Source organism: Nymphalis io, chromosome 7 (genome assembly GCF_905147045.1).
Source record: "Nymphalis io chromosome 7, ilAglIoxx1.1, whole genome shotgun sequence".
NCBI lineage: Eukaryota > Metazoa > Arthropoda > Insecta > Lepidoptera > Nymphalidae > Nymphalis > Nymphalis io.
The window spans coordinates 12,586,973-12,659,061 of record NC_065894.1 but is presented as its reverse complement, the minus strand read 5'-3'; the positions used below and the strand labels follow the sequence as shown (position 1 = coordinate 12,659,061).

The following is a 72,089-nucleotide window of genomic DNA, read 5'->3' as shown; positions in this document are numbered from 1 at the left end:
AAACAATCTCCACGTGACAATCTCGACGTGTTTGACTCACCGGTAGCCACGTGTGCACGTGCCTTATATTATTTTAGGTTTAATTTTAAACGTTTATAAGTTGAGCATTGAGATTGATTAAATTTTGAATCATTTGATAATATATACACCTAATAGGCAAATTCAATCTTAGATGGTATTCTCTTAATCGATTTAAGCCATGCTTAAAAATGAATCGCCGTCTGCTGCTAACCTCCAGACTCCGGGCTGAGAACTTCTCGAAAGGAAACCCGATTTTTTTTTATTCACCCTAACCGATTTGTGTTGGAGCCCCGGAACTCAAGGTCAGCGAGCTAAATAAAATAAAAATAAAGCCGTTAGCGAAAATATTTTTAAACAAACAAGTCAACATACTAATGAAGACGCCACGCGTTATCGTAGTCCTATGATAATAAAAGTAATCGTTTTTAATTTATACTAAAGTAATTAACTAATGAAAACAAACATTAATTCCTTGTGACTACGTGCGTGAACTCGTATATTCCATTTTATCCCTTAAATTGGGTATATATCGGTTAAGTACAAACTTATGTATTGCTTCCAGACTATTTCTGTGTCAAATTACATTATCATCGGACAAATTTCGTATTTATATTATGAGTTTGACTAGCACTACAGATCATGACTTCGCACTCGAAAAGTTAAATATACCTCACCTATTAGTGTGTTTTATAATCCTATAAATACCATATTTAGGTACTTGTCTTGCAGTGTTAAGGATTGATAGTTTGAATGGGTCAAGTGTATCAAATTGATTGCCGGATTTTAGGACCCACAATAATCTACTTCAGATTTAAAATCAGCACTACCATTCTATAGAGAGTGACGTTACGTGTATATATATATATATATATATATATATATATATATATATATATATATATATCGGCGAGATTCTATATATTTATATCGATTCAAAATAAAGCGCAAGAAGGAAGTAATATTACTTTCATTTTTGTCACATGGACTAAATAGGAAGTAATATTTTTTATATATCGTGAACGTTTTCCTCCCGCATTTGAGGGGAGGGGCATTGTTAGATCCCTTACTGTACCGCTTACAACATGTATGCAATTCCACGACGATCGATTATGTAATTAAGAAATGAAATCGTAAAAAACAATAAACTTTGCTTTTATAATATGAGTTAGGTTATTAAAACTTAAGATGGCAACAAAACATACCTACGCCTACTATTGTGTTGGCGCGGCTTGCGCTCACGCACGCTATAATTCAGCGACCAATGAAAACGAGCGATCAATTGATGTATTTTAATCTGTAACCACACACGACCGCGTCTCGTGTCATTTGATATGATGACGTAGTTTATTGAATAACGTCTGAGAATCATGAATTAATACAAATACTTTTATATAATTATGTCTGTCTAGTGATTAATGACAATCTAACGAATGACATCCGATTGATATGTGCATAGACAGACAGATTATATCACTTGAAAATAATGCTTTTGAGTCTACTAGTTTTTTTTTAATCGATATGGCCCAGTGGTTAGAACTAATCTTAACCGGTAATCTGCTCTATGTGCACCCACCAACGAGCATCGAAGCAACGTGGTGGAACAAGTCTTTTTTTTAGGCGGGTAACTCTTTAATAAAACAATTAGAACCAATTTAATATAATACTTATACATATATATTTGATTAAAAAAACCGCGTAATTTATTTAATATACGTAATAGAAATTAATAATGACTTATTTATAATTGACGTGAGATTGTATGCTTAAAAATAAAACAACGTTAGTTTAATTAAGACGATATATTTTAAACATAAAAATTAATCGAACTCTATCACATTACAATTTAAAATAAGCCTTTAGATACTAGGAAGCTGCAAAAACATATTTACTATTATTTATATTACAATTATTTATACAATCGTAATTCAACGGCACTTTTCACAATCAAATTGCCTTTCAATCATTTAAAACCGACCCTGCTGTTGACAAGGTTGACATACTCGTTCTCTGAGCTTGGGCCTTAATTTCGCAATTCTTTTCTTTAGATATGTCACTTGAAACGCGTGACGAACTTCTCTTAACTTTCGTCTGTCTCTGCTCTGTTTCGCCGCGTAATTGTTTTTTTCTCTCTGCTTCCTGTACGAGTCGTCAGCGTCTCGATTCCTTTGGACCGCTCGCCTCATTCTCGGATTATTTCCAAGTAAGCTGCCTCCATTCTTCTCGGCCATAGCTCGAAATGCATCCTGCTCAAAGGCTTGATACTCGGCATCATCAGACAGCGAGTCGACATCTAAGTCCTCTGATTGCGATGTTGAAGGTGCGTTTCTGTAGTTCCAACTCTCGACCGGAGATATTTGGGACAGCGGGATGTTGCACTCATAACAATTGTAAGATCTATTTTCATGTTCTAAACTCGGTGGCTCTGATGAATATCTATAGTCAGGAACCTTGGAACCAGGTGTTGAGGTACTGTCTGGTGAGACTTCCTGTTTAACATTTGTAGTTAAGTCCAAAGGTTCCTCCGCGTAGGGGGTCCACAAAGCCATTTTTTTAGCATGTGTTGTTTTCTGAACAAATAGTCAGTAAACACTGAATGCAATTTTCTAACGCGTCTGTCTCATTTGTGGGCGTAAAAGGGTGTTGTGGAAGGGGTAATCGTCTACCTGCGGGACTCGTAACGGGACTGTAGGCGACATAAATATTAAATTTCCCCTTAAACAATAGGATTCTATTACTATTTTGCTGGGAGTAAGTCAAATATTACAGTTAGGAATGTCCAATGGAATAATATAAGCAAAGAAATATAATTAGTAATTATTTAAATCAGTTACAGTCTCTTAATGTCATATATTTATAGCGGGATCAAAAAAATGTCCTTATGAATTGTTAGCGCTGTGCTGCTATCTCGCGCCACTTATATGTCACCTATGCGCCACCTATACTTTTACGTCGCCAATAATGCGTACTGCACGTCGCTGCAACCGGTCCAAGGCCTCCAGTAGGTACTTAGCGGAGCCATCCCAAAGGTGCGAGCAATATTCAACGCAAGACCGTACCTGTGTTTTGTATAACAGGCACAGTTGTTGTGGCGTGAAAAAACGCCGCACCTTGTTCAGAACTCCGAGTTTTCGTGAAGCTGTTTTTATAATAGCCTCGATGTAAACCCTTGGACTAAGGTCGCAGCGAACGTCCATCCCCAGCATGGCGATTTTGCTTTGTATCATCAGCGGTGTGCCACAGAGGGAGGGATGAGGGTAAAATGGTGACTTTTTTGCTGTGAGAGCGCACACCTGTGTTTTCTTGGCATTAAACTCAACAAGATTATCAGAACCCCATTTGGCGATGAGCTCTAATGTCCTATCGAGTTCAATAACAAGATTCTCCCGCCTCTCCTCAGTTTCACTCAAAGATATACACAGGTAAGTTATATATATAGAGATATAATTACATTTTATGTGTTCTAATAAACATGTGTCATAGCATTACGTCACATATATATTGTCTACGAGCTATAGACTATAAGTATATACCTTTCTCAATAAATTAACCATATATTACTTTTTTACTCGAATCGGAGTTTTAGATAATTTTCGATATTTTTACATCAAATCACGTTAACTATTGCTTATTATTAGGGTAAAATCATAAATTATAAGCTTAAGTTGCCAACTACATCAATTATGTTTTGTTTCGGCTCCCTTCAATGCTTCTTAGATTCTCGGAGAATGTAAACAATGATGTCGTAAATTGCTAATGGCCAGCCTATATTTTATTCAAAAAAGAAGTGCGTCGGCGAATTTTATTACTACTTGTTTGCCTACTTCAATTTCCAGGTACTAGCGGTAAAAGAGTTATAGCTTCGAGAAGGCTTCTGCTGCCCGTTTTACATGTTGGTTCTTCAAAATAAATCTTTCATTACCTAATATTTTGAACATACGTCTGGACGGGCAGCTCCTATATATAAAGGTATGCGATGTCTAGAAAAGATAAGCTAAACTTATCCAATTAATTTTAAGCCGTGAATAGCTAAACTAAAAGGAATCGAATTTGATTACCAACTCGTATTTATTGTTATTTCGTAATGCTATTTTTGTATTGATCTATATTAATCATCGATAATAAAATTTCACACGAAATCTCGCTTAGAAACACATTGGCACGAGTCGTTTGCAAATATCATTTTAAGTTTCGGTCAAATGATTGCCACAGAAAGACACGCAACATTTTCAAAGCGATTACATAAAATAGCACTTTAAATATACAAAATCAAATCCAAATACAGACAATTATATTGTACAGTATATTTATAATTATTCCTAATTAAACAAATTTCGGATTATATTATTTTTGAAATATATAAGTATATTATGTAGAGGTCTTTACTTTTATTAATATAATCTAAATTATACATTATTCAAATTACTAAAATACCTTCTGTAGGTAGTGTATGTATAGATGGCGGTAATAAAATCTGTCAGTTTCCTGAATCGCGCTGTCTAGATTCGCTACTGAATATATATAATGTAAAGGTGATTTTGTTAAAATGATCAGACAAAATAAATTATAGTGTGAACAGTGGAAAGCTCTTCCTTAGTTCCATTTACCGTTTGATCCCCGATATTAGTTCGGCGTAAACAGGTAGGTATATTGTAATTTAAGTCGTGTAAGCTAGTCTCTACGCTAATTTAGTGTTTCCGTAGCAAATTAATTTATTATTATTTTTATGTAAACACCATTTTAAAAACAAATAAAATTTAAAAAGAGAAAACATTTTAAAATAAGTACTTTTAAAATAATGTCGAGCGTTTGGTGAAATTGCGAAATTACGAACCAGTTGAAACGTTCATGCGAATTGTATCATTTGCATTGTAATATTCGCAATGACACAAAGGGTGCAACCGTTCTCCCGTCGGGACGTTTTCTCTGAAACAGCTCTACTTTCTCTGAGAACAATAGCTGCGTTATCTTCTTCGCCTGCAATAAACCAAAAACTCGGCGGGAGACGAACAAAACGCTTTGCCGATTTGTTAGACATTTTGTTTATAACAAAAAGACATTTTAATAACCACTTATTGTTTTACGATACAATTATGTAAAATGTAGTTTGTACTTGCAAGTCTAAGACAAATAAGGTCGAAGCCGATGCCTTCTATTGTGTTTTGGTTGGGGCTTATTTGATATGAGACATGAACGAAATTGTTTTTGAATTGTAAGATTCGCATACCCATAGATATGATGAAATATGATATTGTTAACTCTTTTTTTATGGTTTTGTACCTTAATTTTGTTTGTCTTTGTTTCTTTTTTAGTGAATAAAGTTATTTATTATTATTATTATTATTATTATCTAAATCGCTAATTAAATTTCATACTCGTAATAAATAATAGTCTTAGATTATAAATCTAAATAAACCTACATAAAAACGTACTTTTGTAAACGTTTCTTCATAGCTATATCTATATATTTACTTGCCGGTAGAGCTTTTGGGTGAGCAAGCCCTTCTGGGTAGATACCACACAGTCATCATATATGTAAGTACATATTCTTTGTATTGTTGTGTTCTGGTTTGAAAGGTGAATGAGCCAGTGTATTACAGGCACAAGGTTGGTGGCGCATTTGCGATCTGTAAGCGGTGGAAACCACTTGCCATCCAGGCGGCCCGCTCGCCCACCTGTTACCTTATACAATAAAATATATATTATGTAAGGAACATATGAAATTGGCGTTTTGTACGGGAGGAATATATAGTAATTTTTTTATTGTAAATTATATTTAATTAATCAAAGTATGCACCGTTGTTATCTATGCACTTTTGCCATCTCATAGGTAGTTCATTGATCCCTTTACTAAAAAAAACCATGGGGGCGAGAATCAATAAACTCTTTGAAGGCGGTTTGGACCTCCGCATCGGAGTTGAATTTTTTTCCTTGTAAGAAGTTGTCCAAATTCCGTAAAAAATGGTAATCTGTTGGAGACAGGCCCGGGGGGTTCGGGGGATGTCGCAGACATTCTAATTGTAGCATTTAACTTAGTGGTTTTTAATTGCACAGTGTGTGTCTTGCGTTGTCGTGAAGCAGCAGTGGCCTAGAGCGATTGACCAATCTCGGTTGTTTAGATGCTAGTTCTTCCTTCATGGTTTGCAGTTGCTGACAATAGATATCTGCCGTAATCGTTTGGCCAGATTTTAGAAAGCTGTAGAGAACGACACCGGCGCTAGTCCACCAAATACTCACAAGTAACTTTTTCTGAGTCAATTTTCGTTTAGAGTAGGATTTGGCTGGGTTTCCAGGGTTCAGCCATAGCAACGAGCGCTTTCGATTATCGTACAGTGTCCACTTTTCATCACAAGTAATGATTCGATTTAAAATCCCTTCATTATTTTGTCGGTTGAGCAAAGTAACACAGCAGCCGACGCGTGTTTGCAAGTTCGATTCACTCAATTCATGAGGTACCCAACGTTCAAGTTTTTTTACTTTCCCGATTTGCTTGAAATGAATTAATACAGTTTTATCACTTACCCCGAAGACTGCAGCTATCTCTGAAGTGCTTTGTGATGGATCCGCTTCCACATGTAATTTTTCATTTTCCACTTTGGTTTTCGGCCGTCCACGGGGTTGGTTCAGAAGGTCGAAATTTCCAGAAAGAAAACGTTAAAACCAAAAACGCGCAGTGCTTTCTTTTGCGATACCAGCGCCGTACACATCATTAATCCTTCGAGCTGTTTCTGCAGCACTGGTGCCACGGTAGAACTCGTACTCGTTAATATACCCATATTTCATGTTTTCCATTGTGCGGTAATAAGCGACGCCGCGTACGTAAAAATAATGAGGAAAAAACAAATGAATGACTGTTTTCAAAACTCAAATCTACCAGCTAAATGAATTTATAAATTTGAATTTGGATTCCTTAACCAAAGAGGAAATATGTGAGGAAATCGATGCTCATGCAAATAGACATGAGTCCAGAGATCTCTACCATAAAATTCGATCCATCACAAAGACACTTCCTTCCAAGACCTGGGTCATTGAAGATAGTGATGGTAGAGAAGTCAATGAGCTAAACCATATAACTGACATTTTCAAGAGATATTGCCAGTCCTTGTTCCAGGACAACCAGTCGAAAAACTTTTCTGATACAGAGCCCGGAAATGAAAACCTAGAGCCAGACATTCTTCGATCGGAAGTAAAAGCCGTCATTATGCATCTAAAGAAGGGCAAAGCCACAGGAAGAGACGCTATACCGATCGAAACTATAAGAGCCTTAGGCGACATAGGTGTCAATATCTTCCACAACATATGCAACAAGATATGGCATTCAGGAACATGGCCAACAGAATGGTCTCACACGGCTTTCGTTCCTTTGCACAAGAAGGGTTCAACTAAGAAGTGTAGCAACTACCGCCTTATAGCCCTCATATCTCATGCTAGTAAAATCCTGCTACACATAATCAATGAACGACTGAAGAACTTTCTGTCCAAGGAAATTGCACCAGAAGAAGCCGGTTTTGTAAAAGAAAGGGGTACACGTGAGCAGATCCTCATTGTTCGCCAGATAATAGAGAAGCCTATTATATATATATATATATATATATATATATATATATATATATTATATTATATTTGCTTTGTTGACTTCTCAAAGGCATTTGACTCAGTAAAATGGCCCAAACTATGGAGGGTGTTACTGGACATGGGTACACCGAAACACTTAGTTCATCGTCTTAGGCGTCTTTACGAAGATGGGACTGCATCCGTGCGGACGGATGATGTTTTATTTGAAGACTTTCATCCCAGCGCTGGAGTCCGCCAAGGATGCATAATATCACCGCTCTTGTTCAATGCTTACACAGAACTGGTAATGCGCACTGCGCTTGAGGACTGGAGTGACGGTGTTGCAGTTGGTGGGCGCAATATTACAAATTTGCGCTATGCCGACGACACGACCCTGTTTGCGTCTGACGCAGTTCATATGGAAGAATTGCTTCTTAAAATGGAGCGCATATGCCAAGAATACGGATTAAAGCTTAACCGCAGTAAAACGAAGATGATGATTGTAGACCGGGCAAAAAAAAACTCGCCTGAGATCACTCAGATTGCGAACTGTGAGGTCGTCCGATCCTATATATATCTGGGAGCTTTAATATCGAATAATGGCGGATGCGTAGATGAGGTCAAGCGATGTATGGCAATTACGAGAAATGCAATGGAGAAGCTGAAGAAAATATGGAGGAACAGAAACATTGCCAAAGCAACCAAGATCCGGCTCGTACAAACGCTTGTTTTCCCCATATTTCTATACGCTGCGGAGACGTGGACTTTGCGGCAGGTCGAAAAAAAGAAGATCGATACTATGGAGATGTGGTGCTGGAGACGAATGCTAAGAGTTTCGTGGACCGAATTTCGCACCAATATCGCCATTCTTCAAGAACTCGGCATCAAACAGCGTCTTTCGGCGCTGGTTCGAAAGCGCATACTAACTTTTTTTGGACATGTCTCCCGGCAAGGAAATAACTCCATAGAGCGCCTTGTCATTCAAGGCAAGGTGGATGGCAACAGACCACGTGGAAGGACGCCCATGCGATGGCCCGACCAAATAAAAACAACTGTTGGCGGTTCCTTGCATGAATGCACGAGGCTTACCACTAACAGGGACATATGGCGAAGGCTCGTGAGGCGAATAACATCTGCGCCGAATAATTCATGATACTTCATGGCGACCACGACCGCTCTGACAAGAGTGTCACGACGAAGAAGGAACCGAAAAGGAGATATTTCAGATCAAAGTGGTCAGTACGACAAAACGCTAATTTCATATGTAAGGACCTATTATTACTTATTTATTATAGAGGATATTATGGATACCAAGAATAAATTAAAGCTATGAATATTATACTAATAAAATATAACTTTTTGTGCTATTATGTACAGTACACAGTTTTGTCATTACAGTAGCTTTATGATGATAGCCGAAATGACTGAAATATGACGTCAGCTCATTTATCTTTCCGCATTTATTAGCGAATATTTTAAATTTTGCTGATTAATAAATTTAAATCACACGTTAAAAATAGGCATATATTACAATACGAGTTTTTTTTTTATTATATATGCGCCGGGATAGCAAATGACTCTACTCCACCTGATGGTAAGTGGTAGTAGAATCCAAACGCGACGACGGCCAGTACAGTCGGGAGGAATGTTCTGTACTAGCCGTCCCCGCCTTGCCGGCCCGCAAGATGCCTCTTCGCGCCTCGTTTGAAGGAACCCTGGTTGTAAGAGGAGGGGAACACGTGAGCTGGTAAGGAATTCCATGTTTTGGTAGTGCGACACAGAAAGGAGTTGCCAAATGTCTTTGTGCGCGATGGAATTGATGTCACAGTTAGGCGGTGACATCGAGAACCAGCTCGCGTGGACTTAAGAAGGAAGGGGGAAGCAGGAATTAGAGAGAATAATTCCTCAGAGCACTCGCCGTGATACAGTCGATAGAAAGCGCTCAGTGCTGCTATCTCGCGACGCAATTGTAAAGGTTCAAGGGTGTTTGTGACCTTTACGTCGCCAATAATGCGTACTGCACGTCGCTGCAACCGGTCCAAGGCCTCCAGTAGGTACTTAGCGGAGCCATCCCAAAGGTGCGAGCAATATTTATAACGAAGCAGTTTTTATAATAGCCTCGATGTAATCCCTTGGACTAAGGTCGCAGCGAACGTCCATCCCCAGCATGGCGATTTTGCTTTTTATCATCAGCGGTGTGCCACAGAGGAAGGGAAGAGGGGAAAATGGTGACTTTTTCGCTGTGAGAGCGCAAAGCTGTGTTTTCTTGGCATTAAACTCAACAAGATTATCAGAACCCCATTTGGCGATGAGCTCTAATGTCCTATCGAGTTCAATGACAAGATTCTTCCGCCTCTCCTCAGTTTCCGTCCGCCCAGCCACTGCGCGTCCGTGGTATCCACCATGCACTGTACTATCGTCTGCATAGCAATGCATGTTCCCAAGAGAGAGCATATCATTGATATGCAAAAGAGAGAGTGTGGGAGATAGCACAGATCCCTGGGGGACCCCAGCATTCACTACATAGAATTGTGAAGCGCAACCATCTACTAAAACACGAAGGCTACGCTTGTGTAGGAAGCTGGCAATCCTGGTGCATAGGTGAGCAGGCAGACCATATGCCGGTAGCTTGGAGAGAAGACTTCTGTGACAGACCCTGTCGAAAGCCTTGGAGATATCGAGGCTGACAGCCAACGATTCTCCATGCTTGTCGATAGCTTCACCCCAGAGGTGTGTTACGTACGCTAGAGGAACACCTGTGGACCGTTTTGGTCGAAACCCGTACTGACGATCATTAATTAGACAGCGATCTTCTAGGTAATGGATCAATTGGTTTTTAAGAATCCGTTCCATCACCTTTCAAATTACTGAGGTGATAGCTATTGGTCGATAATTTGCCGGGTCAGACCGATCCCCTTTTTTGGGAACCGCTTGCACATTAGCTCTTCTCCAAGCCTCCGGCACACATCCCGAAGAGAGAGAAAGTTGGAACAGGCGCGTTAACACAGAAGACAGCTCCGCCGCGCACTTCTTCAGCACTATGGTTGGTATTCCATCGGGACCGCTAGCTTTCCGTATATCAAGTGATTGCAGCTCCGCACGCACATCACGTTGCCTGATTTTGATGTCAGGCATCGTGTGGCCATATGAAGGTATTGTTGGTGGCAGCGCACTATAATCATCGATCACGGAGTTGTCGGCAAAGAGTTTAGCCAGGAGATCGGCTTTCTCCTGCGGACTGTGAGCTAGCGATCCGTCCGGATTTCTGAGCGGTGGAAATCGTTTTGCAATGCGAGGAATCCTAGGATGCGAAACAAGGTCATGACCAATCTGTACAATGCACTGTGCATCCGCTCTCGTGTATGCCTTCCTACAGGACTTGGAATTTTCATTGTAGTTTGCTTTCAGTGAGTCAATGTTAGATGCCCCGCTAACGCAGCCGTTGATTCACGCGCGATATGCCGCCTGCTTAGATGATACAGCGTCGGCACATTCACGAGTTAACCAACGGTTACGCGTACCCCTACTGATGAGATCTGAGCTAGGAATGTAGTATTCCATTCCTAACATGATCTCATCAGCAACAGCAGCGGCACTAGCTGTCGGGTCATTCCCACTGAAGCAACGTTCCTTCCATGGAACTGACGCATAGTAATCGCGCATACCGTCCCAATCTGCCGACTTATAGTGCCAAACGCGACGTTTGCATACCGCTGATGGCGGCAGCTTGGCCTGTGGCACTTTGGTAGATATAAGGCCGTGATCCGAAGAACCAAGTGGAGCTTGAACCACAACCACAACGAGTTAATATTTGTTTATGTACAGGCAGGATAGGTACAAATTTAATTGTTTTTTATTAACTTTACCATGTAACCAACTTAATAAATGAAAACCTTCCTGGGACATTACCAACAAATAATATTCCACAGTTCGGTAATTCTTATAATAATAAATGAACACTTCTTGTAAAAAAAACGTACAGCGCGGAAATGCAGTCTGCATTATGGGCAGCTTTGCGTCGGGTGGGAATTGGGTGGTACTATTTTAAATTTGACTTAAACAATAAAAAAAAATTGACATTGTTATATTTCTGTGTTAACGTGTAAAACATGTTAACTTAGATATAATATTTATGTTTCAATGTAATATTAAATAAATTTAGTTGATGAAATGAAATAAACAAAGTCAGTAGAAAAAAAAATTTACTTGACCTATTAATAAATTTAAATCGCATGTCAAAAACTAATTTATAAAGAAAAAATATTTACTTAATAAAAGACTATATCGATTATAAAGAAAACATTAGTATCCGTTGATTTTCATACCGGATAACTAATAAATTTAATTGTATTTAATTCATATTCCATCGATTTCCTTACAATAAAGTTAAAAGTAAATTTGCACAGCAACAATATAACAGTCTCGTACCTAGATTTTATAAAAAATACTCAATTTTCAAGAATATAGGACATTAATAACTACCAATTAAAAGGCAAAACTAAAACATGGTTGAAACAACTTAATTATGAAGACGTTGAGAAACTATTAACTACCTCATAAATGAACATTCACATCACACGCTCAATTATAGCACACATACACACATTTATGCAGTCACGCGCACACGGTTTGGATTAACTTACAATAATTAGTAATAAGACCCTTTGTAATACTTTTTAATAATTGAATGGGATGGAACTGACTTCTGACGCACGGGTAACGCCAGTTCAGGAGTCAGGGCTACTTTTTATAATATGTATGTATTGGATAACAATAAAGTTTTATTATTAATATACCTAAATAAAAAAAAACTAACTTGGTGGAAAAGAGTACTTAACTATTGAGTTTGTTGTCAGTTCTTCTCGTTAGAATCTATATTCAAAAATATTATTTCGGATAAAGATGCTGTATGTATAAGAAGGCATAATGCATGTCATTTTTTGTAGAGTATGGTCAGTGCCCACACTTAAAGGATTAATATTCGCAACACAGGCAGGTGTTACCGTTGACTGATGTTGCCTCATAATTTTAATATCTAATGTAAATATCACACCGCGTCTTATATAATATAATTTTGTGACAGCTGTCGCTATGTTATCTAATACTGGAAGGCTTTTAACGTGTAGTTACTGAAATTCCGTAGGAGCTAAAGAATAAAACATTGCAATCAAACAACCAATTAGAATATCCGATTGGCCAAGATATATATCTACGAATTAATTACATACATTCAGGTACACGAGTATGCTCACAAAAAGGTTTGAACCAATAAAGAGTTCTTAATAATTAGCATTAAGATTTTATTGTACGATAGCGTTGTAAACGACAATGAATATTTTATTATTCATTTAATTAATGTGACAAAAGCTTCATGTTTCACATAAGTAAGGAGGAAAGTTTAAATATCAGTATATGTAGGTAGCTTAATAACTAACGTTTTAAAAATACCTATTAATCATAAAAGATTGAAGATGGCCCAGTCGTTACAACACCTGCACCTGAGCCGAGCATTGGGACGTTTTACAGGCTGTTACTTCGTTATCACTTATTTAATTAGAAAAGTGTATTTCTATTGAATATTTTTGAATAATAAAAGACGAGAATGAATTCTACCTTGTAAGAGAAGTAAACGAATTAGCATTTGGTCGAATGAGCGAGACCACCGTCACTGTATTGTAAAGGATTTTTTTAATCTGTCGCTATTGTGCAAGTATTAAGAACAGATAACGTGGCTAATACTTTTGTCAACCAAGATACACTAAGCAATTGTGCCAGTTACCATTGTATTTTTATCTACTGCATTTTGTCAGTTTTTTGTATTAATACTTTAAGACTAGTTATTTAAATTGTAGGGACTTACTTGAAGTTGCATAAATACCCACAGGTGCACAATAATTTCTAAAACTATATTTTTAAATGAATAATTCATTGGTAATGATACGCAAATATAATAAATGGAGAATAGAAAAAGATAAAAAATAAGATCATTATGGTTATAATATTCAGATTTAAATTTTTATCCAGAATTTAGCGTATACAAGTTATAACTTACTTTCTTTATCAATATGAAGAAAAGCTAAAAAATAAATAATTTTACTAACCAAAATTTGAAGATGTTGATGTCCTCCTCATAGATTTCAGGCACGGCAGCCAATCTCAACAGATTAGCCAACGGCGCAGGACATATTATAGTGCACAAGTGCGTGCGCAAACACAGGTGCATTCTCTATTCCCTCACTCTCATAATCCGACACGACCGGAAAGAGTTCAGGCGCAGGACCAACAGTTTTACGTGCTCTTTGAGGCACGGGAGTGTACACACTTCCAACTTCCAGACTCCGGGAAGCTACTGAGAATCTTTGACTGAAAAACTCACTAACTTTTTATCGGCCCGACCTGGAATTTGAACCCAGGATCTCGGGTTCTGCGGCCTTATATCTAGCCACTAGACCAACGAGGCAGTCTATATTACTATCACTACACACTCGTACTTACCATCATTATACATTTTCATAAGTATTTAATCTGAACCACTGGTCAATATTCATTCCGGTATCTCAACAGAGATTAATAACTGCATAAACCGTTAGCAAACGGTGTCTAACGCTCCTGTCTAAAGTATTGAAAAAACATAACGAGCGTACAAATGTGTATTCTTTGCATTTAAGAAAACCGTACAAATACCTATTTAATTTTTTTATGTTTCAAAATAAATAATAAGAGTATTTGAAATTGTTGTCCCTCTAATACATATTGGTCACATCGAATCTTTATCATCTTTGTCTGTATCCACAATTAATTTTATTTATAAAATTAAAAATAACTTATTTATTGAGTTAATATGAATATTTCCGAGTTGTCAAAACGAAAACAAGCATTATTTGTTCGTTCGTTCGTTCATTATTGATAACAATTAAATTCAAATGTTAGTAATTTAGTTAATATAGGCAAGAATAAGGCACACATTAGTTTTTATTTCAACAAAATCGGTTGTATCTATCAAAAGTTACAATAACTTAAAAAATTACGTACATATATACGTAAAAACAATTTAACGTGGATAAAATAGCGAGTCGCAGCTATTTAGAACATAAATCAGTAATGCAAGTGACGACCCTTCTTATTCCATTCTTAGAAATATTACATAAAAACAGGAATTAAAATTATATTTCATAATAATACTATAAATAAAAAATGTATGTTGTTTGATAGGTATGTCAGGAGAATAATAAGTATTATTATTCTATTTTATGGTTTCGTTGGGGTCATATGTATATGTCCGATAGTATGTGTATATACGATATATGATTCAAAATATCGCTCCGACGCTTTCCAAGTGTCAAATATTCTGACAAAACTATAACTGATTCTAAGAAAACTTTGTATGATAGATTTGTAGAACTCCATACAGTAAAATGACAAATTACTATAAATTTAGATCAATTAATGAATGAATAAATAAAATCTCTCCTACGGAGATTATGTTAAAGCCGCCATATAAATGGTAAAGTCGTATTCGAGCTCATAAAACTTGAAGAGATTTTAACTGAAGTTTTAATTCAATCTTACTATATCAAGCACTCATCTTCTTATGAAGTCCTGTCGTTCCAGGTAACGTTTCCTCTTAAACAGTTTTAAACTCTTAAAAGCTTTAAAGTGTTATACTGATTTAATTATATGGCAACTTTAGTTTTTGTTTAAGTTTCTATATAATTTTTTTTTAATATATTTATGAAAATATATACATATTAATTTTAATAAATATTTTATCTTAACAAAATTCGTCAGTACCCTCAATAATAAAAATAATATTTTGACTTGCGAAGCAAACATTCGCTGTACGGCATATTTCCGTTCCTGCCTGAAAGTATAAGCCTAACATTAGCATTTATATTAGGTAGGGATTTTGGCATGAATTATCAAAAAAAAAATATATTAGAACAAATAACAAAAAATGACATCTATCGTTGAATAGCGGTAAGCTAACTTGCTTAAAGGTAAAAGTGACATCTATCGAGAATTTTACGACAGTGTCACTTTTATATTAATGTATTATTATATTATTTAAAAGGCACTATTAAAATATTTATGTACCTAAAATTATTTTAATAAAAATATTATTAATGATTGTTGCGGATTTTGATAGTATTTAACGAGGAGATATTAAAAAAGGCGTAGTTTAGTTGCAATGAAAATTTTATTGTGTTACATATTTTTATGACAGGGTAGGTAAAAAATTACAATAAACAATGTGCCTTATATCTAAATCGTTCCGTAACGTCCATATACTAAATTGCTTCACAGTTTTAACAGGCGCTTGCGCCAACATACCCCCGGACGTTGAAAGATTCCCTTTCAACCAGAATTTCCATCTTCAGAAAGGTCGGGTAATGGGCAAATTTTGCTAAATGATCTTCGAACTACGCCATTGGACGTCTTGACATCTGCAACTCTGATGATCCCATCTGGACCGGGATGGACAGCCACGATTCTCCCCATTCTCTATTTTAGTGCCGGCAAGTTATCCTCTTTTAAAAGAACCAAAGAGTTGAGTTTCAGCGAACCCTTATATGACCTCCATTTGGTTCTTATCTGAAGTTCCGATATATATTCCTTGCTCCATCGAGTCCAAAAATGTTGTCTCAGCTGTTCTATTCGTTGAAAGCGAGTTAAGGAATTTACAGGGCGATGTTCGTAGTTTGGCGATGGTAGTGATACTAAGGGGCGTCCAATTAAAAAATGTCCTGGCGTCAATGGCGTTAAATCATCGGCATTTGATGATAATGGTGTCAGTGGTCTCGAGTTCAAGATAAATTCTATTTGGACTATAGTGGTGTATAATTCTTCGTAAGAGAGGTTACAAAGGCCCAACACTCTAACTAAATGATGTTTAGTTGATTTTACGCCAGCCTCCGCAAGACCAGCAAAATGAGGGGAGTATGCCGGGATAAAATGAAAGTTTATACCTTCCTTTGACATCTCTTCAGTTACCGAATCACAATTTGTTTTAAGAAAGCTCGAAAGGTCATTGTATGCACCGACAAATGAACGGCCGTTATCGGAATATATATTTTTCGGCTTTCCTCTACGTGAGATGAACCTTTTTAAAGCTAAAATAAATGTATTACTAGATAAATCACCTACTAACTCGAGGTGAATTGATTTTGTTGTAAAACAAATAAATATGGCAATATAAACTTTAACTAATTTTGTACCTCAACCTTGTCGAACTGCTGATTGGATTGGACCTGCATAATCCAAACCAATATTTTCAAAAGGAAAACCACCTGGAAGTCGCTGCTGTGGTAAGTAACCCATAGTGGGAGTAACTGTTTCACCTCTGAATCGACAGCACCGCGTACATTGTAAGTAACATTTTCGAGCTAAATTCCGTCCTCTAATAGGCCAATATATTTCTCTAATAGAAGATAATAATAATTGAGGGGCAGCATGAAATAACCTTTTATGTTCATATTCAAATACTAACACTGTAAACCGATGATTGGAATGTAGAAGAATAGGATGCTTTTTATCATACTGATAGTTTGAATTTTGGAGTTGACCACCGACACGCATGATATTTTGGTCATCTAAAAATACTTTGAATTTATTTAGTGGACTTTTCTTAGGCAACTCCTTTTTATTTATTAATAAAGTATATTCTATAAATGATTCACTTTGAGATGCCCGAATTATTACATTTAAAGCTCTTTGTAAGTCTTTACTACTAAAAGGACCAATATTCTTTATCTTTTTGCATTTCAGATCAACAAATCGTAAAACCCAAGCTAAAGTACGCCTAAGCCGTAGAAAATTAGAAAAAGAGTTAAAATTAATTAATCTATTTAATTCATCATTGTTGGCCAAAGCATGTAAAATAGTAATATTTGATTTCATTTCCGGTAGTGTATCATCATCTGTATGTAAAGGTTTAGTTGGCCAACATGACATATCTTTCATCAAAAATTCTGGTCCGGACCACCATTCTTTCAAATTCCGTATTAACTTAAATGCGACACCACGTGAAATATATTCCGCGGGATTTTTATCGGTAGGAACGTGTCTCCACTCACAACTGGGTGTCTTATCTAAAATTTCTGCAATTCTGTTCCGGACAAAGGGTTGAAGCTTATTTGGCAACATTTTTAACCAGCCTAGCACTTTCATAGAGTCACTCCAAAAAAAGATTCGTGCTGCTCGTACTCGTAATGAGGCAACAACCTTTTCATATATACGAACTCCTACCAGGGCACCACAAAGTTCCAACCTCGGAATAGTTGTGGGTTTAAGCGGAGCAACTCGACCTTTAGCTACTAATAAACGCACTAATACATCACCCTCATCACTAACGCTACGTACGTATAGGCACGCACCGTAGGCTCGTTCAGACGCATCGCAGAAAATGTGAAATTCTAAAAACTGGTATGAATCAATAATAACACGTCGTGGAATCCTAATTTTATTTAATTTCGGTAAATCAACAATCAATTCGGACCAAAGTTTATTAACTTCCGGAGGCAGTTGTTCATCCCAAGACAGTTTGTGTAACCATAATTTTTGAAGCAACATTTTCATTGTCATTACACAAGGACTTAGAAGGCCTAGAGGATCAAAGATCTGTGAAATAACAGAAAGCATTTCACGTTTACTATTACTGTCGATAACTGAAACTGATATAATAAGAAGATTCTGTGGTCAGGATAGCAGAGTACCCAGTGGTAAACTCATAAAGATCTTGATAATTATTAATTCCCAACACTCTAAGGTAGTATTCAACGTAAAATAATTTGCTTAAGGTTAGTATATCTTTGTTAATACTGTAACGTGAATAAAATTCTACGAATATTATTATAATAAAGTTAATTTAACTTAATCAAGCCTAGTTAAATTATTTTATTAATTATGTTGTAAAGATCTATCAAAGAGTAGTTATCAAAGAGTATAAAATAACTGCATTATGATAAACGCTTTGTTAGGTCATAAAGATTAATTGCAACATCACTTTACGGTTATAATTTATTAAGATTTCAGTTTATTTAGCTTTATTAATATTGAAGTTAAGGTAATTTTGTTAAGTTCTTAGAGCACGTGCTAACTTGTAACCTGTAGTTATTTAAATTTTATTTGTTGTACTGTTAAATCTTTAAAATATTGTCGTATTGCTTATTATTACAGTCTGTAACTAGTATAAATTGTTGATTTGTATAAATTCTCACTTTGATTTGTATAAATTCCAGATTGTTACACCAGCCTACGCAATGCCTGAGGATAAGGAGCTTACTAGGAAACGTGCGAGTTACAAAGGAAGGTTAACTTTCTTTTCTAACTATTTAAATTCATTGGATCCTTCAACTTTGAGCACCTCTGAGGTTAGTGAGTTACAGTTGCGTTTGAGTAAGCTCGAGGCTATGTATGAACAATACGATGAAGTGCAGGTGTCATTAGAATGCAATACTGACAATATGGATAGTCAATTGTCAGAACGTAGCGAGTTTGAATCCTTTTATTATAAGTCTATATCTCGAGCTCAAGAAATACTTGCAAATCATAAGAAAAAGGATCAAGAATCAATCATAAATTTGTAAAGTTACCAACGATTCAATTACCAAAATTCAACGGATCCTACACAAACTGGCTAGAGTTTCATGACACTTTTGTGAGTTTAATACATTCAAATGATGACATGAATGATATTAATAAATTTCATTATTTAAGATCCTCGCTAGAAGGATCTGCTGCTGTGGTAATTAACTCAATTCAGTTTTCTGCTGCGAATTATTCTGTGGCTTGGCAACTTCTTTGTGATAGATTTGATAATAAGCATTTATTAACTCAACATCATGTATCAACATTATTTAATATGGATGTCATTCATAAGGAGTCGTCAGTAACATTGAAAAAATTAATAGATCAGATAAATAAAAATTTGCGTGCATTAGAATCACTAGGTGAACCTGTTAATTATCTGGGTGGACGCTCTCACCGCTCGGAACAAGGTTCTCTTGCGAAGGCCGCAGAGAATCATAGCGGTGAGGGTGATACGCGGATATCGTACGGTGTCGTGGACGGCGGCAACACTTCTCGCGGGCGATCCGCCTTGGGAGCTCCAGGCGGAGGTGCTCGCGGAAGTGTACCGGTTCCGGGCGGAAGTGAGGTCGCGTGGCGACCGTCCAGGGTTGGAGGAGGTGCTGCGAATCAGGACTCTCGCCCAGCAAGCCCTGATTCGCAGGTGGGAGGAGGATCTGAGGTCCCCATCAGCAGGACTGGCGACAGTGGAGGCGATCCGTCCCCACTTGAGTCGCTGGGTAACGAGAAAAGGCGGCACACTGACCTTCAGACTGACTCAGGTGCTTACTGGACATGGGTGCTTCGGTAAGTACCTGCACGGAATAGTCAGGCGGGAGGTAACGCCCTCCTGCCACGAGTGTGGTGCGCCTACGGACACGGCATGCCACACTCTGATGGAGTGTGCCGCTTGGGGGCCTCAGCGCCTTTCCCTGGCGACTTTAATCGGCGGAAACCTTTCGCTGCCGAGCGTGATAAATGCCATGCTTGGTAGCGAAAGGTGCTGGATGGAGATGGTCTCCTTCTGCGAAAATGTCATGTCGCAGAAGGAGGCCGCGGAGCAGGAGCGCGAGGAGAGTGCCTCCGCTGACCCGCTTCGTCGAAGAAGACCGGGGAGAAGACGCCGGCGCTATGCGCATCTTCTCCTCCCGCCGTAAGTGTCGCCGGGGCCAGGGGGTCTCTGTACCCCGAGTACCCCCTAGTATTTGGAGGCCCGCAGAAGCGGGCCAACCGTCGGGACGGCACGGTAGTATGCGCAAGCGATCCCGTGACGTCCCCCAACAAGATGGAGTGGGTACCGCTGGTTTTTAGTGGGTATTCCGGCGCCTTCAGCGCCGGCGAGTCCCACATACCCCCCCACCTCATGTGGGGGAAACACATAAATGTGTTTTTCCAGCGAGAAAAAAAAAATGGTGAACCTGTTAATCAGTGGGATACTCTTTTAATCTATATTATTACACATAAATTAGACAGTAAAACGTATCGTGAATGGGAGGAGTACAAAGGCAATCTCGAAAAGAATTCAAAAATTACGTTTTCCATATTTTTAACTTTTATTAAGAATCGAGCTGATATAATAGAAACATTAGAACTTTCAAATTCCTCAGCTAATAAAAATGCAAACACATTAAAAAATGTTAAAGTCAAGACAATGATTGTACAAGATTACAACAATAAAGGTAACTCTGGTGATGATAAAAATAATTTAAGTTCTGCTTTATTTAAACCTAAAAAGTGTCAAAAGTGTAGCGGTGACCATAAATTGAGTTCGTGTCCTGAATTTTTGGCACTGTCATGTGAAGCACGTTTGCAAATTTTACCTAGCTATAAGGTATGCTTTAATTGTTTGTCTGTGGGTCATTATGCCAACAACTGTAAGAAGGCAGGCTGTAAAATATGTCGTCGCAAACACCACACTCTTGTACACGTTTCTGAACATTCAAAATTTAAAAATACTCCCTCTGTTCACAAAACTGTTAATGGTAATGATACTGGTAATAATGCAACTATGTCCGCTCAATCAAATCAAAGCGCAAACTTATCGTTAACGGCAAAAATTGAACACAGTGTTTTACTTTCGACCGCATTAGTAAATGTGATGGGGGGAAACAATATAGTTCACACCGCTCGTGCTCTTCTTGACAGCGGCAGCACGTCCTGTCTTATGACCGAAGCATTGTACAAACGATTGGGACTTTCTGGTTACAATGTAAGTAATTCAGTGATGGGCATCAATAATTCCTTGTCGCAAATTAATAAAATGTGCTTTGTGGCAATAAAATCTATAAATAATGACTATATGGTAAAGATAAATTGTTTTGTGTTAACATCCATAACTGAGAATGTTCCTAATAACTATATAAATCCATCCAGCCTTAAAATCCCATCTGTACTACATTCATTACATATCATACTTTTAAAACTATAAGAAAACTTGCTTGAAGAGGATTATTTTGTTATATGTCATATTTAAAAAAAAATTAAACGCAAATACAATAGTAATATCTCGCAGAATTCCAGTGACCTGTTATTATAATAATATTCTTACGCAAGAAAATTATTAAATTTTGTATATTAGGCTTAAATATGAAATATCCAATAAATTACTTGTGGTAGTGCTTTAAGAAAATTCAGCTAGTAAAATTCGGTACGGATGGAATAATTAGTACAACAGTTCAACGAATTCTATTTTATTTTTACTTCTAGCGAGGATCTTAAATAATGAAATTTATTAATATCATTCATGTCATCATTTGAATGTATTAAACTCACAAAAGTGTCATGAAACTCTAGCCAGTTTGTGTAGGATCCGTTGAATTTTGGTAATTGAATCGTTGGTAACTTTACAAATTTATGATTGATTCTTGATCCTTTTTCTTATGATTTGCAAGTATTTCTTGAGCTCGAGATATAGACTTATAATAAAAGGATTCAAACTCGCTACGTTCTGACAATTGACTATCCATATTGTCAGTATTGCATTCTAATGACACCTGCACTTCATCGTATTGTTCATACATAGCCTCGAGCTTACTCAAACGCAACTGTAACTCACTAACCTCAGAGGTGCTCAAAGTTGAAGGATCCAATGAATTTAAATAGTTAGAAAAGAAAGTTAACCTTCCTTTGTAACTCGCACGTTTCCTAGTAAGCTCCTTATCCTCAGGCATTGCGTAGGCTGGTGTAACAATCTGGAATTTATACAAATCAAAGTGAGAATTTATACAAATCAACAATTTATACTAGTTACAGACTGTAATAATAAGCAATACGACAATATTTTAAAGATTTAACAGTACAACAAATAAAATTTAAATAACTACAGGTTACAAGTTAGCACGTGCTCTAAGAACTTAACAAAATTACCTAAACTTCAATATTAATAAAGCTAAATAAACTGAAATCTTAATAAATTATAACCGTAAAGTGATGTTGCAATTAATCTTTATGACCTAACAAAGCGTTTATCATAATGCAGTTATTTTATACTCTTTGATAACTACCCTTTGATAGATCTTTACAACATAATTAATAAAATAATTTAACTAGGCTTGATTAAGTTAAATTAACTTTATTATAATAATATTCGTAGAATTTTATTCACGTTACAGTATTAACAAAGATATACTAACCTTAAGCAAATTATTTTACGTTAAATACTACCTTAGAGTGTTGGGAATTAATAATCATCAAGATCTTTATGAGTTTACCAACTAAACCTTTACATACAGATGATGATACACTACCGGAAATGAAATCAAATATTACTATTTTACATGCTTTGGCCAACAATGATGAATTAAATAGATTAATTAATTTTAACTCTTTTTCTAATTTTCTACGGCTTAGGTGTACTTTAGCTTGGGTTTTACGATTTGTTGATCTGAAATGCAAAAAGATAAAGAATATTGGCCCTTTTAGTAGTAAAGACTTACAAAGAGCTTTAAATGTAATAATTCGGGCATCTCAAAGTGAATCATTTATAGAATATACTTTATTAATAAATAAAAAGGAGTTGCCTAAGGAAAGTCCACTAAATAAATTCAAAGTATTTTTAGATTACCAAAATATCATGCGTGTCGGTGGTCAACTCCAAAATTCAAACTATCAGTATGATAAAAAGCATCCTATTCTTCTACATTCCAATCATCGGTTTACAGTGTTAGTATTTGAATATGAACATAAAAGGTTATTTCATGCTGCCCCTCAATTATTATTATCTTCTATTAGAGAAATATATTGGCCTATTAGAGGACGGAATTTAGCTCGAAAATGTTACTTACAATGTACGCGGTGCTGTCGATTCAGAGGTGAAACAGTTACTCCCACTATGGGTTACTTACCACAGCAGCGACTTCTAGGTGGTTTTCCTTTTGAAAATATTGGTTTGGATTATGCAGGTCCAATCCAATCAGCAGTTCGACAAGGTCGAGGTACAAAATTAGTTAAAGTTTATATTGCCATATTTATTTGTTTTACAACAAAATCAATTCACCTCGAGTTAGTAGGTGATTTATCTAGTAATACATTTATTTTAGCTTTAAAAAGGTTCATCTCACGTAGAGGAAAGCCGAAAAATATATATTCCGATAACGGCCGTTCATTTGTCGGTGCATACAATGACCTTTCGAGCTTTCTTAAAACAAATTGTGATTCGGTAACTGAAGAGATGTCAAAGGAAGGTATAAACTTTCATTTTATCCCGGCATACTCCCCTCATTTTGCTGGTCTTGCGGAGGCTGGCGTAAAATCAACTAAACATCATTTAGTTAGAGTGTTGGGCCTTTGTAACCTCTCTTACGAAGAATTATACACAACTATAGTCCAAATAGAAGCTATCTTGAACTCGAGACCACTGACGCCATTATCATCAAATGCCGATGATTTAACGCCATTGACGCCAGGACATTTTTTAATTGGACGCCCCTTAGTATCACTACCATCGCCAAACTACGAACATCGCCCTGTAAATTCCTTAACTCGCTTCCAACGAATAGAACAGCTGAGACAACATTTTTGGACTCGATGGAGTAAGGAATATATATCGGAACTTCAGATAAGAACCAAATGGAGGTCATGTAAGGGTTCGCTGAAACTCAACTCTTTGGTTCTTTTAAAAGAGGATAACTTGCCGGCACTAAAATGGAGAATGGGGAGAATCGTGGCTGTCCATCCCGGTCCAGATTGGATCATCAGAGTTGCAGATGTCAAGACGTCCAATGGCGTAGTTCGAAGATCATTTAGCAAAATTTGCCCATTACCCGACCTTTCTGAAGATGGAAATACTGGTTGAAAGGGAATCTTTCAACGTCCGGGGGTATGTTGGCGCAAGCGCCTGTTAATACTGTGAAGCAATTTAGTATATGGACGTTACGGAACGATTTAGATATAAGGCACATTGTTTATTGTAATTTTTTACCTACCCTGTCATAAAAATATGTAACACAATAAAATTTTCATTGCAACTAAACTACGCCTTTTTTAATATCTCCTCGTTAAATACTATCAAAATCCGCAACAATCATTAATAATATTTTTATTAAAATAATTTTAGGTACATAAATATTTTAATAGTGCCTTTTAAATAATATAATAATACATTAATATAAAAGTGACACTGTCGTAAAATTCTCGATAGATGTCACTTTTACCTTTAAGCAAGTTAGCTTACCGCTATTCAACGATAGATGTCACTTTTTGGTATTTGTTCTAATATTTTTTTTTGATAATTCATGCCATAATCCCTACCTAATATAAATGCTAATGTGTTTATAGGCTTATACTTTCAGGCAGGAACGGAAATATGCCGTACAGCGAATGTTTGCTTCGCAAGTCAAAATATTATTTTTATTATTGAGGGTACTGACGAATTTTGTTAGGTTAAAATATTTATTAAAATTAATATTTATATATTTTCATAGATATATTAAAAAAATTATATAGAAACTTAAACAAAACCAAAAGTTGCCATATAATTAAATCAGTATAACACTTTAAAGCTTTTAAGAGTTTAAAACTGTTTAAGAGGAAACGTTACCTGGAACGACAGGACTTCATAAGAAGATGAGTGCTTGATATAGTAAGATTGAATTAAAACTTCAGTTAAAATCTCTTCAAGTTTTATGAGCTCGAATACGACTTTACCATTTATATGGCGGCTTTAACATAATCTCCGTAGGAGAGATTTTATTTATTCATTCATTAATTGATCTAAATTTATAGTAATTTTATTGTCATTTTACTGTATGGAGTTCTACAAATCTATCATACAAAGTTTTCTTAGAATCAGTTATAGTTTTGTCAGAATATTTGACACTTGGAAAGCGTCGGAGCGATATTTTGAATCATATATCGTATATACACATACTATCGGACATATACATATGACACCAACGAAACCAAAAAATAGAATAATAATACTTATTATTCTCCTGACATACCTATCAAACAACATACATTTTTTATTTATAGTATTATTATGAAATATAATTTTAATTCCTGTTTTTATGTAATATTTCTAAGAATGGAATAAGAAGGGTCGTCACTTGCATTACTGATTTATGTTCTAAATAGCTGCGACTCGCTATTTTATCCACGTTAAATTGTTTTTACGTATATATGTACGTAATCTTTAAGTTATTATAACTTTTGATAGATACAACCGATTTTGTTGAAATAAAAACTAATGTGTGCCTTATTCTTGCCTATATTAACTAAATTACTAACATTTGAATTTAATTGTTATCAATAATGAACGAACGAACGAACAAATAATGCTTGTTTTCGTTTTGATAACTCGGAAATATTCATATTAACTCAATAAATAAGTTATTTTTAATTTTATAAATAAAATTAATTGTGGATACAGACAAAGATGATAAAGATTCGATGTGACCAATATGTATTAGAGGGACAACAATTTCAAATACTCTTATTATTTATTTTGAAACATAAAAAAATTAAATAGGTATTTGTACGGTTTTCTTAAATGCAAAGAATACACATTTGTACGCTCGTTATGTTTTTTCAATACTTTAGACAGGAGCGTTAGACACCGTTTGTTTATCAGTTATTAATCTCTGTTGAGATACCGGAATGAATAATGACCAGTGGTTCAGATTAAATACTTATGAAAATGTATAATGATGGTAAGTACGAGTGTGTAGTGATAGTAATATAGCCTGCCTCGTTGGTCTAGTGGCTAGATATAAGGCCGCAGAACCCGAGATCCTGGGTTCAAATTCCAGGTCGGGCCGATAAAAAGTTAGTGAGTTTTTCTGTCAAAGATTCTCAGTAGCTTCCCGGAGTCTGGAAGTTGGAAGTGTGTACACTCCCGTGCCTCAAAGAGCACGTAAAACTGTTGTTCCTGCGCCTGAACTCTTTCCGGTCGTGTCGGATTATGAGAGTGAGGGAATAGAGAATGCACCTGTGTTTGCGTACGCACTTGTGCACTATAATATGTCCTGCGCCGTTGACTAATCTGTTGAGATTGGCTGCCGTGCCTGAAATCTATTAGGAGGACATCAACATCTTCAAATTTTGGTTCCTAAAATTATTTATTTTTTAGCTTTTCTTCATATTGATAAAGAAAGTAAGTTATAACTTGTATACGATTTAGGAGGACATCAACATCTTCAAATTTTGGTTAATAAAATTATTTATTTTTTAGCTTTTCTTCATATTGATAAAGAAAGTAAGTTATAACTTGTATACGCTAAATTCTGGATAAAAATTTAAATCTGAATATTATAACCATAATCATCTTATTTTTTATCTTTTTCTATTCTCCATTTATTATATTTGCGTATCATTACCAATGAATTATTCATTTAAAAATATAGTTTTAGAAATTATTGTGATCCTGTGGGTATTTATGCAACTTCAAGTAAGTCCCTACAATTTAAATAACTAGTCTTAAAGTATTAATACAAAAAACTGACAAAATGCAGTAGATAAAAATACAATGGTAACTGGCACAATTGCTTAGTGTATCTTGGTTGACAAAAGTATTAGCCACGTTATCTGTTCTTAATACTTGCACAATAGCGACAGATTAAAAAAATCCTTTACAATACAGTGACGGTGGTCTCGCTCATTCGACCAAATGCTAATTCGTTTACTTCTCTTACAAGGTAGAATTCATTCTCGTCTTTTATTATTCAAAAATATTCAATAGAAATACACTTTTCTAATTAAATAAGTGATAACGAAGTAACAGCCTGTAAAACGTCCCAATGCTCGGCTCAGGTGCAGGTGTTGTAACGACTGGGCCATCTTCAATCTTTTATGATTAATAGGTATTTTTAAAACGTTAGTTATTAAGCTACCTACATATACTAATATTTAAACTTTCCTCCTTACTTATGTGAAACATGAAGCTTTTGTCACATTAATTAAATGAATAATAAAATATTCATTGTCGTTTACAACGCTATCGTACAATAAAATCTTAATGCTAATTATTAAGAACTCTTTATTAGTTCAAACCTTTTTGTGAGCATACTCGTGTACCTGAATGTATGTAATTAATTCGTAGATATATATCTTGGTCAATCGGATATTCTAATTGGTTATTTGATTGCAATGTTTTATTCTTTAGCTCCTACGGAATTTCAGTAACTACTTTACATTAGATATTAAAATTATGAGGCAACATCAGTCAACGGTAACACCTGCCTGTGTTGCGAATATTAATCCTTTAAGTGTGGGCACTGACCATACTCTACAAAAAATGACATGCATTATGCCTTCTTATACATACAGCATCTTTATCCGAAATAATATTTTTGAATATAGATTCTAACGAGAAGAACTGACAACAGTTAGTTTTTTTTTTATTTAGGTATATTAATAATAAAACTTTATTTTTATCCAATACATACATATTATAAATAGTAGCCCTGACTCCTGAACTGGCGTTACCCGTGCGTCAGAAGTCAGTTCCATCCCATTCAATTATTAAAAAGTATTACAAAGGGTCTTATTACTAATTATTGTAAGTTAATCCAAACCGTGTGCGCGTGACTGCATAAATGTGTGTATGTGTGCTATAATTGAGCGTGTGATGTGAATGTTCATTTATGAGGTAGTTAATAGTTTCTCAACGTCTTCATAATTAAGTTGTTTCAACCATGTTTTAGTTTTGCCTTTTAATTGGTAGTTATTAATGTCCTTTATTCTTGAAAATTGAGTATTTTTTATAAAATCTAGGTACGAGACTGTTATATTGTTGCTGTGCAAATTTACTTTTAACTTTATTGTAAGGAAATCGATGGAATATGAATTAAATACAATTAAATTTATTAGTTATCCGGTATGAAAATCAACGGATACTAATGTTTTCTTTATAATCGATATAGTCTTTTATTAAGTAAATATTTTTTCTTTATAAATTAGTTTTTGACATGCGATTTAAATTTATTAATAGGTCAAGTAAATTTTTTTTTCTACTGACTTTGTTTATTTCATTACATCAACTAAATTTATTTAATATTACATTGAAACATAAATATTATATCTAAGTTAACATGTTTTGCACGTTAACACAGAAATATAACAATGTCAATTTTTTTTTATTGTTTAAGTCAAATTTAAAATAGTACCACCCAATTCCCACCCGACGCATAGCTGCCCATAATGCAGGCTGCATTTCCGCGCTGTACGTTTTTTTTACAAGAAGTGTTCATTTATTATTATAAGAATTACCGAACTGTGGAATATTATTTGTTGTTAATGTTCCAGGAAGGTTTTCATTTATTAAGTTGGTTACATGGTAAAGTAAATAAAAAACAATTAAATTTGTAACTATCCTGCCTGTAAATAAACAAATATTAACTCGTTGTGGTTGTGGTTCAAGCTCCACTTGGTTCTTCGGATCACGGCCTTATATCTACCAAAGTGCCACAGGCCAAGCTGCCGCCATCAGCGGTATGCAAACGTCGCGTTTGGCACTATAAGTCGGCAGATTGGGACGGTATGCGCGATTACTATGCGTCAGTCCCATGGAAGGAACGTTGCTTCAGTGGGAATGACCCGACAGCTAGTGCCGCTGCTGTTGCTGATGAGATCATGTTAGGAATGGAATACTACATTCCTAGCTCAGATCTCATCAGTAGGGGTACGCGTAACCGTTGGTTAACTCGTGAATGTGCCGACGCTGTATCATCTAAGCAGGCGGCATATCGCGCGTGAATCAACGGCTGCGTTAGCGGGGCATCTAACATTGACTCACTGAAAGCAAACTACAATGAAAATTCCAAGTCCTGTAGGAAGGCATACACGAGAGCGGATGCACAGTGCATTGTACAGATTGGTCATGACCTTATTTCGCATCCTAGGATTCCTCGCATTGCAAAACGATTTCCACCGCTCAGAAATCCGGACGGATCGCTAGCTCACAGTCCGCAGGAGAAAGCCGATCTCCTGGCTAAACTCTTTGCCGACAACTCCGTGATCGATGATTGTAGTGCGCTGCCACCAACAATACCTTCATATGGCCACACGATGCCTGACATCAAAATCAGGCAACGTGATGTGCGTGCGGAGCTGCAATCACTCGATATACGGAAAGCTAGCGGTCCCGATGGAATACCAACCATAGTGCTGAAGAAGTGCGCGGCGGAGCTGTCTTCTGTGTTAACGCGCCTGTTCCAACTTTCTCTCTCTTCGGGATGTGTGCCGGAGGCTTGGAGAAGAGCTAATGTGCAAGCGGTTCCCAAAAAGGGGGATCGGTCTGACCCGGCAAATTATCGACCAATAGCTATCACCTCAGTAATTTGAAAGGTGATGGAACGGATTCTTAACAACCAATTGATCCATTACCTAGAAGATCGCTGTCTAATTAATGATCGTCAGTACGGGTTTCGACCAAAACGGTGTTCCTCTAGCGTACGTAACACACCTCTGGGGTGAAGCTATCGACAAGCATGGAGAATCGTTGGCTGTCAGCCTCGATATCTCCAAGGCTTTCGACAGAGTCTGTCACAGAAGTCTTCTCTCCAAGCTACCGGCATATGGTCTGCCTGCTCAGCTATGCACCAGGATTGCCAGCTTCCCACACAAGCGTAGCCTTCGTGTTTTAGTAGATGGTTGCGCTTCACAATTCTATGTAGTGAATGCTGGGGTCCCCCAGGGATCTGTGCTATCTCCCACACTCTCTCTTTTGCATATCAATGATATGCTCTCTCTTGGGAACATACATTGCTATGCAGACGATAGTACAGTGCATGGTGGATACCACGGACGCGCAGTGGCTGGGCGGACGGAAACTGAGGAGAGGCGGAAGAATCTTGTCATTGAACTCGATAGGACATTAGAGCTCATCGCCAAATGGGGTTCTGATAATCTTGTTGAGTTTAATGCCAAGAAAACACAGGTATGCGCTCTCACAGCGAAAAAGTCACCATTTTCCCCTCTTCCCTTCCTCTGTGGCACACCGCTGATGATAAAAAGCAAAATCGCCATGCTGGGGATGGACGTTCGCTGCGACCTTAGTCCAAGGGATTACATCGACGCTATTATAAAAACTGCTTCGTTATAAATATTGCTCGCACCTTTGGGATGGCTCCGCTAAGTACCTACTGGAGGCCTTGGACCGGTTGCAGCGACGTGCAGTACGCATTATTGGCGACGTAAAGGTCACAAACACCCTTGAACCTTTACAATTGCGTCGCGAGATAGCAGCACTGAGCGCTTTCTATCGACTGTATCACGGCGAGTGCTCTGAGGAATTATTCTCTCTAATTCCTGCTTCCCCCTTCCTTCTTAAGTCCACGCGAGCTGGTTCTCGATGTCACCGCCTAACTGTGACATCAATTTCATCGTGCACAAAGACATTTGGCAACTCCTTTCTGTGTCGCACTACCAAAACATGGAATTCCTTACCAGCTCACGTGTTCCCCTCCTCTTACAACCAGGGTTCCTTCAAACGAGGCGCGAAGAGGCGTCTTGCGGGCCGGCAAGGCGGGGACGGCTAGTACAGAACATTCTTCCCGACTGTACTGGCCGTCGTCGCGTTTTTACTCTACTACCACTTACCATCAGGTGGAGTAGAGTCATTTGCCATCCCGGGGCATATAAAAAAAAAAAAAGTGTAAATAGTATGTAAAGTTATTATAACTTTTCTTTTAAAATTTCTAAAATAAATAAAAATGTAGTGTCTGTCTCTCAGTTTGCCGGGTCTAATCGCCAAAAAGAAAAAAATAATTATTATAGAGAATATTCTGATGTACTGTTTGTCTTTAAAATTATCATCCAAATCCGTTGTATACCTATATAGGTAGATAAGTATAATTACAAAAAATATTTTCAGGAAATCATTGCAACTCTTTCGAAATGTGATAAAAAGCGTTATTTTTCTTCCGTTAATATTTTTAGGCTTTAGGACTTGGGCTTTAGGTTATTGCTCAATGTGCAATATAAACTTAACGCGGCTTAAACCGTTGGGCACTGGTAATAATAAATACATGTATAAAGATGTATCCTGCACGTACTGCTTATTACTTCATTGTATAGTAAATGTAGTAATCGATAACTACCGCATTGTGTGATTGATACAGTTGCAACGCGGAAATAAGATGCATCTGTTATTTCGGAACACATTATCCAAAATGAACTCTATTGTATGAACTCTATATAGAGTTAAAAATTGATTGTGCCGCGTATGCTTTGCTAGAATTACATTTAAGGTAATATAAGTTTTATTATATTGTGTTAAAGAATGAATTATAATAGCACAGATTACGTGTGAATGCCCACGCGCCTGCCATTTGTGTTAACCCATTACAAAACTTAGTGGTCGGTTCGACCATTTTGTATTGTTGACATATTTCAAGATGGATGGTATAACTGTTTCACAATAATGTGTGTTTGATATCTATTTTATTTTCCGTTAGTGTTTTTTTGGACGGCAGACGATTTAAATTCCATGCATTTCAATTTGAAATAACTTCGAAGAGATACACTGGATACGGTTTTGTCACGAACTTTCTATAAATGACTTTTGTATATCATAAATGTGTTACTTCGTGAAAATTAACAAAAAAAATTATTTTTACAAAAATTACTATTTTTTAAAATTACTATTTTTTTATAATTTGGTTTAATTAGTGCAATTAAATGAATAGTAATCATTTCAAAAAGTATATTATTCTATATTTAAATTTTCTTTTTCGGAAGCATAAAGCTTAATAGTCCCTTTCAAATTAAACTTATTTAATTTTTTTAAATGCCCTAATGGTGAGTTCCCATAACAGATAATGATGTCCAGCGCGTGCTTTGATAAAAGTCATCGAAGCGTCACCAGGGGACCAACTGATGCGTCTTTCTCGTAACTTCCGGTCGAAATTTTGCAATTATATAAATAAAAACCGACGGTGGTCCTACATTGATCCCGTGACAGGAAAGGGTTATAATACCTTAAACGTTTCAAGTGAGACGCATCTACAATTGGTCAAAAGATTATTCAAAAATATGAAAAACCAGTTATTTGGGTTGATGCATTACTTTAAATATTGTCATTTATTGAACTTTAGCTTCCGATATGTATTTTTTCAAATTTTCAATAACCGATAACGAAATTTCGACCTTCAGAACTAACCCCGTGGACGGTCGGAGACAAAAGTTGAAAATGAAGAATTAAAGGCTATTGTGGAAGCGGATCCATCACAAAGCACTTCAGAGATAGCTGCAGTCTTCGGGGTAAGTGATAAAACTGCATTAATTCATTTCAAGCAAATCGGGAAAGTAAAAAAACTTGAACGATGGGTACCTCATGAATTGAGTGAATCGAACTTGCAAACACGCGTAGACTGCTGTGTTACTTTGCTCAACCGACACAATAATGAAGGGATTTTAAATCGAATCATTACTTGTGATGAAAAGTAGATACTGTACGATAATCGGAAGCGCTCGTCGCTATGGCTGAACCCTGGAAACCCAGCCAAATCCTACCCTAAACGAAAATTGACTCAGAAAAAGTTACTTGTGAGTGTTTGGTGGACTAGCGCCGGTGTCGTTCACTACAGCTTTTTAAAATCTGGCTAAACTATTACGGCATATCTATTGTCAGCAACTGCAAACCATGAAGGAAGAACTAGCAACTAAACAACCGAGATTGGTCAATCGCTCTAGGCCACTGCTGCTTCACGACAACGCAAGACACACACTGTACAATTAACAACCACTAAGTTAAATGCTACAATTAGAATGTCTACGACATCCACCGTACCCCCCGGGCCTGTCTCCAACAGATTACCATTTTTTCCGGAATTTGGACAACTTCTTACAAGGAAAAAAATTCAACTCCGATGCGGAGGTCCAAACCGCCTTCAAAGAGTTTATTGATTCTCGCCCCATGGTGTTTTTTAGTAAAAGGATCTATGAGATAGCAAAAGTGTATGAATAGCAACAGTATTTTGATTAATTAAATATATTTTACAAAAAAAAAAACTTTATATTCCTCCCGTACAAAACGCCAATTTCATATGTAAGGACCTAATAATAATACATTTATTGTTATATGGTTCTTTAAGTAAAGCTTCTTTGGATGCGATATGAATTAAATTTCAATATAGTATAAGAGCAACGTTTCTGTATGTAATGTTTAAGTGAGTTCCAAACCCTCTCTCCTTAATTAATTATTTAAGTCGAGTCTTCACCTAGCGATTGTTAAGTTAGGTACTTAAGTCCTGTGTTTGATAGAAAGTTACTGTCTAAAAAAGACGGGTTGAAAAATGCATATCTAATTATGTATTTAAAAATATAACATTTATGTTACGTTCTTATAGCTCACTTCTCACACATACTTTTATCACCAAAATTTAGTTGAGAAGGTTTGATTTTTGATTTTTTATGTGAAACTTTGATTTTTAAAGACGTATAAATTCGTAAGTACATATTTTTTAATTGTTAATTTTAAGGCTTAGTGATAACTTGACGGTGTAATTATTTCAGTAAATAAATAAAATAAACTCAATTCACAAATATCAACGTTTAATTTGTTCTTGGAGTGATGTTTAAGATTTATTTACTGATAGCTTTTGCGTCAGTTTCGTGTTAAGCAGAAAACTCGGATGATGTCACTATTGTTTACAGCGACCGCATTGCGATAAATTGAACACAACTCGCTCAGTCTATACAAGAGCAAAAAACAAAGGTTTCGAATTAAGATAAAATTGTATAAAAGGCAAATAAAGGTTCTCAAATAACAAAATGTACTCAAGTTCTCGGCTGTAGTTCAAAAGCTGCTGTAATTTATACTAAGTAAACATGTCGCACGCGACTTTGTTAACGCTAACAATTCATAAGGACATTTTTTTGATCCCGCTATAAATATATGACATTAAGAGACTGTAACTGATTTAAATAATTACTAATTATATTTCTTTGCTTATTTTATTCCATTGGACATTCCTAACTGTAATATTTGACTTACTCCCAGCAAAAAAGTAATAGAATCCTATTGTTTAAGGGGAAATTTAATATTTATGTCGCCTACAGTCCCGTTACGACTCCCGCAGGTAGAGGATTACCCCTTCCACAACACCCTTTTACGCCCACAAATGAGACAGACGCGTTAGAAAATTGCATTCAGTGTTTACTGACTATTTGTTCAGAAAACAACACATGCTAAAAAATGGCTTTGTGGACCCCCTACGCGGAGGAACCTTTGGACTTAACTACAAATGTTAAACAGGAAGTCTCACCAGACAGTACCTCAACACCTGGTTCCAAGGTTCCTGACTATAGATATTCATCAGAGCCACCGAGTTTAGAACATGAAAATAGATCTTACAATTGTTATGAGTGCAACATCCCGCCGTCCCAAATATCTCCGGTCGAGAGTTGGAACTACAGAAACGCACCTTCAACATCGCAATCAGAGGACTTAGATGTCGACTCGCTGTCTGATGATGCCGAGTATCAAGCCTTTTCAAGCAGGATGCATTTCGAGCTATGGCCGAGAAGAATGGAGGCAGCTTACTTGGAATTAATCCGAGAATGAGGCGAGCGGTCCAGAGGAATCGAGACGCTGACGACTCGTACAGGAAGCAGAGAGAAAAAAACAATTACGCGGCGAAACAGAGCAGAGACAGACGAAAGTTAAGAGAAGTTCGTCACGCGTTTCAAGTGACATATCTAAAGAAAAGAATTGCGAAATTAAGGCCCAAGCTCAGAAAACGAGTATGTCAACCTTGTCAACATCGCAAACAAATACGGAGCTTCCACCGCATCCGTGTATAAGCACAGTGCAACACAGTGTTGAACCGTACCCATACATCGGGTATGTCCAGCCCATGTACGTGCCCGTTGTTGAACCATGGCCTGGGCCTTCGAGTTCCGGGTTGCAGCAATCGACTAATAATTATATAAGTACGTGCTTGATATCGCCACCCAAGTCTCCGGGATCAGACAAAAAAAAAAAGCGTCCAACGGAGCTTCCACCGTATCCGTGTATAAGCACAGTGCAACACAGTGTTGAACCGTACCCATACATCGGGTATGTCCAGCCCATGTACGTGCCCGTTGTTGAACCAGCGTCTGCGTCTTCGAGTACAAATATGTCGCAATCGATGAGTGTCTCAAGGAGTACGTGCGTATTTTCGCCACCCAAGTCTCCGGTATCAGACAAAAACAAAAAAGCGTCCAAGTTATATGATAGATGTAGACGCTCTATCAGACGATCCGGACTACCTTGCGTTCGAGAGGGAAGCCCTCAGAGCAATGGCCGAAAAGAACGGAGGGTCGTTGCTCGGTAATAATCCGAGAATGCGTCGTGCCGTGCAAACTAATCAGAACGCCGACGATTTTTATAGAAAACAGAGAGAGAGGAATAATTTTGCTGCAAAGCAGAGCCGTGACAGGAGAAAACTACGAGAGATCCACAATTCACTCAAGGTCACTTATTTGAAAAAATACCTGTCTAAGATCATACGTCTGCTGTCTTCGAATAGGTGTATAGTGTGTGACCAGACGTTCCTTTAGAGATTTAGAATTATAATAGTGTTTAATTTTTTTTATTTTGAACTATAAGTTCTAAACTCTAAGGTGTTTGTGCAATGATGTTTGTGCAATCTTATAAATAGTATACTTGGAGTATTACAAGGTTGTACATAATTTTCCGTGACTGCGTTGTCGGCTAAAACTTAATATATATAAAATTAAATACAGTTACATCCGGAGAGGAGCCATACGGTGTCATTTGCTTCCTGTTCTTGCATGAATAACATTTATGAATCGTTCGAATTATCTTTCATTATTCACGAATGGTTTAACTTCTATTTGACCGAATGTTGCAACTAAAATCATATTCTCCAACAATTTTTTCTGCAATGGTTATAATAAATTACTTAAATTAATATCAGTATGAAACCAAAGAACACGTAGAGCATCGTACATACAATAAAATGAAGAAATTATTTGAAAACATTTCGCGATATTGTATCAGAAAATTGTGACATCTTGATATCATTGTAATCAACCTTCACATTTTTCTATCTATTGTGTCAAAAACAAGCAAGCTTGAGTAGCAAATTAATAGCAAACGCAAATTCTACGCAACTCTCATAATAGACCGAAAGTCACCCCATTGTTCTTCCGATGTGTCCCGTTGGTTCAGGTAGCGGAAGTAACCCGTGCAGCGGGGTGCGGGTGCCCTGCACAATTAGACCACACCCCCGAGAATAAAAGACCGGGGCGACCAACAACATCATTAGTTACTCGCAGTCAACCGTAACTACTAACCGTACTAACTAAAGTAATCATGGCTCTCTGGACACCATACGCTGAGGACTCACCATTAGATCTATCTGTGAATAGTACACGTGAAACGACATCGCAAACAAATACGGAGCTTCCACCGCATCCGTGTATAAGCACAGTGCAATACAGTGTTGAACCGTACCCATACATCGGGTATGTCCAGCCCATGTACGTGCCCGTTGTTGAACCATCGCCTGGGCCTTCGAGTTCCGGGTTGCAGCAATCGACTAATAATTATATAAGTACGTGCTTGATATCGCCACCCAAGTCTCCGGGATCAGACAAAAAAAAAAAAGCGTCCAACGGAGCTTCCACCGTATCCGTGTATAAGCACAGTGCAACACAGTGTTGAACCGTACCCATACATCGGGTATGTCCAGCCCATGTACGTGCCCGTTGTTGAACCAGCGCCTGCGTCTTCGAGTACAAATATGTCGCAATCGATGAGTGTCTCAAGGAGTACGTGCGTATTTTCGCCACCCAAGTCTCCGGTATCAGACGAAAAAAAAAAGCGTCCAAGTTATATGATAGATGTAGACGCTCTATCAGACGATCCGGACTACCTTGCGTTCGAGAGGGAAGCCCTCAGAGCAATGGCCGAAAAGAACGGAGGGTCGTTGCTCGGTAATAATCCGAGAATGCGTCGTGCCGTGCAAACTAATCAGAACGCCGACGATTTTTATAGAAAACAGAGAGAGAGGAATAATTTTGCTGCAAAGCAGAGCCGTGACAGGAGAAAACTACGAGAGATCCACAATTCACTCAAGGTCACTTATTTGAAAAAATACCTGTCTAAGATCATACGTCTGCTGTCTTCGAATAGGTGTGTAGTGTGTGACCAGACGTTCCTTTAGAGATTTAGAATTATAATAGTGTTTAATTTTTTTTATTTTGAACTATAAGTTCTAAACTCTAAGGTGTTTGTGCAATGATGTTTGTGCAATCTTATAAATAGTATACTTGCAGAATATTATTCTCTAAAGAATTGTAAGTTGAAATAAATTTAATAAATGACCAAACATAAATTGACCTTTTAATTATTTAAAACCTTTTAGTTTTGTTACAAAATCATAGAAAGTTATAATCAATTTGAAGTTTACACTAACAATATCTATATCGAGTCAAATATCTTCAATAGATTTTTCTATCTTGTATCATAAAGATAAGGTGGACTACCGAGCTTAACCCCATTCAAGTCCCCATTGAATAAAAAGTTAAGTACATACCATTAAGTTACAATAGAATGGGTGCGGCTTGCGCAAGCGCCGCTTTTTGCTTCTTTCCGACCAATCGGGTTCAGAATGAGTGTTTATTGTGTATTCAAAGATGATCGATAGATATACATAATTTACTTTAAATGGGTTTAGTGTATTTTTAATTTGTAGATAATCAATATAAAATGTTTAAAAGCAAATACGAAACCGTTCAATATTTTTTTTGCCTCTGTTCATCAAACGATTTGTGTTATGTTTATTAGCTATTAAGATGCACACGGAATGATATCAATAAATAAATGGAAATAAGAGTGAAAAAATAACAGTACGAAACTTGCAAATTCATATATGTACTACTCAAATTTTCAATAATCCACCGCGCGAACATTAGTGTTATATTAGCTTCTTAATTAAAGTTATTTTTAGGTTAAGAAATCTAAAAATAAAACTAATTCCTGTACTTAAACTAGATTTATTTCGCTACAAATAACCTTACACAACTGGATATAACAGACTACTATACTTTCTGCTTGATGACGTGCGGCAAGTCGAATTTACCTCGGACGCATTTCAGCTTCACACCGGGACAATCTTTAACTCTGAAATTGATAATCAACCCAAATTCATCATACATTATTGGTGGCAGACGCAGCAGATACTTGTTAAGTTTAATATTAATCCATTTGGTTTTTGGTTAGTTTGATGGAACGCTTATAAAGCTAATCACAAGGTTGATAAGTAGTCACCATCGCCCATGAATTTTGAAAAAATTTACTATACCTTACATCGTCAACGCACCAATAATGGGAACAGAGATATATATCTTTTGCCTGCATTTACACTGGCTCACTCACCTTTGTAATTGTAAAAAGATCTATAGCTAAGTATATTTATAGTCAAGATGTGCTGCAGTATTATGGCGACTGCTCCATTTGTCATGATGAACCATATCACTCACCTGCCGACTCTAACGAGCACGATATTGTGTTCCTGCAGGTTGTGTCCGATGCCCGGCACGTAGGCGATCATCTCTCGCCCGCTGGAGAGACGCACGAGCACGCATTTACGGTTAGCGGAGTTCGGCTTCTTGGGTTTTCTGATCAAGGTTTTTAGTATCACACCCTGAAATTATGTTCCTTATTTAACTAAAAGTAAGAGCCTGTTTAGGGAAACATAACAGGGGTTCTGGGTTATGCTTTAATGAGAAGGTTTGGAGCTTAATTCATCACGTTGCTCCGTCGACTGTTCGTGAATACACACACACATACACTTGTAGGTTTTTCACGTTATTTTACTTCAAAGTAAAGCACTGTATTAAAAACACAAATTAAACACACGAATATTCAGTGATGCTTATATGCTTGGTACAGATTTACTCGATTTAGCTAAATAATCGAGGTTTTGTAAAACACGTTGTTAGGAGACTATGTAAAAATATATATATTAATATTCCGTATGGGTAAATAAAAACCTTCATAATATAAGAGATATTTATGCACATTGTCTTTTATGCATATTTCTAATGCGCTGTTCATAGCAGTAAGTTTTGGCATCCCTTGTTCATATGTTACAATTACATCCTAAAGAGTGGTGTTTCAAATTTTTTTTTTTTTATTTTATATTTGTATCGCAGACTGGTATCTAAGATGTAATGTCCTATTTGCCTGTTCCTTACCTAGCTTCTTAACTCTACAAAACAAACGATAAACGATATACACACACAACGATACAAATTATTGATATGAGGCGGTAAACTAATGAGTGGTATTCACACAAGCGCGCCTGACCATATTAATAGTGACATTTAACTGAAAATTGTAAATTAATAATTTAAAAAAACCTAATACACGCATTTTATAGAATTATTTTTTTCCAATTTTGTTTAATGTTAGTTTAGTATGGAGAGTGTTTCTGAAGGGACAATATTAGTAAAACACCAGTGAGTTTGTTATAGCCCGGTTTCTATATTTAACGAATTATTTTTTTACATCTGTAACCGATAATTTTGATATGACTTCAATACTTACGGAACGTCATTTTTTAAATGTTTTTTATTCATGCATAAGGCAAAACGAATTGTTTTTTTTAAATATAGTAACCGGATATGAAAGAATAGAAGTATGTAAAATAGTCAGCATACCTTGGCGAAAGGATTTCCATTGAGCGGATTTCTTGATTTTCTCTTTTTGATATGTGGACCCGTTTTGTGCATCTGCGCGAGGGATGCCATCGTTCTCGACAACACTGATGTTGCTTGGAGATTAGAGCCGGTTAGGAAGTCTGTTGTGGGTGCCACTCGACGGATTATAGATTGTGTGGGTGTAGCTGAATAAAAGTGTATAGAATAAAATACCATGATTCATGATATGTACTAATATTATAAATGCGAAAGTAGCTCTGTCTGTTGGCTTATTTCTGTCACGAAGAAATCGAGGTAGTCTTAGATTTGGTTAAGGTCTTAAGTATATAATTTACAGGAACATATTTACTATGCGAACTGAATTACGGGGAAAAGCTATTGCTATATAATAAAACTGATATAAATTGAAAACTTGCACATTAAAAAATAAATAAACAGCATATCCAAATAGGAGTATTGTTTAAAATACATAGCTGACATCTTTTTCATATTTTTTTCGCACGTAGTCAATATTCTTATCTCATAAAACAGCAGGTGCAGGTGCAAAACCCTCTGTTTCGGATTATCTTCCATCGTCATGTAGCCTAGATATTTTACTGTAATTTGAACTCTAACACAAAGATATAAGGATATCGAAAATATGCATGACGAAAAGGCTAAATGTGTACTGTTAACCGCGAATATATTGTTAAAATCAAGGTTTTGAAGGCGTTCTCGCAATTGTATCAATTGTGTGGGCTGTGATCAAATGTTCACATGGTCTCGTGGGGCGTTGTGTACTTTATAGCGGTTCTTGAAAGGTATGATTGACAAGTCCAAGGTGTTGTACGATTCGATGCAGCGGGAACATCAAGTGTGGTCCGTTAAACAACTATTTTGTATTAGTATACATTTTTATAGATACGGTTAAATCAACTGTTGTTTGTTTGGATATTGATAAACTTTTCCTGGTTATAATATATTTGTTGATGTTACTTGCCGCTTTATCGATAACGGGCTTTAACAAGTTTCATAATACTAACAAATTATCGGTTTTGAAAAATACTAAAGTTTTTTAAGCTCCAAACCTCCTCCTCAAAAAGGGAGAGGAGGCCTTAACCCAGCAGTGGGGCATTTATAAGTTGTTACTGTATTTAATATTTCTTGCAATTTAACGGCTCGGTTTTAATGACATTGTAATGTATAAATTTAACGTATATAAAACTGCAACGGCGATACCGTTGCAGTTTTATTATATGTACATATATAAAGTCAAGATTTTTTTTCCCTAGTTACCTAGTCAGAACAACAAATGATTATTATAGATTGTTTTGTTATTTTTAAAATAGATGTTATTTTTTGCAAATTAAAAATATTCCAGGAACCCGAAACATATTCAGAAGTTAAAATTATTTGAGCAACAACTAAAATAACAAACGTATAGTAGAGTCGAAGGCAATATCACGTAGTGTCCGGCTGAATGTTATTGTTTGAGAAAATCGTCGCCAAGTGTCTCCCGGGAGAGAGGCTTGCATCTGTCTAGCGCAAGCAAATATTATAATATCGGTACAAGTTACGAGCTGAACACTTGTTAAACGTGTTTTAAGATTTGTTGATTTCATATGCAATTAAATCAAAGCGACAATTGACAATAGTACAAATACATTTGTAGGTATAAGATTTGATTTGAGTAGAATAGAAGAATTTGTAACGTACCTATTTTATCCTGAATTTGTTGATTTGGGGCTGATTTATCGATGGGACTATGTTATTTTGAAAAGTGAACTGGCGATCAATAAATCGGTCGTATAAAATTAAAGAATTGAAGTCATTTTTTTTCATCAAAAATATTTATACAGAGCGTCATTTACAAAACGCGTATACACTAAACTTGGACTGTGTCTGAAACAGTACCTGCTCTTTTTGCGGATTATAATCCGCTAATAGTGGGCATTGTCCGCACACGACGGACACATAGATTTGAAATTATCCTTTCTGACAACGTTGCTTTGAAATTATTTAGAAAAAAAAGTCCACAGGCGACAATAGGGAAGAGTTGCGCTACGGGAGCATTGTCTGTTCCCAGAAACGCTGTAAATCATATTTGTGTAAGAATAACTTTAATACCACTCACAAATGGTACAACTTTATCGCAATTGTCAATTCAACATCTCATACAATGCGTTCGGTTATTGCAAATAACTGCACATTGTTATCAACAATAATAATAATTCTTGGAAGGATTCTTAAGACTTCTAGAAGAAAACTTATGATATATTTTCGTAACATTAACGAATTGATAGTATAATGTTAAATATTCATAATCTATATTGTTTAAATATGTATTATATATAAAAATGAAGTAACAGATCTTAAATGTCTTACTGCCAATTATGGAGAAGGTATGGAGTATACTTCACCAGGCCAGGTGGAGTATACTCCAATATTTCATGTATTTACTGGTGGTAGGGCTTTGTGCAAGCTCGTCTGTGTAGGTACCACCCACTCATCAGATATTCTATCGCAAATCAGCAGTACTTGGTATTGTGTTCTGGTTTGAAGGGTGAGTCAGTAATTACAGGTACAAGGGACATAACATCTCAGTTCTCAACGTTGGTAGCGCATTGGCAATGTAAGCGATGATTAACATTTCTTACAATGCCAATATCACTGGGCGTTGGTGACCACTTACCATCAGGTGGCCCATATACTCGTCATACCTATATAAAAAAATACGCTGGTCTACCATGGATTGGTTAGGTATAGTTATTATAAATAGAATTATAACTAACACAAGCGTTCCTATACAATTTTTATCCTTCATCATCACGTTTGAGAAGTATTATTATAAACACACATCGAGCAAGTGAAATCTTAGATCAAAGAATTCTATACCTATAAAGGAAAAGTGCTAGAAAGTTTTACTTCTGCTCAAAGATTCGAATTTTAAGCATGAGCAAAATTTCCGCGTCTTTAACGCTAAAGGATCTGCGGCGGAGCGATCAAAACAGACACAATTGATTCATTGCTACTCGTATTTTCTATGAGAAAGATTAATATGGGAAGATCCCACGTAGCGTCCGGTCAACAATCATTACTTTTAGTATCATGCGATAAATATATCAAAAAAATAATTAGTAATGTTTTAGGATTTATCACATTATTAAAATATGTAAATTTACAAATAATCAATTAATTTGTAAAGCATGAAAACTGTTTTTACTACAACATCTACATATATAAAAAAAGACTTAAAACCATCTTCGCACAAGAATTTGTAAAACATTATAAATGCCGGTGTAAAATTTTGATATCAGCTCGTAAGCGATTTTTAGCTCGTAGAAAATACAGCCATAACAACGTATAACATATATACGTAAACTGAAAATATTTTTGCCGAAAAAACAATCGGATAGTAAAATATTTATACCGAAAATACAATAAAATGCTTATGTAAAATACTTGCATGATACTTCAGGACAACATAATGCATATCAATTGGTATAGTATTTATACTTATATTTTTGTCCATTTTTATATGTTTTTTTTTTTAATTTCAATGCTAATTTAAATTCCCTTATTATTAGTTTAGTATTATTACTTTAATTTAACTAAAGCCGGTTGAGTCGTTATATCTGGTATTAGGCTTGCTGGTCCGTTTCAAATATTTAATAGTCTTGTTTTTCCTCTACCAATTTTTTATATTTGTAACCTGAAGTTACCAATAAGTATAGCACACTTTGGGAATGAAACAATCGCCTCCGGGTTATTTCGAAAGAAAAAATATAATTCTGTTATTGTTTATTGTCTATTTTAAAATGTGAGTTATAAAATATCTCGCAGAGTTTCTTTCGCCGTTTCTTCTTAGGCCTGAGGTGTTTATTTCCGAACCGGTGGTAAATTAATGACAGTCAATAAGTAACGCTTATATATTGACTAAAGATTTTCAAATTTGGAATGTTTAGATATATATTTAAGATTTGTTATTATTAACCTGTTGATTTTCTAAATAAGTTTATTTGTGATATGAAATTTATTTCGACGAGATAAAAATTCGAAGTGGAATGTGCATTTGGAAAAATTTGCGACGACGAAATTGCGACCAATTTATTTTGTTTTGAAATGGTTTTGCTTTATTATTTACTTACAGACATTCGTGTGTTAATAAATATTTTAAAAGTTACTCTACTTTCATTGAACACGGCAATAGAGATTAAAGTAATTTATTAAAGTAAATAATCCGTTTTTATGCTCTTCTGTATATAATACAGTTTTCACACACGATATTATGTTTTAATCATAAACTAATACGAGGCATACTTAAATTAATATCAGTATGAAACCAAAGAACACGTAGAGCATCGTACATACAATAAAATGAAGAAATTATTTGAAAACATTTCGCGATATTGTATCAGAAAATTGTGACATCTTGATATCATTGTAATCAACCTTCACATTTTTCTATCTATTGTGTCAAAAACAAGCAAGCTTGAGTAGCAAATTAATAGCAAACGCAAAATCTACGCAACTCTTCACAATAGACCGAAAGTCACCCCATTGTTCTTCCGATGTGTCCCGTTGGTTCAGGTAGCGGAAGTAACCCGTGCAGCGGGGTGGGGGTGCCCTACACAATTAGACCACACCCCCGAGAATGAAAGACCGGGGCGACCAACAACATCATTAGTTACTCACCGCCAGCCGTAACTACATAACTAAAGTAATCATGGCTCTTTGGAGACCATACGCTGAGGACTCACCATTAGATCTATCTGTGAATAGTACACGTGAAACGACATCGCAAACAAATACGGAGCTTCCACCGTATCCGTGTATAAGCACAGTGCAACACAGTGTTGAACCGTACCCATACATCGGGTATGTCCAGCCCATGTACGTGCCCGTTGTTGAACCAGCGCCTGCGCCTTCGAGTACAAATATGTCGCAATCGATGAGTGTCTCAAGGAGTACGTGCGTATTTTCGCCACCCAAGTCTCCGGTATCAGACAAAAAAAAAGCGTCCAAGTTATATGATAGATGTAGACGCTCTATCAGACGATCCGGACTACCTTGCGTTCGAGAGGGAAGCCCTCAGAGCAATGGCCGAAAAGAACGGAGGGTCGTTGCTCGGTAATAATCCGAGAATGCGTCGTGCCGTGCAAACTAATCAGAACGCCGACGATTTTTATAGAAAACAGAGAAAGAGGAATAATTTTGCTGCAAAGCAGAGCCGTGACAGGAGAAAACTACGAGAGATCCACAATTCACTCAAGGTCACTTATTTGAAAAAAGACCTGTCTAAGATCATACGTCTGCTGTCTTCGAATAGGTGTATAGTGTGTGACCAGACGTGCCTTTAGAGATTTAGAATTATAATAGTGTTTATTTTTTTTTTATTTTGAACTACAAGTTCTAAACTCTAAGGTGTTTGTGCAATGATGTTTGTGCAATCTTATAAAAAGTATACTTGCAGAATATTATTCTCTAAAGAATTGTAAGTTGAAATAAATTTAATAAATGACCAAACATAAATTGACCTTTTAATTATTTAAAACCTTTTAGTTTTGTTACAAAATCATAGAAAGTTATAATCAATTTGAAGTTTACACTAACAATATCTATATCTATATCGAGTCAAATATCTTCAATAGATTTTTTTATCTTGTATCATAAAGATAAGGTGGACTACCGAGTTTAACCTATTCAAGTCCCCATTGAATAAAAAGTTAAGTACATACCATTAAATTACAATAGAATGGGTGCGGCTTGCGCAAGCGCCGCTTTTTGCTTCTTTCCGACCAATGAGTGTTTATTGTGTATTTTACTTCAAAGTAAAGCACTGTATTAAAAACACAAATTAAACACACGAATATTCAGTGATGCTTATATGCTTGATACAGATTTACTCGATTTAGCTAAATAATCGAGGTTTTGTAAAACACATTGTTAGGAGACTATGTAAAAATATATATCTTAATATTCCGTATGGGTAAATAAAAACCTTCATAATATAAAAGATATTTGTGCACATTGTCTTTTATGCATATTTCTAATGCGCTGTTCATAGCAGTAAGTTTTGGCATCCCTTGTTCATATGTTACAATTACATCCTAAAGAGTGGTGTTTCAAATTTTTATTTTTTATTTTATATTTGTATCGCAGACTGGTATCTAAGATGTAATGTCCTATTTGCCTGTTCCTTACCTAGCTTCTTAACTCTACAAAACAAACGATAAACGATATACACACACAACGATACAAATTATTGATATGAGGCGGTAAACTAATGAGTGGTATTCACACAAGCGCGCCTGACCATATTAATAGTGACATTTAACTGAAAATTGTAAATTAATAATTTAAAAAAACCTAATACACGCATTTTATAGAATTATTTTTTTCCAATTTTGTTTAATGTTAGTTTAGTATGGAGAGTGTTTCTGAAGGGACAATATTAGTAAAAAGGGGGCGTGGTCGACCGCCCACGACGGGCGAATACGTCGGCCTCGGGCGCTCCCGCGAGGAGCTAAAAGCCGCTAAGGCAAAGGAGCGGCGGTACGAGGCGGAGGACGCACTGGCCGCGTACAGTGCGGCGGCCAAGGTGGCCACTGAAGAAAGGGCGGCCCGAGCAGAGAAACGCCAACCCGGCGTGACCGTGGACGTGCCGCAGACGTCTGCCGCGCTGGACGCGGCGGTGAAGGAGGCGCTCGACGTCGTTCTGCAGGTTGCCGACAGGTCGGGCAACCTGAAGGGCACGTTCGTTCGGGCCCTGAAGTCCGCCGCCGTCACCATTAAAGGTGCGGTGGCGGATCTAAGGGCCCTCACTGTGACGGAGGAGGTGGCGCGGCTGGAGGCGGCTAACACGCGACTCTCCGGCCAACTGGCTGAGCTGCGCCGGGAAGTCGCCGAAATGCGCCAGCGGCCGGTGGCGGCGACGGAGGCGAACCTCCAAAACGTCATGGAGGAGGCGCTGCGCGCGAACCGCGAGCAGTTCAGCACGATGCTGAACGCTCGCCTCGAGGGCCTCGAGGGCCGCCTCCTTCCGGAGCCTCGGCTGCGGCCTCCACTCGCCGCTGACCGCCGTAGGGTAGCGCAGGCAGCGGCCGTAGCCGCGGCGGGAAAGGAGGCTCCAGCCGCCTCCCACGCAACTGAGGGCGTCGAGGCCAGCGCCGCCAAGCCTGCTGCTGTCAGGCCGAAGCGGCCTAAGAGAAGTATGGCTGCCCAAGAGGCGGCAGCCAGGAGGGTGGCTCCTCAGTCGTCAGCGGAGCCGGCCGCCACTCCGGCCACGTGGAGCGCCGTGGTCGCTAGGAACAGGCCAAAGAAGGCAGAGAAGACGGGCGCCAAGCCAGCGGCGGCGAAGCCGACTTCTTCCGGGGCCACCAAGAAGGTCCCGGTTAGGATGAAACTCCGCCCCCCTCGCACCGCAGCGATAACGCTGACGCTGAAGCCCGGTGCTGAGGAAAAGGGGTGGAGCTACGAGAAGGCTCTGGCCCTGGCCAAAAGCCGGATCAGCCTCCGGGAGGTCGGCTTGACGGCGGTACGGTTCCGGACCGCGGCGACGGGAGCGCGGATGCTCGAGGTGCCGCCGGGCACCAACGAGGCCGAGAAGGCGGCGGATGCCCTGGCGGAAAAGCTCCGCGAGGCCCTCAGCCCGGAGATCGTCCAGATCCATCGACCCACAAAGTGTGTCGAACTAAGGGTACTAGACCTGGACGACTCCGTGACGGTGGCGGAAGCCGTGGCGGCGGTCGCTGAACAAGGCGGCTGCCCTACCGGGGCCATTAAAGCGAGCATCATCGCTCGCGGCTCGAGCGGCTCGGGCTCTCTGTGGCTGAGCTGCCCCGTTTCGGCCGCGAAGAAGGTCGTGGAGGTAGGTCGCATAAGGGTCGGGTGGGTGTCGGCGCGAGTCATGCTGCTCGACCCCAGACCGCTGCACTGTTTCCGGTGCCTCGAGCGGGGGCACATGGGGGCAAAGTGTGACCGGGACGTCGACCGAAGCCGTCTGTGCTTCCGCTGCGGTCAGCCCGGTCACAAGGCTCGGGAGTGCTCCGCCGCCGTAGCCAGCTGCGTGGTCTGCACTGCGGCCGGTAAGCCAGCTGCCCATGCCGCCTGCAGCAAGTCGTGCCAGGGCGGAAAGGGCGCCGCGCAGAGGGAAAAGACAAGGAAGGTGGCGACGAAAGGCCCGGTAGCCGCGTCTCCACGCACAGAGGCGGAGCCGATGGAGACCACGCAGTGATGGCCCTGCGCTGCCTCCAGGCCAATATCAACCACTCTGCCAGGGCTCAGGACCTCCTAGTCCAAAGCATGGCAGAGTGGCAGATCAACGTGGCGGTGGTATCGGAGCCCTATTTCGTTCCCTCGCGGGACGACTGGGTCTCCGACCACGAACGGGTCGTGGCCATCGTCGCCCCTGCGGTCGCTGGCGCTCCGGCCATCGAGGGTGTGGCCAGGGGCAGGGGGTGCGTGCTGGCCGTCGTCGGCGGTGTGACGGTCGTCGCCGTCTACGCCTCGCCCAGTCGGAGTCTCGCCGAGTTTGAGCAGATGCTGGCAGAGGTCGGGACTCTGATCGGGCAAGCGGCGCCCGCACCGGTGTTGGTCGCGGGGGACTTCAACGCCAAATCAACGGCTTGGGGTTCTCCTGTGGCCGATGCCCGGGGTGAGGTGCTCGAGGAGTGGGCGGTCTCGTTGGGGCTGGCGGTCCTCAACAGTGGGTCGGAGAGCACGTGCGTGCGGCGGCAGGGCGAATCGATCGTGGACATTACGTTCGCGTCCAACGCCCTGGCCCGCCGTGCTCAAAACTGGAGGGTCGAGACTGGCGTGGAGACACTGTCGGATCACCGATATATTCGGTTCGATGTCTCTGCGTCGGCTCGTTGGGATGTTCGGCCCACTGTTGTCGGAGGAACGGAAGGTCGTCCGCGTTGGTGCCTGGGCCGCCTCGACGGACAGTTGGCGAAGGAGGCGGCCATCGTCGAAGCTTGGGGGGCCGGTTCCGACCCGGTCCTCCGGATCGACCAGGAGGCCGACCGGATCGACGGCGCCCTGTCCCGAGTGTGCGACGCGGCGATGCCGAGGGCTAAGCCGCACCCGCAACGTCGGCGGGTGTACTGGTGGCGTCCGGAGCTCCGTCGGCTGCGCAAGGCGTGCGTGGCGGCACGGCGCCGTTACGTTCGGTGTAGGAGACGAAGGGTTCGTGATGACGACGCGGAGGGGGTTTTCTACACCGGATATAGGACCGCCTGCCAGGCCCTACAGAAGGCCATAGCACAGGCCAAAGAGGCGGCGTGGGAGGAATGGCTGGAGACGCTCAACGGCGATCCGTGGGGGCGTCCGTATCGGGTCGTGAGACAAAAGCTCCGACCCTGGGCTCCTCCGCTGACCAGCAGTCTCCAGCCGCAGCTCTTGGCGAGGGTTGTGGACACGCTCTTCCCCGAGCGGGGAGAGTTCGTGCCACCGGCCATGGTGCCGCCCGCGAGCAGGCCCCAAGAGGAGGACGACGGGTCACCGGTGACTCCGATCACCGAGGCGGAATTGCAGGCGGCTGTCATCAGACTAGGGTCGAAAAAGACAGCCCCTGGGCCCGACGGAATCCCCGGTCGAGCCCTGAAGATCGCGTCGGAGGAACTCGGCGAGAGCATGCGGCGCCTCTTCACCGCATGCCTGTCTCAGGGTAGGTTCCCGCGACGGTGGAAAACGGGCACGCTCGTTCTGATCCGCAAGGACGGGCGTCCGTCCGATCAGCCGTCAGCCTACCGCCCGATCGTGTTGCTCGACGAGGTGAGCAAGCTCTTCGAGCGGGTGCTCGCTGCCCGTCTCGTCGGCAGTATGGAGCCGGGACTCGACGAGCGGCAATACGGGTTCCGTCCCGGCCGCTCGACGCTCGACGCGATCGCCAGGGTGAGGGGCCTGGCCGAGGAGGAGGTGTCTCGGGGCGGGGTGGTGTTGGCAGTGTCGCTGGATATTTCCAATGCCTTCAACACCCTGCCCTGGGAAACGGTGATGGAGGCCCTGCGGTTCCACGGTGTGCCGGGCTACCTGCGGCGTACCGTGGCCGATTACTTCTCGGGCAGGGCGGTGGCCTTCCCGACTGCGGACGGATGGGCCGTCAGGTCGTTGTCGTGCGGTGTTCCGCAGGGGTCGGTACTAGGACCGCTCCTGTGGTGCATCGGCTACGACTGGGTGCTGCGCGGGGCCACGTTGCGGGGGGTCAGCGTCACGTGCTACGCTGACGACACCCTCGTGTCGGCCCGCGGCAGTTCATATCGGGAGGCGGCCTATCGCGCCACGGCTGGGGTGGCGCACGTAGTCCACCGAATCCGCGCGTTGGGCCTCGAGGTGGCCCTACACAAATCCGAGGCCCTCGTCTTTCACGGGCGTCGGAACGCGCCACCTCCGGGGGCGGCGATAACGGTGGGCGGAACTTCCATCGCCGTCGGGTCGACGATGAAGTACCTGGGACTCGTGCTCGACGGCAGGTGGAAGTTCGAAGAGCACTTCCGGCGCTTGGCCCCAAAGTGGGTGGCTGCAGCCGGGGCGCTAGGGAGGATCCTCCCGAACGTGGGTGGGCCAGGAGGTGCCTGCAGGCGCCTGTACACCGGCGTCGTGCGCTCGATGGCGCTCTACGGGGCGCCGATATGGGCGGACGCTCTGAGCGCCCGTAACGTCGCCTCGCTGCGACGTCCGCAGCGAGCGATGGCGCTCAGAGCGGCTCGGGCGTACCGCACGGTGTCGTACACCGCGGCGTGCCTGCTCGCCGGAAGCCCGCCATGGGACCTCGAGGCCGAGGCTAACTCGAGGGTCTATTGGCGGATCAAGGCGGCAGTGAGAGCGGAGGAGAACCGGCCCCACCCACGTGAGGTTCGGACGTGGCGAGAGGAGGCCCGCGAGAGGGTATTCGCCGAGTGGTCGGAGAGACTGGGTGTCCCGGGTGCTAGCCGGGACCTCGTTGCGGCCATTCGGCCGGTGCTGAGGAAGTGGGTCGAGCGCAAGCACGGCCCGCCCACGTATCACCTCACACAGCTTTTGACCGGCCACGGTTGTTTCGGCCGGTACCTGTGTGAGGTGGTCGGTAGGGAGCCGACGGTGGAGTGCCACCATTGTGGCGGAGGAGCCGTGGATACGGCGGACCACACGCGCGTAGAGTGCCCGGCTTGGGCGGAGCCTCGCGCGGTCCTATCCACGGCTGTAGGTGGGGACCTGTCGCTTCCGGCCGTCGTCGAGAAGATGGCCGGAAGCAAAGAGATCTGGGCGGCAGTGTCACGGTTCAGCGCATGTGTCATGTCGCAAAAGGAGGAGGCAGAGCGGGAGCGGGAGGACGACGTGGACTCGCTCCCGCAACGAAGAAGGAGACCTCTTCGACGGCGACGTGCCTTCGCAGGCCGGACGCTGCCGCAGAGTTAAGGTGTGGTTGGTGGCGGAGCCAGTCTGTTGATCCGCCGCGGGGCTTCAAGCCCTGACGCCCAGCCTCCAGTGGCGGACTCGGGGGAGTCCGTCACGTAACAGGACGGAGGCACAGAGAGGAGGGAGGCGCGCCCTAACATCCTGGCGCGCTCTCGAGATGGGTCGCCTATGGCGACGACCGCTGGCGGGGTTGCGGTTGTAAGTCACAACGTTCCCGTGACCCCGCTGCCTTGCGGAGAGGCGGAAATCCGGGGAGGTTTTAGTGGGTAGGACGGGGCCGTCTGCCCTGTGAGTCCCACATACCCGTCCCGGTCCCCCCGGACCGGGCGGCAGGCGTAAATGCCTTTCCTCCCCGAAAAAAAAAAAAAAAAAAAAAAAAAAAAAAAAAAAGGGACAATATTAGTAAAACACCAGTGAGTTTGTTATAGCCCGGTTTCTATATTTAACGAATTATTTTTTTACATCTGTAACCGATAATTTTGATATGACTTCAATACTTACGGAACGTTATTTTTTAAATGTTTTTTATTCATGCATAAGGCAAAACGAATTGTTTTTTTTTTAAATATAGTAACCGGATATGAAAGAATAGAAGTATGTAAAATAGTCAGCATACCATGGCGAAAGGATTTCCATTAAGCGGATTTCTTGATTTTCTCTTTTTGATATGTCGTTCTCGACAACACTGATGTTGCTTGGAGATTAGAGCCGGTTAGGAAGTCCGTTATGGGTGCCACTCGACGGATTATACAGATTGTGTGGGTGTAGCTGAATAAACGTTTATAGAATAAAATACCATGATTCATGATATGTACTAATATTATAAATGCGAAAGTAGCTCTGTCTGTTGGCTTATTTCTGTCATGAAGAAATCGAGGTAGTCTTAGATTTGGTTAAGGTCTTAAGTATATAATTTACAGGAACATATTTGCAATGCGAACTGAATTACGGGGAAAAGCTATTGCTATATAATAAAACTGATATAAATTGAAAACTTGCACATTAAAAAATAAATAAACAGCATATCCAAATAGGAGTATTGTTTAAAATACATAGCTTACATCTTTTTCATATTTTTTTCGCACGTAGTCAATATTCTTATATCATAAAACAGCAGGTGCAAAACCCTCTGTTTCGGATTATCTTCCATCGTCATGAAGCCTAGATATTTTATTGTAATTTGAACTCTAACACAAAGACATAAGGATATCGAAAATATGCATGACGAAAAGGCTAAATGTGTACTGTTAACCGCGAATATATTGTTAAAATCAAGGTTTTGAAGGCGTTCTCGCAATTGTATCAATTGTGTGGGCTGTGATCAAATGTTCACATGGTCTCGTGGGGCGTTGTGTACTTTATAGCGGTTCTTGAAAGGTATGATTGACAAGTCCAAGGTGTTGTACGATTCGATGCAGCGGGAACATCAAGTGTGGTCCGTTAAACAACTATTTTGGATTTGTATACATTTTTATAGATACGGTTAAATCAACTGTTGTTTGTTTGGATGTTGATAAACTTTTCCTGGTTATAATATATTTGTTGATGTTACTTGCCGCTTTATCGATAACGGGCTTTAACAAGTTTCATAATACTAACAAATTATCGGTTTTGAAAAATACTAAAGTTTTTTAAGCTCCAAACCTCCTCCTCAAAAAGGGAGAGGAGGCCTTAGCCCAGCAGTGGGGCATTTATAAGTTGTTACTGTATTTAATATTTCATATGATCAATGATGGAAAATAAGCAATAGAATCAAAAGACTTCGTCTAAGCACGGCGACGACACTTTTACTTTATCGATGACGGCCCTAGACATGTTATATATATATATATATAGTTATATCGTCGCCGTGCTTAGACGAAGTCTTTTGATTCTATTGCTTATTTTCCATCATTGATCATATGAAATATTAAATACAGTAACAACTTATAAATGCCCCACTGCTGGGCTAAGGCCTCCTTTCCCTTTTTGAGGAGGAGGTTTGGAGCTTAAAAAACTTTAGTATTTTTCAAAACCGATAATTTGTTAGTATTATGAAACTTGTTAAAGCCCGTTATCGATAAAGCGGCAAGTAACATCAACAAATATATTATAACCAGGAAAAGTTTATCAACATCCAAACAAACAACAGTTGATATATATGTAATGAAATGACATTTCATTATTCCAAATTTGCTGCGCTCCGCGCGTTTTTAATCTGTAACTAAAAGTCAGTTTGCCGCGCATTTGATGGTTGAATGACAGAATGACGGATAATGTTTAGATTATTTTGAACTTTGATTTTGTAAGAAAATAAAGAGATATAATAGAGGAGGCGATATTAGTGAACTTTAAATGTCGTTTCTTTGTATTTTCAGAGAAACAATTTGTGGTTCATTTTGAGCATCCTCAATAACCTATCTTATAAAACGACATTTTCGTTAACTAAAATGGACCGGCTGCAATTCGAATTTACGATGATAGCATCAAATGATGGCAAATCTAATATATTAGCCATAACCTCGATATCTACAGAAGAAGGAAAATGTTATGTTTTACCTGAGGAGCTGAAACCGGTGACTCATCATACATATATTATCAAGATGAACACTTTCTCAAAAATAAAAAATAGCATAAAGAAAAGGCATCAAAGTAGAAAAATATGGATAAAATTGGATGAAGATCTTAAGAAAACGTATCTAGATGAAGAAGGTAATATGCAATTTTTCGATCAATATTTAGAAGAAATGAGCTTAAAACAACCAGTAGATAAAAGTGACAATTTGCAATATATCTTGGAAAAATTAATAGAAACTACTACGAAGAAAGAAAATCAACATAACCTAAAACATATTTCAGAGAAATTTATTATTGAAAAATTCACAAGTAAGAATCCTAATGCAATGCAATGGATCGAGAGTTTTGAAAAAGAATGTGAGCGCTTTAACATATCAAAAGATGAAACAAAAATAGACATATTGAAGTTGTTTTTAGAAAAATCTTGTTTAGATTGGTATAGCTCAATGACCATAAAACTTACAATAAATGCACAGTGGACTGAATGGAAAGACAAATTTTTAGAAACTTTTAAAAACCGAGGATGGGATATAGTCACATATTTGCATTCAGATATAAAGAAGGACTACTAATTGATTACGCTATAAAAAAAGAAAGACTTCTACTAGATATAAATAAATCTATAGACTCTAAAACAATGATAGATCTTATTGCAACGGGTTTACCTGATTTGTTCAATGTGATAAGAAAATATGAAGGTATAATGTACAAGAAAAACTCAACTACAATAAAAAGCGGTACATTCCTTTATAAAAATAAAACTAATGATAAGAAGCCATGTAAGACCTGTGAATCTCTGGACAAAGGAATTAGATATCATCCGGAGGAGTCATGTTGGTTCAAGAAAAATAAAAATGAATCTGAAAAGGTTTTTAAACCCAGGAAAGTAAATAATAACACCATAATTGAAGTAGATATAAACATTAAAAAAAATCGAGTAAGTACACCATTAATCAAGATCAAACTTTTATTAGAGAAAAAATTAGAAGTAAGCGGCATTTATGATTCAGGCTCACAAATCTCTTTAATAAATTCAAGACTGATTAAATTAAAAGAAAAAAAGGAAAATGTGAATATAGCATACATGAAAACGGTTAATGGTGTGAAAAAAACAGATGGCTTGATAACAATAAAAATAAAAATACTTGATATAGAAGAAGAGGTGGATGTGTATATAGTAGAAAATGATGATTTTGATGATTTTATAATCGGATTGGATATGATAAAGAAATTCAAATTAACCCAAAACGAGGACTTGCAAATAGAACAAAAGAAAATAACAAATAAAATAGATGAAATGTCTAAAGATAACAGAAATGAAAAAAAGAATATAAAAACATTTGCAATAAATTTTAATGAACACATAGAAACAGAAGAATTTGTAAGTATGACAGACCATTTAGATAATGAAAAGAAAATTGAGATAGAGAAAATATTAAAGGAATATAAAACAATTTTCGCTAAGGACAAATATGATATAGGATCAGTCAGAGATTATGAAGCTCACATAGATTTACTAACAAATAGATACTGCAGTAAAAGACCATACAGATGTACAATAGAAGATAAATTAGAAATCGAAGAGCAAATATCCATGTTATTAAAGAATAATTTAATAGAAGAATCCTACAGTCCTTTCGCTGCTCCAGTGACATTGGCATTTAAAAAAGGTGAAAATAGAAAATCCCGCTTATGTGTAGACTTCAGGGAACTGAATAAAATTGTTGTTCCACAAGCTCAACCTTTCCCATTAATAGATGATTTGATTATTAAAACTAGAAATTGTAAGTATTTTACTACACTGGATATAAACTCAGCTTTTTGGGCTATACCACTACGGGTAGAAGATAGAAGTAAAACAGGATTTGTGACACAAGATGGCCACTTTCAGTGGACCTGCCTTCCTTTTGGCTTAAAAACATCACCAGCTATTTTTCAGAGAATTTTAAGCAATATTCTAAGAAAGCACAATCTCACAGGATATTCCGTTAATTATATTGATGATATTCTTATATACTCAACCACCTTCGAAGACCATATAAGACACATAAGAAATGTATTAGAAGGAATGATAAAAGAAGGCTTTAGATTAAAGTTTAAAAAATGTATGTTTGCTTCAGACTCAGTAAAGTACCTCGGGCATGTAATTCAGAACAACTCAGTAAGACCACTAAAAGACAATTTGATCTCAATTAAAAATTTTCCAACTCCTAAGACACAAAAGAACATCAGACAATTTTTGGGAAAAATCAACTTCTACCATGAATACATACCAAGAAGCGCAATTATTTTAGACCCGTTACACAATTTATTAAGAAAAAATGAAAAGTTTGTATGGTCAGAGAAATGTGAAGAATCATTTAATCAAATAAAAAGATATTTATGTTCTCAACCTGTGTTGGAAATATTCGATAAAGACTTACCAATAAAAATCTTTACAGATGCCTCTTTAGAGGGTATTGGGGCAATATTAAAACAGACACAACTAGATGGTAAAGACAATTACTTTTGGTTGACAATTTACTGGTGGTAGGGCTTTGTGCAAGCTCGTCTGGGTAGGTACCACCCACTCATCAGATATTCTACCGCAAAACAGCAATACTTGATATTGTTGTGTTCCGGTTTGAAGGGTGAGTGAGCCAGTGTAATTACAGGCACAAGGGACATAAAATCTTAGTTCCCAAGGTTGGTGGCGCATTGGCTATAAGCGATGGTTGACATTTCTTAGAATGCCAATGTCTAAGGGCGTTTGGTGACCACTTACCATCAGGTGGCCCATATGCTCGTCCACCTTCCTATTCTATAAAAAAAAAAAAAAAAACAAACCAGTTGCATATTTTTCAAAAAAACTAAACGAATCTCAAAAACGGAAAAAGGCTATTTATTTGGAATTTTTTGCTATGAAAGAAGCGGTTAAATACTGGCAACATTGGCTAATTGGAAAACATTTCACTATTTACTCTGACCACAAACCTCTAGAAAACATGAATATTAAATGCAGGACAGATGAAGAATTGGGTGACCTCACATATTACTAATCTCAATATGACTTTACAGTAAAATATATACCTGGTAAAGAAAATATAGAAGCAGATTGTTTGAGCCGAAACCCTGTATTAGAATCAGAAGATAACAAGGAGGAAATATTGAAAATAGTTAATTTAATACAAATGAAAGATATAGTTGAAGATCAAGAGAAAAATGAAACAATAAAAGAAAAGAAACAAAATTTACTACAAAAAAATAAAATCTATTATAAAAAAATAAAGAAACATGAAAAGATTATACTCTCAGAAAAATTTAGTAAAGAATTAATAAAAAAGGTGCATGAAGACTATTGTCATATTGGAATTAGACAATTACAGAAAAAAATAAGTCCAATATATACAGCTAAAAACCTAACAAAAAATATAATAAATATTTGTAAAACATGTGAAATATGCATAAAAAATAAATCAAGATGTCAAGGAAAATTTGGGTTAATGTCACAACTGGGACCAGCGACAAAACCATTTGAGATAATGTCAATGGATACTATAGGTGGCTTCGGGGGATCTAGGTCCACAAAAAAATACTTACACCTTTTAGTAGACCACTACACAAGATATGCTTTTATTACAACTTCAAAAACACAGAACGCAAGTGACTTTATAAAATTAACAAAGAAAGTACTAGAGACAGATGAGATTGGAATAATTCTGACAGATCAATATCCAGGCATCAATTCAATAGAATTTAAACAACATTTGCAGGAGAATAACATTAAACTAATTTTTACAGCTGTGAATACACCATTCTCGAACGGCTTGAACGAACGATTAAACCAAACAATTGTAAATAAAATAAGATGTAAAATAAATGAGAAAAATAATAAGAGAACATGGACAACAATAGCAAGAGAATGTATAGAGAAATATAATGAAACAGACCACTCTGTTACAGGTTTTGCACCAAAATATTTACTGGACGGAACCAATGTTAGTATTCTACCAAATGAAATTAAAACAATAGAAACCGAAGACAAGTGGATTGCTGATAGAAGATTAGCATTAGAGAATACAATAAAATCCCATAAGTACAATAAGAAAATATTTGATAGAAATAGGAAAATGCAAGAGTTTGAGATAGGAGACAGTGTATATGTAGAAAATGGAAATAGACTGAATAGAAAAAATTAGACGAATTAAAAATAGGCCCCTTCAAGATAATAGAGAAAATATCAAATACATTTATAGGATTGACACTGGCAACAAGAAAACAGAATCAACTTTATTTCACATAACAAAATTACAACCTATCACAGCAGATGAGGTAGAAGAAAACGAATATGAAGATAACTTCTAGATTATATTATTTAGAATTTTCGTTTATAGTAGATTAGATTATTTAAAATTTTCGTTTATAGTAGATTATATTATTTAGAATTTTCGCTCTTAGGGGGGGAGATGTAATGAAATGACATTTCATTATTCCAAATTTGCTGCGCTCCGCGCGTTTTTAATCTGTAACTAAAAGTCCGTTTGCCGCGCATTTGATGGTTGAATGACAGAATGACGGATAATGTTTAGATTATTTTGAACTTTGATTTTGTAAGAAAATAAAGAGATATAATAGAGGAGGCGATATTAGTGAACTTTAAATGTCGTTTCTTTGTATTTTCAGAGAAACAATTTGTGGTTCATTTTGAGCATCCTCAATAACCTATCTTATATTTATATCGCAGGTATAATTTCACTAGTGATATTATAATTAAACGGTAGATTGTGAATCGATTTCATTTCTTGCAATTTAACGGCTCGGTTTTAATGACATTGTATGGTATAAATTTAACGCATATATATCGCCGTTACAGTTTTATTATATGTACATATATAAAGTCAAGATTTTTTTTCCCTAGTTACCTAGTCAGAACAACAAATGATTATTATAGATTGTTTTGTTATTTTTAAAATAGATGTTATTTTTTGCAAATTAAAAATATTCCAGGAACCCGAAACATATTCAGAAGTTAAAATTATTTGAGCAACAACTAAAATAACAAACGTATAGTAGAGTCGAAGGCAATATCACGTAGTGTCCGGCTGAATGTTATTGTTTGAGAAAATCGTCGCCAAGTGTCTCCCGGGAGAGAGGCTTGCATCTGTCTAGCGCAAGCAAATATTATAATATCGATACAAGTTACGAGCTGAACACTTGTTGGACGTGTTTTAAGATTTGTTGATTTCATATGCAATTAAATCAAAGCGACAGTTGACAATAGTACAAATACATTTGTAGGTATAAGATTTGATTTGACTAGAATAGAAGAATTAGTAACGTACCTATTTTATTCTGAATTTGTTGATTTGGGGCTGATTTATCGATGGGACTATGTTATTTTGAAAAGTGAACTGGCGATCAAAAAATCGGTCGTAAAAAATTAAAGAATTGAAGTCATTTTTTTTGATCAAAAATATTTATACAGAGCGTCATTTACAAAACGCGTATACACTAAACTTGGACTGTGTCTGAAACAGTACCTGCTCTTTTTGCGGATTATAATCCGCTAATAGTGGGCATTGTCCGCACACGACGGACACATAGATTTGAAATTATCCTTTCTGACAACGTTGCTTCGAAATTATTTAGAAAAAAAAGTCCATAGGTGACAATAGAGAAGAGTTGGGCTACGGGAGCATTGTCTGTTCCCAGAAACGCTGTAAATCATATTTGTGTAAGAATAACTTTAATACCACTCACAAATGGTACAACTTTATCGCAATTGTCAATTCAACATCTCATACTATGCGTTCGGTTATTGCAAATAACTGCACATTATTATCAACAATAATAATAATTCTTGGTAGGATTCTTAAGACTTCTAGAAGAAAACTTATGATATATTTTCGTAACATTAACGAATTGATAGTATAATGTTGAATATTCATAATCTATATTGTTTAAATATGTATTATATATAAAAAGGAAGTAACAGATCTTAAATGTCTTACTGCCAATTATGGAGAAGGTATGGAGTATACTTCACCACGCCAGGTGGAGTATACTCCAATATTTCATGTATTTACTGGTGGTAGGGCTTTGTGCAAGCTCGTCTGTGTAGGTACCACCCACTCATCAGATATTCTATCGCAAATCAGCAGTACTTGGTATTGTGTTCTGGTTTGAAAGGTGTGTCAGTAATTACAGGCACAAGGGACATATCATTTCTATGAGAAAGTTTAATATGGGAAGATCCCACGTAGCGTCCGGTCAACAATCATTACTTTTAGTATCATGCGATAAATATATCAAAAATATAATTAGTAATGTTTAAGGATTTATCACATTATTTAAATATGTAAATTTACAAATAATCAATTAATTTGTAAAGCATGAAAACTGTTTTTACTACAAGTACATATATAAAAAAAGACATAAAACCATCTTTGCACAAGAATTTGTAAAACATTATAAATACCGGTGTAAAATTTTGATATCAGCTCGTAAGCGATTTTCAGCTCGTAAAAAATACAGCCATAACAACGTATAACATATATACGTAAACTGAAAATATTTTTGCTGAAAAAACAATCGGATAGTAAAATATTTATACCGAAAATACAATAAAATGCTTATGTAAAATACTTGCATGATACTTCAGGACAACATAATGCATATCAATTGGTATAGTATTTATACTTATATTTTTGTCCATTTTTATATAAGTTTTTTTTTAATTTCAATGCTAATTTAAATTCCCTTATTATTAGTTTAGTATTATTACTTTAATTTAACTAAAGCCGATTGAGTCGTTATATCTGGTATTAGGCTTGCTGGTCCGTTTCAAATATTTAATAGTCTTGTTTTTCCTCTACCAATTTTTTATATTTGTAACCTGAAGTTACCAATAAGTAAAGCACACTTTGGGAATGAAACAATCGCCTCCGGGTTATTTCGAAAGAAAAAATATAATTCTGTTATTGTTTATTGTCTATTTTAAAAAGGGAGTTATAAAATAATTCGCAGAGTTTCTTTCGCCGTTTCTTCTTAGGCCTGAGGTGTTTATTTCCGAACCGGTGGTAAATTAATGACAGTCAATAAGTAACGCTTATATATTGACTAAAGATTTTCAAATTTGGAATGTTTAGATATATATTTAAGATTTGTTATTATTAACCTGTTGATTTTCTAAATAAGTTTATTTGTGATATGAAATTTATTTCGACGAGATAAAAATTCGAAGTGGAATGTGCATTTGGAAAAATTTGCGACGACGAAATTGCGACCAATTTATTTTGTTTTGAAATGGTTTTGCTTTATTATTTACTTCATGCCATTTAAAATAACAGATATTATAGTTTACTGTGTTTGACTTTCAATGACAAGTTTTTGTACTATTTTAATACAAGACAACATTTCAAAGGAGCAGTTATACAAAAATTTGCATGAAATAGCCGAGTCATTGTCCGGTAAAGCAGTGTTCGGAGATCGGTGTAGTAATCCCGAATGTGCAAGCAACGTGCGACAATATGCACAAAGCCGAGGTGTGAATGAGATCTTCATCAGCGGTCAGCGCTGACTCATTCCATCCTCACAACCCTTATTTAAGCTTCGAATCGTGTAGCGTTAGCATAATACATTATTTCTCTGCTTGGACGCTTCGCTTCGATGCTTAGACTACTAATATTGAAAAAAAAACTATAGCCAGCTACTATTTAATCCTTGTACTTGATCAAATTAAAAAAAAAATCAAATTTCCACAAGATCATTTCAATTGCTAATTTATTTATACTAATATTATAAATACGAAATAACAAGGGGCCCTGTCTGCCAGTCGCGGTAGGGGTAAGGGGCAGTGTTAGGTATAAAGAGCCCATAAGTTTCAAGGTTGCTTCATACAAAATTTCATCAAAATCAGTTCAGTGATTTATTATTATTATGTATATATGTTTTTTGATGAGCAATCTGACTAAATACTTTACGCTCATTCGTCGCCTATTGAACGACAAATTATTTTTATTATACATATATTATTATAAAATAAGTTTAATCAGTGATTCAGGAACTAGATGGAACTATATGACAAACAATAATAATGGCTTATTTGTAGACATTGCTTTGCTATCCGTACATGTCCCAGTGGACATAATCCGGGTCCACGCGGAAGGGTTCCACGCAAAAGACATACGCGATCGCAATCCCCAAACTACGATTGATAACCATACCAAAACAACCCCTATTCTTTATGGCATAGAAAAGCATTTTCCCCACAAAATCTAGTATAGAAGGTGGATTACCAGGGTGGCGGCGAAAATAACGATATGTTATATAAGAAAACACTTGTAATGCTCGTTACAACGGTTACAATACCAATGCCCGATATATTAAAACTGGCGGTATTTATACAAAAACATCTTGACCTAATTTAATACTAAATTTACAAACTTAAAAGATAATATTAAACATTGTTTATCTCAATTATTCTAATGATTATTTACGCACAAATATTATTTAATAATACAGGATTATGTAACATTAAATATTAAAGATTAATATATTACACCGGAAGTTGATAAGCAGCAGATAACCTAGCCAGATCAGTAAAATAAGATTCTAGTAGCTTAATCCTTACATTATACATAATAAAACAAAATTATTATAACATTGATTAATCGACATAATTTGAGAAAATATAAATAAACAATAAGCACTTTATTAATTGCGCCGGAAGCTGACAAGCAGAAGGCGCCATTAATAAATAGAATAATATATGACGGCGGAGGGCCATCACCACAGTTATAGTTCATGGTTTTCTTATGTGGGCGTCTATCGGTGGGTGACGAAGGATCAAGAAAACACACTTGTACAATCAACCACAGTATAATGACTTAGTAACACAGTTTAAGTAGGTGACCGGAATGCGCGATGGTTCTGTGACCGCACGCGCCGAACGCTCGGAGAGTAGTGATGTCCGACGTTCCCCTCAATCAATGGTCCTCATGGCTGGCCTAGGCCAGTCTGGGTACGGGCCTCAGGGTTGCCCCCCCTACCCGGGCTGGTCCTCCCCGATGGTCCAACCGTCGTGTCAGTTTATTTTGGCCCAGAGGGCCAGGGTCGTTATGACCCGGTGGCTATAAGTCCTTACGATTTTCCTTTTTTTGAGGGTGGTGTCGTCCTACCGTGTCTTCAGATCGTCGTCGTCCTCTTCACCGATGCGTTCCCCTCTGGCGCATGCTTACACAAACTCCATCGAGTGCCGCTACGTGGCGCTGGCGTTCCGGAAACGATTCCATAACGTAGTCTCGAACGTATACCACTAGATGGCGTTGACCGAAATAATTCACCCGGTTGCGACATATATAATAAAATGTTCCAAGTATAAACAAATATGAATCAAATATTTATTTGATTATGAAATTACTAATTAAATTGTTAAACAGAAGTTTTAATCTATACTTATAAATAATCATCAAGATGTACCCGAACTAGCCGTATATGTAGGACCGGAAGTATTAATTGATAACACTAGGCAGCTGCCAAAATTAATGCAGATGTCGATTTCGCGTATCGAAATTACATGTCCGCTAAATTGACAGTTATATACGGTTTCCTATTTACTATCGGATTTGTTTACGTACGATGTTATTTATAAGGGGCTTACATTGGGGATTTGAAATGCGTAACAATATGTATTTATAAAAAAAAAATATTACATACATAAATTTTTTAATCTGTATTTTTTGTCTTTAAATAAAATGATTATACAATTTCTGACAGCATACGCTGCGGAGACGTGTCTCTCTGTCAGGGACGATAGGTGATTATTACTCTAAAGATTTTTCTTAATCTAAAAATTATTCTATAAAAAACTGTTGTATAAGTTACATTGAGATCAATATTGTTGAAGAATTGCTTTCAGTTGCTTCTTAGTGTTATTAATTTTTTTCTATTAAAGTCCCCATTAATCTAGATCACAGCTGTATTACGATCTGGTCTAAAACATTAATAAGTAATTTTATGTGAACTTTCGGTAACTTCGTGTCTTAAGGGAAAGTCTTTTTTTTATAGCATAGATAGGCGGACGAGCATATGGGCCACCTGATGGTAAGTAATCATCAACGCCCATAGACATTGGCATTGTAAGAAATTTTAACAATTGCATCACCAATGCGCCACCAACTTTGGGAACTAAGATTTAATGTCCCTTGTGCCTGTAATTACACTGGCTCACTCACCCTTCAAACCGGAACACAACAATATCAAGTATTGCTGTTTTGCGTTAGAATATGTATATATATGCTGATGAGTGGGTGGTACCTACCCAGACGAGCTTGCACAAAGCCCTACCACCAGTGTACTGTACAATATAATTGTCTGTATTTGGATTTGATTTTGTATATTTAAAGTGCTATTTTATGTAATCGCTTTGAAAATGTTGCGTGTCTTTCTGTGGCAATCATTTGACAGAAACTTAAAATAATATTTGCAAACGACTCGTGCCAATGTGTTTCTAAGCGAGATTCACGTGTGAAATTTTATTATCGATGATTAATATAGATCAATACAAAAATAGCATTACGAAATAACAATAAATACGAGTAGGTAATCAAATTCGATTCCTTTTAGTTTAGCTATTCACGGCTTAAAATTAATTGGATAAGTTTAGCTTATCTTTTCTAGACATCGCATACCTTTATATATAGGAGCTGCCCGTCCAGACGTATGTTCAAAATATTAGGTAATGAAAGATTTATTTTGAAGAACCAACATGTAAAACGGGCAGCAGAAACCTTCTCGAAGCTATAACTCTTTTACCGCTAGTACCTGGAAATTGAAGTAGGCAAACAAGTAGTAATAAAATTCGCCGACGCACTTCTTTTTTGAATAAAATATAGGCTAGCCATTAGCAATTTACGACATCATTGTTTACATTCTCCGAGAATCTAAGAAGCATTGAAGGGAACCGAAACAAAACATAATTGATGTAGTTGGCAACGTAAGCTTATAATTTATGATTTTACCCTAATAATAAGCAATAGTTAACGTGATTTGATGTAAAAATATCGAAAATGTTCTAAAACTCCGATTCGAGTAAAAAAGTAATATATGGTTAATTTATTGAGAAAGGTATATACTTATAGTCTATAGCTCGTAGACAATATATATGTGACGTAATGCTATGACACATGTTTATTAGAACACATAAAATGTAATTATATCTCTATATATATAACTTACCTGTGTATATCTTTGAGTGAAACTGAGGAGAGGCGGGAGAATCTTGTTATTGAACTCGATAGGACATTAGAGCTCATCGCCAAATGGGGTTCTGATAAACTTGTTGAGTTTAATGCCAAGAAAACACAGGTGTGCGCTCTCACAGCGAAAAAGTCACCATTTTACCCTCATCCCTCCCTCTGTGGCACACCGCTGATGATACAAAGCAAAATCGCCATGCTGGGGATGGACGTTCGCTGCGACCTTAGTCCAAGGGATTACATCGAGGCTATTATAAAAACAGCTTCACGAAAACTCGGAGTTCTGAACAAGGTGCGGCGTTTTTTCACGCCACAACAACTGTGCCTGTTATACAAAACACAGGTACGGTCTTGCGTTGAATATTGCTCGCACCTTTGGGATGGCTCCGCTAAGTACCTACTGGAGGCCTTGGACCGGTTGCAGCGACGTGCAGTACGCATTATTGGCGACGTAAAAGTCACAAACACCCTTGAACCTTTACAATTGCGTCGCGAGATAGCAGCACTGAGCGCTTTCTATCGTCTGTATCACGGCGAGTGCTCTGAGGAATTATTCTCTTTAATTCCTGCTTCCCCCTTCCTTCTTAAGTCCACGCGAGCTGGTTCTCGATGTCACCGCCTAACTGTGACATCAATTCCATCGCGCACAAAGAAATTTGGCAACTCCTTTCTTTGTCGCACTACCAAAAAATGGAATTCCTTACCAGCTCACGTGTTCCCCTCCTCTTACAACCCGGGTTCCTTCAAACGAGGCGTGAAGAGGCATCTTGCGGGTCGGCAAGGCGGGGACGGCTAGTACAGAACATTCTTCCCGACTGTACTGGCCGTCGTCGCGTTTGGACTCTACTACCACTTACCATCAGGTGGAGTAGAGTCATTTGCCATCCCGGGGCATATATAAAATAAAAAAAGAGTAAATAGTATGTAAAGTTATTATAACTTTTCTTTTAAAATTTCTAAAATAAATAAAAATGTAGTGTCTGTCTCTCAGTTTGCCGGGTCTAATCGCCAAAAAGAAAAAAAAATATTATAGAGAATATTCTGATGTACTGTTTGTCTTTAAAATTATCATCCAAATCCGTTCTATACCTATATAAGTATAATTACAAAAAATATTTTCAGGAAGTCATTGCAATTCTTTCGAAATGTGATAAAAAGCGTTATTTTTCTTCCGTTAATATTTTTAGGCTTTAGGACTTGGGCTTTAGGTTATTGCTCAATGTGTAATATAAACTTAACGCGGCTTAAACCGTTGGGCACTGTTAATAATAAATACATGTATAAAGATGTATTCTGCACGTACTGCTTATTACTTCATTGTATAGTAAATGTAGTAATCGATAACTACCGAATTGTGTGATTGATACAGTTGCAACGCGGAAATAAGATGCATCTGTTATTTCGGAACACATTATCCAAAATGAACTCTATTGTAATAATATAGAGTTAAAAATTGATTGTGCCGCGTATGCTTTGCTAGAATTACATTTAAGATAATATAAGTTTTATTATATTGTGTTAAAGAATGAATTATAATGGCACAGGTTACGTGAGAATGCCCACGCGCCTGCCATTTGTGTTAACCCATTACAAAACTTAGTGGTCGGTTCGACCATTTTGTATTGTTGACATATTTCAAGATGGATGGTATAACTGTTTCACAATAATGTGTGTTTGATATCTATTTTATTTTCCGTTAGTGTTTTTTTGGACGGCAGACGATTTAAATTCCATGAATTTCAATTTGAAATAACTTCGAAGAGATACACTGAATACGGTTTTGTCACGAACTTTCTATAAATGACTTTTGTATATTTAAATGTGTTACTTCGTGAAAATTAACAAAAATAAATTAGTAATGAGTATTTAAAAATATTTTTTTTTATAATTTGGTTTAATTACTGCAATTAAATGAATAGTAATCATTTCAAAAAGTATATTATTCTATATTTAAATTTTCTTTTTCGGAAGCATAAAGCTTAATAGTCCCTTTCAAATTAAACTTATTTAATTTTTTTAAAGGCCCTAATGGTGAGTTCCCATAACAGATAATGATGTCCAGCGCGTGCTTTGATAAAAGTCATCGAAGCGTCACCAGGGGACCAACTGATGCGTCTTTCTCGTAACTTCCGGTCGAAATTTTGCAATTATATAAATAAAAACCGACGGTGGTCCTACATTGATCCCGTGACAGGAAAGGGTTATAATACCTTAAACGTTTCAAGTGAGACGCATCTACAATTGGTCAAAAGATTATTCAAAAATATGAAAAACCAGTTATTTGGGTTGATGCATTACTTTAAATATTGTCATTTATTGAACTTTAGCTTCCGATATGTATTTTTTCAAATTTTCAATAACCGATAACGAAATTTCGACCTTCAGAACTAACCCCGTGGACGGTCGGAGACAAAAGTTGAAAATGAAGAATTAAAGGCTATTGTGGAAGCGGATCCATCACAAAGCACTTCAGAGATAGCTGCAGTCTTCGGGGTAAGTGATAAAACTGCATTAATTCATTTCAAGCAAATCGGGAAAGTAAAAAAACTTGAACGATGGGTACCTCATGAATTGAGTGAATCGAACTTGCAAACACGCGTAGACTGCTGTGTTACTTTGCTCAACCGACACAATAATGAAGGGATTTTAAATCGAATCATTACTTGTGATGAAAAGTAGATACTGTACGATAATCGGAAGCGCTCGTCGCTATGGCTGAACCCTGGAAACCCAGCCAAATCCTACCCTAAACGAAAATTGACTCAGAAAAAGTTACTTGTGAGTGTTTGGTGGACTAGCGCCGGTGTCGTTCACTACAGCTTTTTAAAATCTGGCTAAACTATTACGGCATATCTATTGTCAGCAACTGCAAACCATGAAGGAAGAACTAGCAACTAAACAACCGAGATTGGTCAATCGCTCTAGGCCACTGCTGCTTCACGACAACGCAAGACACACACTGTACAATTAACAACCACTAAGTTAAATGCTACAATTAGAATGTCTACGACATCCACCGTACCCCCCGGGCCTGTCTCCAACAGATTACCATTTTTTCCGGAATTTGGACAACTTCTTACAAGGAAAAAAATTCAACTCCGATGCGGAGGTCCAAACCGCCTTCAAAGAGTTTATTGATTCTCGCCCCATGGTGTTTTTTAGTAAAAGGATCTATGAGATAGCAAAAGTGTATGAATAGCAACAGTATTTTGATTAATTAAATATATTTTACAAAAAAAAAAAAAAACTTTATATTCCTCCCGTACAAAACGCCAATTTCATATGTAAGGACCTAATAATAATACATTTATTGTTATATGGTTCTTTAAGTAAAGCTTCTTTGGATGCGATATGAATTAAATTTCAATATAGTATAAGAGCAACGTTTCTGTATGTAATGTTTAAGTGAGTTCCAAACCTTCTCTCCTTAATTAATTATTTAAGTCGAGTCTTTACCTAGCGGTTGTTAAGTTAGGTACTTAAGTCCTGTGTTTGACAGAAAGTTACTGTCTAACACAGACGGGTTGAAAAATGCTTATCTAATTATGTATTTAAAAATATAACATTTATGTTACGTTCTTATAGATCACTTCTCACACATACTTTTATCACCGAAATTTAGTTGAGAAGGTTTGATTTTTGATTTTTTATGTGAAACTTTGATTTTTAAAGACGTATAAATTCGTAAGTACATATTTTTTAATTGTTAATTTTAAGGCTTAGTGATAACTTGACGGTGTAATTATTTCAGTAAATAAATAAAATAAACTCAATTCACAAATATCAACGTTTAATTTGTTCTTGGAGTGATGTTTAAGATTTATTTACTGATAGCTTTTGCGTCAGTTTCGTGTTAAGCAGAAAACTCGGATGATGTCACTATTGTTTACAGCGACCGCATTGCGATAAATTGAACACAACTCGCTCAGTCTATACAAGAGCAAAGAACAAAGGTTTCGAATTAAGATAAAATTGTATAAAAGGCAAATAAAGCTTCTCAAATAACAAAATGTACTCAAGTTCTCGGCTGTAGTTCAAAAGCTGCTGTAATTTATACTAAGTAAACATGTCGCACGCGACTTTGTTAACGCTAACAATTCATAAGGACATTTTTTTGATCCCGCTATAAATATATGACATTAAGAGACTGTAACTGATTTAAATAATTATTAATTATAGTTCTTTGCTTATTTTATTCCATTGGACATTCCTAACTGTAATATTTGACTTACTCCCAGCAAAAAAGTAATAGAATCCTATTGTTTAAGGGGAAATTTAATATTTATGTCGCCTACAGTCCCGTTACGAGTCCCGCAGGTAGAGGATTACCCCTTCCACAACACCCTTTTACGCCCACAAATGAGACAGACGCGTTAGAAAATTGCATTCAGTGTTTACTGACTATTTGTTCAGAAAACAACACATGCTAAAAAATGGCTTTGTGGACCCCCTACGCGGAGGAACCTTTGGACTTAACTACAAATGTTAAACAGGAAGTCTCACCAGACAGTACCTCAACACCTGGTTCCAAGGTTCCTGACTATAGATATTCATCAGAGCCACCGAGTTTAGAACATGAAAATAGATCTTACAATTGTTATGAGTGCAACATCCCGCCGTCCCAAATATCTCCGGTCGAGAGTTGGAACTACAGAAACGCACCTTCAACATCGCAATCAGAGGACTTAGATGTCGACTCGCTGTCTGATGATGCCGAGTATCAAGCCTTTTCAAGCAGGATGCATTTCGAGCTATGGCCGAGAAGAATGGAGGCAGCTTACTTGGAATTAATCCGAGAATGAGGCGAGCGGTCCAGAGGAATCGAGACGCTGACGACTCGTACAGGAAGCAGAGAGAAAAAAACAATTACGCGGCGAAACAGAGCAGAGACAGACGAAAGTTAAGAGAAGTTCGTCACGCGTTTCAAGTGACATATCTAAAGAAAAGAATTGCGAAATTAAGGCCCAAGCTCAGAAAACGAGTATGTCAACCTTGTCAACATCGCAAACAAATACGGAGCTTCCACCGCATACGTGTATAAGCACAGTGCAACACAGTGTTGAACCGTACCCATACATCGGGTATGTCCAGCCCATGTACGTGCCCGTTGTTGAACCATGGCCTGGGCCTTCGAGTTCCGGGTTGCAGCAATCGACTAATAATTATATAAGTACGTGCTTGATATCGCCACCCAAGTCTCCGGGATCAGACAAAAAAAAAAGCGTCCAACGGAGCTTCCACCGTATCCGTGTATAAGCACAGTGCAACACAGTGTTGAACCGTACCCATACATCGGGTATGTCCAGCCCATGTACGTGCCCGTTGTTGAACCAGCGCCTGCGTCTTCGAGTACAAATATGTCGCAATCGATGAGTGTCTCAAGGAGTACGTGCGTATTTTCGCCACCCAAGTCTCCGGTATCAGACGAAAAAAAAAAGCGTCCAAGTTATATGATAGATGTAGACGCTCTATCAGACGATCCGGACTACCTTGCGTTCGAGAGGGAAGCCCTCAGAGCAATAGCCGAAAAGAACGGAGGGTCGTTGCTCGGTAATAATCCGAGAATGCGTCGTGCCGTGCAAACTAATCAGAACGCCGACGATTTTTATAGAAAACAGAGAGAGAGGAATAATTTTGCTGCAAAGCAGAGCCGTGACAGGAGAAAACTACGAGAGATCCACAATTCACTCAAGGTCACTTATTTGAAAAAATACCTGTCTAAGATCATACGTCTGCTGTCTTCGAATAGGTGTATAGTGTGTGACCAGACGTTCCTTTAGAGATTTAGAATTATAATAGTGTTTAATTTTTTTTATTTTGAACTATAAGTTCTAAACTCTAAGGTGTTTGTGCAATGATGTTTGTGCAATCTTATAAATAGTATACTTGCAGAATATTATTCTCTAAAGAATTGTAAGTTGAAATAAATTTAATAAATGACCAAACATAAATTGACCTTTTAATTATTTAAAACCTTTTAGTTTTGTTACAAAATCATAGAAAGTTATAATCAATTTGAAGTTTACTCTAACAATATCTATATCGAGTCAAATATCTTCAATAGATTTTTCTATCTTGTATCATAAAGATAAGGTGGACTACCGAGCTTAACCCCATTCAAGTCCCCATTGAATAAAAAGTTAAGTACATACCATTAAGTTACAATAGAATGGGTGCGGCTTGCGCAAGCGCCGCTTTTTGCTTCTTTCCGACCAATCGGATTCAGAATGAGTGTTTATTGTGTATTCAAAGATGATCGATAGATATACATAATTTACTTTTATATTTACTTTAAATGGGTTTAGTGTATTTTTAATTTCTAGATAATCAATATAAAATGTTTAAAAGCAAATACGAAACCGTTCAATATTTTTTTTGCCTCTGTTCATCAAACGATTTGTGTTATGTTTATTAGCTATTAAGATGCACACGGAATGATATCAATAAATAAATGGAAATAAGAGTGAAAAAATAACAGTACGAAACTTGCAAATTCATATATGTACTACTCAAATTTTCAATAATCCACCGCGCGAACATTAGTGTTATATTAGCTTCTTAATTAAAGTTATTTTTAGGTTAAGAAATCTAAAAATAAAACTAATTCCTGTACTTAAACTAGATTTATTTCGCTACAAATAACCTTACACAACTGGATATAACAGA

The 72,089-nt window shown here is 37.9% G+C and overlaps 2 protein-coding genes across 2 annotated transcripts; one reads left to right on the top strand and one right to left on the bottom strand.

Annotated features, from left to right (window-relative positions):
• Positions 1-1,985: 1,985 nt before the first annotated feature.
• LOC126769786 (hepatic leukemia factor-like) lies at positions 1,986-2,567 on the bottom strand. The gene has a single exon (XM_050488698.1). It carries the CDS (start codon positions 2,565-2,567, stop codon positions 1,986-1,988), a length of 582 nt encoding a protein of 193 aa, XP_050344655.1.
• Positions 2,568-57,159: 54,592 nt separating this feature from the next.
• On the top strand, positions 57,160-58,377 carry LOC126769500 (uncharacterized). The gene is made up of 2 exons (XM_050488357.1): positions 57,160-58,128; positions 58,198-58,377. The coding sequence occupies exons 1-2, from the start codon at positions 57,357-57,359 to the stop codon at positions 58,362-58,364; spliced, it is 939 nt and encodes a 312-aa protein (XP_050344314.1). The 5' UTR covers positions 57,160-57,356; the 3' UTR covers positions 58,365-58,377.
• Positions 58,378-72,089: the final 13,712 nt, after the last annotated feature.

Excerpts from the sequence above, each read along its gene's own strand:
- LOC126769786 (XM_050488698.1), bottom strand. The coding sequence starts at position 2,567 with ATGGCTTTGTGGACCCCCTACGCGGAGGAACCTTTGGACTTAACTACA.
- LOC126769500 (XM_050488357.1), top strand. The coding sequence starts at position 57,357 with ATGAAAGATATAGTTGAAGATCAAGAGAAAAATGAAACAATAAAAGAA. Across the intron at positions 58,129-58,197 it reads AACAGACCACTCTGTTACAG|AAACCGAAGACAAGTGGATT; the intron begins GTTTTGCACCAA and ends TTAAAACAATAG.